Source organism: Cervus canadensis, chromosome 6 (assembly GCF_019320065.1).
Source record: "Cervus canadensis isolate Bull #8, Minnesota chromosome 6, ASM1932006v1, whole genome shotgun sequence".
Classification (NCBI taxonomy): Eukaryota; Metazoa; Chordata; class Mammalia; order Artiodactyla; family Cervidae; genus Cervus; species Cervus canadensis.
The window spans coordinates 24432274-24504362 of record NC_057391.1 but is presented as its reverse complement, the minus strand read 5'-3'; the positions used below and the strand labels follow the sequence as shown (position 1 = coordinate 24504362).

At 37.3% G+C, this 72089-nt stretch overlaps 5 protein-coding genes across 5 annotated transcripts; 1 reads left to right on the top strand and 4 right to left on the bottom strand.

Annotated features, from left to right (window-relative positions):
• Positions 1-11132: 11132 nt before the first annotated feature.
• On the bottom strand, positions 11133-12205 carry LOC122444059 (olfactory receptor 4N4C). Its single transcript, XM_043472856.1, has one exon. It carries the CDS (start codon positions 12162-12164, stop codon positions 11238-11240), a length of 927 nt encoding a protein of 308 aa, XP_043328791.1. The 5' UTR covers positions 12165-12205; the 3' UTR covers positions 11133-11237.
• Positions 12206-23521: 11316 nt separating this feature from the next.
• Positions 23522-24646, bottom strand: LOC122444058 (olfactory receptor 4M1). Its single transcript, XM_043472855.1, has one exon. It carries the CDS (start codon positions 24548-24550, stop codon positions 23609-23611), a length of 942 nt encoding a protein of 313 aa, XP_043328790.1. The 5' UTR covers positions 24551-24646; the 3' UTR covers positions 23522-23608.
• Positions 24647-39777: 15131 nt separating this feature from the next.
• On the bottom strand, positions 39778-40716 carry LOC122442922 (olfactory receptor 4S2-like). Its single transcript, XM_043470580.1, has one exon. The coding sequence runs from the start codon at positions 40714-40716 to the stop codon at positions 39778-39780; it is 939 nt and encodes a 312-aa protein (XP_043326515.1).
• Positions 40717-55810: 15094 nt separating this feature from the next.
• Positions 55811-56758, bottom strand: LOC122444262 (olfactory receptor 4Q3). Its single transcript, XM_043472998.1, has one exon. It carries the CDS (start codon positions 56756-56758, stop codon positions 55811-55813), a length of 948 nt encoding a protein of 315 aa, XP_043328933.1.
• Positions 56759-67221: 10463 nt separating this feature from the next.
• Positions 67222-68208, top strand: LOC122444261 (olfactory receptor 11G2-like). The gene has a single exon (XM_043472997.1). The coding sequence runs from the start codon at positions 67222-67224 to the stop codon at positions 68206-68208; it is 987 nt and encodes a 328-aa protein (XP_043328932.1).
• The last annotated feature ends 3881 nt before the right edge of the window (positions 68209-72089 follow it).

The window sequence follows — 72089 nt, the reverse complement described above, 5'->3', positions numbered from 1 at the left end:
GAAAGAAGGCCAAAAAGAGAAAAGTATGAGTGAAAAATAAGAGGAAAGTAATACAAAGGATAAAACAAAAGAAACAGAACAATATGTACAGTGGTTTATTGTGGTACATATTTTAAGAAATATTAAAAATATCTGCTTTACATCTCTCAAGAACTGAAAGGAATGACTAATATACAGGTACTACCATCCACCGATGGAACTTTTGAAAATCTTCCTTTAAAGTTTAGTGTATATATGTATAGAAACACTGCATGCATGCACACACACACACACACACACACACACACACACACAGAGACAAAGCAAGACTTACACAAAACTGTAATTAAAAATATTTTGTAAGGCCTCCAATTAGCCTCTCTGCTTACTTCTTAACTTGTCTCTACTTCCACAGACACTTATCTCAATATTCATTCCATCACCTGTCCATAAAAATACACCCAAGAAACCCAGGAATGTAGGTGAAGAGTTCCATTTCCTCTTAGGTTCACTGCGTCCCACAAGCTCATGCAGAGTTGATGTGAGTGGTGTGTCATTTCATGATGTGTCAGCGTTTGATGATATCCCTAAGATATCAGAAGATTTCTGAAGGATTTATAATTGAGAGTTATAGGCTCTTCCACTCTGCCTGTTTCTTGTCATCTCTGCTTTTTCACTGTTTTCCAACAAAAGGATTCCATGCTACCTGACATACTTGATCCATTCTCTTCCCATATCCTGTTCTTGTCTATATATTTTCCTGATGGTGATTCCAAAACGGTGCTTCACATCAATCCAGAGACTATGTATCAGGTGAACATTTCTCTAAGTAAAATAAAATACATCTCCAAAAAAGAAAACACATACAAATTATGACTGTCATCAGAATAAAAAATTATATGTTAGCCACGTTAGTGGGAAAACTGTTTTCAGGCTGAGGATGCCCCTGGTGGCTCAGTGGTAAAGAATCTGTCTACCAATGCAGGAGACATGAGTTTGATCTCTGGTCCAACCCCATGTACCACAACTACTGAACCTGTGATCTAGAGCCCAAGTACCACAACTATTGGGCCTACACACCACAACTACTGAAGCCCAAATACCCTACAGCCCATACTCCACAACAAGAGAAGTCACCACAGTGAGAAGCCCATGCACCTCCCTCAACTCAGAGTAGACCCTGCTTGCAGCAGCTAGAGAAAAGCCCACACAGCAATGAAGACTTAACACAGTCAAAAATAAATAAATAAATAAAATTATTTTGAAAAAAGAGTGCACAAATCTTGAAAAATGTATTTAAAAAAATAAAAAAGGAAGAGTCTGAAAGAGAAATCTAAATTCTCACCACTATATCCGTAATCTTCCTTGGCACATTAGCTAATTAAGAGATGCATCTGACTCTGGCAGTGATGATACAGTAGAGGAATAGGAAGGCCAGGGAGACAGCCTGCTTCACTCTTTGGGCAGAGACACAAACATCATCAGGCAATGCTGTACCTGCCTTGAGGGCAAACTGTGGTCAGACAGCTCCTGGAGTTAGGCGTTCCCCATCTCTGAACATTTCTTCATGCTTCCTTTCTCATTTTCTCTCTTTTCTCTTTCTCTCCTCTTTTATTCATCAAGAAGCCATTAATTTCCTAATTTATTTTATGAGCTCAATTGTGGTTTGTTTTTCCCGTTAATTTATTGTCTCTCATTTTCTCCTAATTTTCTTTTCCTTTTTATTTTGCTTTCTTTAAATCTCACTCTTTATCATTTTCCCTTCTTTCTCCCATTCTTTTATTCAGATCCTTTCACCCTGAAATATTTTCACTTTCTCCACTTCTTATGTTTATTGTTACTCCATTATGGGTCATGCTTGTTTTGCTATTTTATTTTAAAGAGCATCACTGTTGTTTCCTTTCAAGCAATAGTGAGCAATGTGTATGCTTCCATCATCTTCCGTTCTAAACATTTGGTCTACAAAAGAATAATTCAGTATGGAGTACTAACCATTTTCCCTGATTCCCGGGAAAAATACCAATAACCTCAGATATGCAGATGACACCACTCTTATGGCAGAAAGCGAAGAGGAACTAAAGAGCCTCTTGATGAAAGTGAAAAGTTGGCTTAAAGCTCAACAATCAGAAAACTAAGATCATGGCATCCAGTCCCATCACTTCACGGCAAATAGATGGGGAAACTGTGGAAACAGTGGCAGACTTTATTTCTTTGAGCTTCAAAATCACTGCAGATGGTGAGTCCAGCCATGAAATTAAAAGACACTTACTCCTTGGAAGAAAAGTTATGGCCGACCTAGACAGCATATTAAAAAACAGAGACATTACATTGCCAACAAAGGTCCGTCTAGTCAAGGCTATGGTTTTTTGAGTAGTCATGTATGGATGTGAGAGTTGGACTATAAAGAAAGCTGAGCGCTGAAGAATTGATACTTTTAAACTGTGGTGTTGGAGAAGACTCTTGATAGTCCCTTGGACTACAAGGAGATCCAACCAGCCTATCCTAAGGGAAATCAGTCTTGAATATTCATTGGAAGGACTGATGGTGAAGCTGAAACTCCAGTACTTTGGCCACCTGATGCGAAGAACTGATTCATTTGAAAAGATCCTGATGCTGGGAAAGATTGAAGGCGGGAGGAGAAGGGGACAACAGAGGATGAGATGGTTGGATGGCATCACCGACTCAATGGACATGAGCTTGAGTAAACTCTGGGAGTTGGTGATGGACAGGGAGGCCTGGCGTGCTGCAGTCCATGGGGTCGCAAAGAGTCAGACATGGCCGAGTGACTGAACTGAACTGAACTAACCATTTTCTCTTGAATGAAGAAATTTCTTTTCAATTTAGCAAACCTGAACCACTCATTAATTACTCTCCATTTCCTCATATATTTTTTCTGCATATAAATTAAGCTGATAAAATGAGTTGTTTACCTTTCTTAAGAAAAATAAATCTCATTATTATCATTCTAGTGAAATGAATATATTTAACAATATTTTCAAAACTTTGAGTGCAACATCTGTTATCATATTTATTGAAGCATGTGAATTATGTAAACGTATATTAAGTTTACGTATTCTGAAAAATGTCTCTTAAGCGACATGATCAAATGTGTAATTGATACTTATGCTAATAATGAATATATAAATCATCAAAGAAATGAATGCACCTTCAACAAGGAATTCCCTCATCATTAGAACAGATTGATTATTTAAATTACTGGTAAATATCCTTCAAATGCTAACTTTCTAGACAATGTCCTGAATTTGATTTGGAATCATTTTATCTGATTATGATGACTCAGCTCAGCAATGCACTAACTCTTGACCCTGAACAAGTCACTTAGATTTCAGAAGTCTGAATTATCATTCAAGAAATTGAATAATGTGTTGACTCTTTCTGACAGGGATTATATCAGTATCAAAGAGAGTTGATGATGGTAGTAATAGCTCATTTAAGTAAGTTTAAAGAAGAGCTAAAACTTGGAAAATATTTAGACATTGAATGATACCTCTAATGAATGGACACATTGACACTAGAGCCTCTGTAAATGTCTTTACAGAGTATCTTTACAGGGTGATGGTAGCTGCACAAATCTGGGTGATAAACAGAGATAAGAAACTGTGGAGGTGAAAAAACTTCATATAAAATTCCTGCTTTTACAGGAAACTATTCTCTGTTTCACAACTTTCTATCTAGCCATCAAAACCCTATGTTCAAAAATAACAGGAACCACAGACAACACAAGAAGCTCTCAAATATGTCAAGTATGGAAAATAAGATCTGGGCTAATGTTCTGCAAAACAAAATCCGTGAAGCTTTTCTCTGGAACCCTTGGCCTACCCTCTTTGCATCTTCTTCATCTGTATTTTAAAAAGAAAAGAAAATATATCAGTCATTTGCATGCTTCTTGGTTTTAAATGAGATATCAACTCTGAAAGCTATTGAGCATTTCATTTAATTACGGAAATAGAATGAAAGTGTTTGTCCACCATTAAAGTAATTCTAAGTATCAAAAATAAAAGGAAATCTATTGGGGAGAGGGTAGAAAATACCACACTCATGAATTAAGACCTAAGCCTCTGACTATTCTTGCTGAAACTCTGACCTTTAGTCCATTGCATTCCAAGGCAGCCAATGAACCAGTAGAATAGTTACAGTATTTTTCTATTGTCCTCTCCTTCTTGTTTCTCAAAAATATGCATAGCTCCCAAACTTCAGAAATCTGAATCTCCAGATTTTACACAACTCTCATAATGTTGCCTTCCTCCCCATTCCCATGAAACATTAACTGACCATCCTTGTCATTGTTCATAAATATTTGTCATCAAATAGAGAATATTAGATTTTGAAATCTCCTCTCTTTATGATGCAATGGAGAAAGCACTTTGGAGATTTGAGACTGCCACAACCCTGCTGACTATTTCCAAAGGGAGTGATTAGATTGTCAACTGAATTTGGCAAGGAAAATACCAGAGCTTTGTAAAGGGCAAATATTTTAGAATATGTCATCTACTGCCTCAGGAGGTTAATCCTGAATTCTGTCACCAAAATCCTATCAGTGACTGAGATAGCACAACCTTCTTTGGAAGTCTATTAGATCAAAAGTAAATAGAAAGTTAAGAAAAGCTTATTTACATCTTATAATAAAATCAAAAAGAGAAAAAATGTAAATAAATGATGAGAGATTGCTGATATATATACCAAGGAAGCAAGCAGAATCAGGTTGAGGATGAGACATGTGAATTATTGCCTCTAGTGCAAAATTTACCCTGATACCAAAAGCCCTAGTAATCAAGGTAAATAAAATTTTAATGCAATGTTTAAGTCAGAGTTAATGTAAAAAATATGAACAAGCATATCAATTTCTCAAAATAAAGACACCAACATTACAAATGTTTCCTTTTATCTCAGGTTCCAATATGGCTCAAAATGGCACTATTACTAATCCAGCATTTATTTAAAATTTACTGTTTATTTTGTTTATCATAGTTTTATAAAATTAATTTTGTTTTTTTACAATATCAGTTAGACCTAGAGAATGTTATGTTTAGTGAAATGTCGGACAAATACTGTATCATATCACTTATATGCAGAATCTTAAATACTAATGAATGTGTATGCAAAACAGAAACGGACTCACAAATATAGAACACAAACCAATGGATATCATAAGAACAGGACAAATTAGGGGTATGGGATTAGGAAATACAAACTCATATGTATAAAATAGATAGGCAACAGGATATATGGTATAGCACAGGGAATTACAGCCTTTATCTTGAAATAACTTTTAATAGTGTGTATCTGAATCAGTATGCTATATACTTGTAACTAATAAAATATTGTCAATCAACCTCACTTCAAAAATTTGATTAGAATATTGTTTATTTCTAAGTTTTTGTCACTCCCTTAGATTTTGCCCTCAAGGCATATGCATTACTCATTCCTCTATCTTCACCATCATTCTGACCCCAAAAGCAAATAATGCGGCCAAGTCAGTAATGAGTATGTAAGATTCAGCATGTTGCTGGTTGCTGGTGATGTAGACATAGCAGACAGAATGTGAACAATGCTCATGAAGATATTCAAAACCTAGTACTTCTTAGAAAAAAGAACTGTGTGGTGTAAAATGTATCACTTCCTCCAAGGTGAGTGACCTCCTAAACAGGATATGAAAAAATGTATCCTGATCTTGGTAGTTGTTTACTCACTCTTTCTTTGCTCAGCTAAAACAAGGAGTTGGAGAGGTATTGTTTTTTTCATTGACTATTACTAAAATAAAAAATTAATTAAACTTCAGAGTAATTAAATGCAACTTAATTTAGCCTTTTTATATCTGGTTGTATTTTTTGCTTTAAAAGGAAATCTGAGTTTGTGGGTCACTTCAAAACCAAACCACTAAACACACATTTTTGTAAACTAAATAAAATTCATAATCAAATATGTATTTGTTCTACTCTGTTTCCATCTCAAGGACATAGTGTGAGAAATAAAAAAAGAGAAGAGAGAAAAAATAAAGAAGTACAAGGTTAGAATGACCAAAACAGATCAAGAAAATGGGGAAAAAAAGACATGGAGACATAAATGGAAAGACAATTATAAAATTTTCAAAGGTCAAGAGACAATGAGACACTGGTCTGTAATACACGTTCCACAAATCCACAAACTACAAAAGGAAATCAGTGATAAAGAGGCCTGTATATATGAAAAAGAAAGAAAAGAAAAATACACAAGGTTAGATATGCACTTAGGTGGAGTAAGAGCCCCACCTAGAAGTAGGTTAGAGTTCTGCCCAAAAAAAGTTGATATTTTCCCATAATTATAAACATAATCTGAGGCTTTCCTCACTTCTTAATGTTCATCCCAATATATAAGACAAAATTAATATGAAGATCTAAGCTAGTTCTTACAACAGAGGCTTTTTTAAATGGGGCATTTTTTATTTTTAAAAATATTAAGATATTATTTATCTCTATTACTGAGTTTTTTGACACATCCTTAGATTTTGCACTGAACTCAATTGACTTATTGGGTGTCTCCCCTGAGCTTGGCGGTATTGTGTCAATAGTACAGTACAGATAAAACAAAAGTCTTTTCCTTTAGAATTTTACATTCTAATTCAGGGAGACAGACAATAAGCAAACAAGCAGGAAAGGAAACATCAGATAATAATGAGTGTTAGAAAGAAAATATAGCAGAGTGTGAGTTGGAGAGAGCTTGGGAAAGAGATTGCTGTTTTAGAAAGGATGGTCAGAGAGGATCTTTCTGAGGAGGTTTCATTAAAGTAAAATATGAGTGCCTAAAAGAAGCTATTCCAGCAAGCGGTCGTTATAAAAGAAAGATCTGTATATCAAACAGTAACATCCACCTTTTTCTGGAAAGGCTAGTAAAGTAGTCTTCTATTTTCCAATTTAAAAAGAAAGGAAGAGCTGGTGTGTTGAGGAATGAAAAGGGGTCAGAGTGTCAAGAGAGTGAAAAATTTTATACAGCGAGAAAATTCCTTCCCATTTTTTATCCCTCATCTATATTCCCCCCACACAAACTTCACATTAGGAAATAGCTACTACTCTTTGTGCATCTTCCCCAAAGCATTATGCATATAAAAACTAATGTTATTATATGTCTTTTCTCTCTATTAACAAAAAATGTGATAAATATGCAAAAGTAGGGTTTGTTTAAATAAATTTTAATAGCTGTATACATTTCAATACTTCACAGGCATTTAAAATATAATATGTATGTATAGCATATGCATTCATGTATAATATAGGTTTCAGAATATTTTTTAAAAGCAATTTAAAAAGCAACATATATAATATGTCCTTATATTTACACAAAAAAGTTTAAGTATGTACCAAAAATGTGGAAAAAATATTTTCTGTACATTCTCTGACCTTTATTTTTATTGTATATATTGCTGTTGTTCGGTCCCTAAGTCATGTCTGACCCTGCAACCCCATGGACTGCCGCACAGGCTTCCTGTCCTCCACTATCTCCCAGAGTTTGCTCAGACTCATGTCCTTTGAGTCAATGATGCTATCTAACCATCTCATCCTCTGACACCCTCTTCTTTTGCCTTCAGTCTTTCCAGCAACAGGGTCTTCCAATGAGTTGGCTCTTCTTATCAAGTGTTATATATATTTCATCAATTCCTTTCTACCACAAAGTCAGTTTTTAAAATTACTATTATTATTAACATAATCACATTAAGTAAAACTCTATATTGGTTCCTATTTAAAATTTTTCAAGTCAGCTTTGTACAATAAGAAATCATAATGCATGCATTTACTCATTCATTTCTTACTAGCCATTATTGAGACTCTATCAGAACAAGTCATTATGATGAAACACAAATTTAATAGTACAAACTCGAATTTCAAAGAAGGTAGAAAATTAAACACAGACACATATGATTAAAATAATGGTAAAATCTTTGTAAAAGAACTGTGCTTAGAGTATCATGAGAGCGAAGAGGAGTAAACGCTGGTATGGGCACTGGAAATATATCAAGAAGCAGGAAGCACTATGGTTCAGTCTTCATTGAAACATTCATCAGCAAGAGGTAAAGGAGAACAGTGTGCAAAGTCACTGAAGAATCAAACTCCCGGCCTGGGCTGAAACAGTAAGAGGCAAGATTGGAAAAGTGGGTAATTTCTAACAGGTTATATTTGATTAAGCTTACAATTCATTGGAAGAAATTCAGGAGATATCCATGAGACTGCCGTTTTACACTACACGTAAAGGATATATCTAACTGATGATAAAATTGACAACTTCTCAGCTATGTTGAGCTATTATTGCCGTGTCCTATAGATATATCATGAGAATTTTTCAATATTTTTCAAAAGTATACTCTTATGTATTAAATTCAAAACTTATGATGACATTCAACATGATAGGTATTAATCTAATAGATTTATTCTGGGACATAGGACAAATTTCAAACTTTTAAAAACTGAGATCATATTAAATATGTTCTTAGACTACAGTAGAATTAAACTAGAACTATATTAGGCATATTCTCAAAACTTTAGGAAAAAACACACTCTGAATAACCCATGAATAAGAAAAAGAAAGTAGAAACTAGAATATATTATTAATGAAATGAAAATGAGAACACAACATAAAAAATAGGCAATATGTAGATAAAGGAGTGCTTAGAGGGAAATTTGTAGCATCAACTGATTTTATTTAAAGGGTTTATAAGAAAGAATTTAAATCAATAATTTAATCTCCAAATTTAGGAAAAAACGTGAAATTAAATCCAAAGAAAGAAGAAACTAAATAATATAGGTAAAGGAAGAAATATATAAATTTCTTAGAGAAAAATAAATGAGCTCAAAACTAGTTCCTTGTAAAGAACAATGAAATTCATAAAAATTTAGCCACATTTTTCAACGAGAAAAAGATTACACAAATTAATAATATCAGGAGTTAAAAAACAATTATTATGAATATTACAGAAATTAAAAGAATGCTAATGGAACATTCTGAGCAATTTCATGCCAATAAATTTGATAACTTAGCTCGAATGCACAAAATCCTAAGACCATTAGTTACAAAAATTAACTCAAGAAGAAACAGATAGCTTGAACAGCTGTATATTTACTAAATAAATTTAATTTGTACTTTAAAATCTTCCCACAAAGGAATCTTCAGACCCAATTGCTCATCTAATGTATCTGCCAAACAGTTATTCAAGAAATAGTCAAACTCTCAGAAGATAGACTATTAAAGGAAAAGTATTTTTAATATCCCCTATAATTCCTTCTGGTGTGCATTAAGTTATTAAAAGCATGTGAATTAATTTGCACATATTTGTGGACTGTTTCTCTTCTCAGTAGTTTCCAGTTCAGACTCACTGTGGTCAGAGCATGTATTCTATATGAAATACAGTGAGACTATTATGGGCCTATGATCTATCTTTGAGAATGACTGGTGCCCTTGAGAAGAACGTTTGCTCCTCATTGTTGAGTGCAGTAGTCTATAAAAAGCAACTAAGTCAAATTTGTTGATAGTGCTGTTCAAATATCCTGTAAGCCTTAGTCGTTCATTTGTGTCCAACCCTTTGCGACCGCATAGACTGTATAGCCCACCAGGCTCCTCTGTCCATGAGGTTTTCCAGGCAAAAATACTGGAATGGGTTGCCATACCCTCCTCCAGGGGATCTTTCCAACCCAGGGATTAAACCCGGGTCTTCTGCACTGCAGGCAGATTCTTTACTGTCTGAGCCACCACGGAAGCCCATCTCTACTCACAGCAGCTCACATATGCTGCTGCTGCTAAATCGCTTCAGTTGTGTCCGACTCTGTGCGACCCCATAGACGGCAGCCCACCAGGCTCCTCCGTCCATGGGATTTTCCAGGCAAGAGTACTGGAATAAGTTGCCATTGTCTTCTCTGTCACATACACTATCAATTTTTAAAAAATTGGCCTCAGTGTAAGCTGTTGGATTCTCTATTCCTTTATTAATATATGCTTAAATGTCTATCAGTCAGTTCAGTCGCTCAGTCATGTCCGACTCTTTGTGACCCCATGAATCGCAGCAAGCCAGGCCTCCCTGTCCATCACCAACTCCCGGAGTTTACTCAAACTCATGTCCATTCAGTCGGTGATGCTCAGCACAAATAATGGTCTCCTACTCCATAAAAGATTTTCAGTCAGTTCAGTTCAGTTCAGTCGCTCAGTCATGTCCGACTCTTTGAGTCCAACCCCATGAATCGCAGCACACCAGGCCTCCCTGTCCATCACCAATTTTATAAGTACCTAATTTCCCACATTAAACCCCACTATACTGAAAATAACTAGAGTGATTTATGTAATCTCTAACAGAATCTACAATACCAATAAGTATCATTATCGTAATCAGATTGAAATCAGTTGAAAGCAGATTTTAACATCCAGGGAGGATTTGTAATAGCTCATTAGTAATAATCATGAAGCTCTGAAAAACAATCAAGTGAAATAATTGCATGATATTTTTTCCATAAAACCAATTCTTTTCCTTTCATATCAGTCTACCAACTTTAAGGGAGGAAGAATATATATGTTTTCAAGAATTTTCAAGCTTTTTAAGTTGCTCAAAACAAGTCTGCAGCATAACGTTTGGTTTTTAATGATGCTTTGCTGGTTATTGATCTCTACCGAGAATCCTGATGATATTCCTCTAAATTATAGAATAAACAATCTCAGATAAGTCAACTCTCTTGCTTAAAGTAATAAAAATGAATTCTTACTGCAATTAGAATAAAATAAAACTTCTTATCTCAGCCCAAGAGACCTTAGTTATTTGACCCTTACATATAAATTAACACCTAAAATCTCTCACACTTATTCATTATACTGCGATTCTGGTGTTTCTCTTATGTTCTTTAAGCACACAAAGTGTATTCTCTTGTTATGCATAACTTACCCCCACTAGTTACAATAAAGTGAAGTGAAGTCTCTCAGTTGTGTCTGAATCTTTGCAACCCCATGGACTGTAGCCTACCAGGCTCCTCTGTCCATGGGATTTTCCAGGCAAGAGTACTGGAGTGGGTTGCCATTTCCTTCTCCAGAGGATCTTCCTGACCTAGGGATCAAACCCGATCTCCTGCAAGTAAGCAGATGCTTTTACCGTCTAAGCCACCAGGGAAGTCCCAATAGTTATAGTAGTACATGAAAAATGGAAGGCACTCAATGAGAAGCGGTATCTGTTAAACGAATGAAAGATTTGCAGCCAGAATTTCCCTTTCATAACTTCGTATTATAAAACCTATTCAGAAAAACACATGCCGGCTCAATATCCTCCTCATGGAAGCTTTCACTTCCTGGTTGCGAAGGGTATAAATCACAGGATTCATCAAAGGAAAGATCACTGTGTGGAAAAGGGAGACCACCTTGTCTGCTGATAAGGCTGTGAAGGGACGAGTGTAGATAAAGATGGCAGGCCCAAACATGAGAAGTATAATAATGACATGAGTGGTGCATGTGGACAGCGCCTTGCTCTTCCCTTCAGAAGCAGACCCACTTACATGGCAGAGGATGACTGCATAGGAGGCCAGAAGCCCCAGAAAGCACAGGAGGGTCATCAGGCCACTGTTGAAGACCATCAGGAGCTCCACCACAAAGGTGTCAGTGCAGGCCAGCTTGATGACCTGGGGCACATCACAGAAGAAGTTGTCCAGTCGGTTTGGACCACAGAAGGGCAAGCGGAGGATCAGGGCCACTTGGATAATGGAATGAACAAAGCCTCCAAGCCACAGAGCCAACAGCAAGGCGTAGCAGGTTCTAGGGTTCATGACAGTTGAATAGTGTAAAGGACGACAGATGGCGATGTAGCGGTCAAAGGCCATCACGACAAGGAGTAAGCCCTCCCCTCCTCCAAGGAAGTGCAAGAAAAAGAGCTGAGTGATGCAGCCTCTATAGGAGATCACCTTCTTCTCAGAGAGGAAGTCCACCAGCATCCTGGGAGCCACAATGAAGGAGTAGGATGCATCCAGGAAGGCCAGGTTGCCCAGGAAGAAGTAGAGGGGGGCCGTGAGGCCAGGGTCTGACCTGATGGTGAGGATGATGAGGAAATTTCCAGGGAGGATGATGAGGTAGAAAATTAAGATCAGGACAAAGACCAGGAGCTGAATATTTTGAGACTGGATGAGACCAAGGAGAATGAATTCTGTCACCACTGTGCTATTTTCTATCTTCATCTCCTGTGCCTATAGTACATGGGAGAGTAGAGAGTTTATTTCCAGTTCTTCTCTCACTAAAAACTGTGAATTCTACATCTGTTATACCATTACTCTCCCACAAATGAAGAAATCTCTCTACTCTTTACCTGCTTGCATGCTACTGCTTCAGCCATGTCTAACTCTTTGTGACCTGTGGACTGTAGCCCGCCAGGCTCCTCTGTCCATGGGATTCTCCAGGAGAGAATACTGGAGTGGGTTGCCATGCCCTACTCCAGGGAATCTTCCCAACCCAGGGATCGAACCTGCATCTCCTGCATTGCAGGTGGATTCTTTACCCATGAGCCACTGGGGAAGCCACTTCCACCCTTTATTCTTCTATAAATCATTAAGTGCCCACACCCAAATCTTGAAGCCACACTGTTCTGCTTCTGTCTTGTGCCCCTGTTAACTGCTCTCTCATGCAGCACTCTGTCCTGCCCTGCATTTGTTTATGATTCGCAAGAGGCATATGAACTTCTTAAAATTCTTCAAATTTTTATTTGAATGCGGGGGGAAGGTGGTAAGATGGAAATTGACAGCAAAAAGGAATGGCAGAGTTTTTTAAGGCAAGAAGCATTCCACATCTCGTCTGTAATGTTTATAAGTGTCTTTTTTTTCCAAAATTTATTGAACTATTAAACTATACAAAAATTAATACATTTACTGTATGTAAATTATACCTTAGGGAATGTTTGTCTAAAAAGTTTTTATAAACCTGCTTACTTAAAATATTTCCTTTTTCTCTTTAGAATATTAGCCCATCATCCTGGTCTAAATAAAAAGAATCCCAGCTGTTCTGAAGAAATTGAGATCTGTGGCTTATCTGGACAGTTACCTCTAAATTGGAAGTGTGCTTATCCAGTGTACAGGATAATTTATTGGTATGAAAATTTGAAGGCCCAGTGTAGGTCACCTCAATTTTGCCTCAATGGCATGCTGATTATTTTGAATTAAAGTCACTTAAGAAATGGTCAGTGCAAGGGAGACACTCTGATCCTTCTTTCTGTCTCTCTGAAAGCAGGAAAAAAATCTCTTCATGTGAAAAGTACACCACCTGCATCTAGGGGTAAAAGGATACCCTTGTCCCTAGAGATCGGGAATTCAAGCAAGAAACTCATATAAACAAATCTTGTTGTTCTTTATTTTTCTACCCCAAGCCCAGACTCCATTTAGATTCTTCACTAATTAACCATCTAAAGCCTAAATTTCTTTGTCTTATCTGTTACAAAGTTACTGTTTTTTCATCTAAAAAGTATTAAAGCACCTACTTTGGCCAGTTGCTTAAATCTCATTTCTATAAGACCTCTATGCTTGTGATTAAATTGCCTTGTGTAAATCTTATTATTAGTCCAGCCACAAGAACAAGATGGATAGAGAAGAAATTTCCCCAGCCTACACAAAAACAATAATTTCTATGTATATAAGATTATATCCCATTCTTTACAATTCTAGTTTTGAAAGTGTCATAATGAAAATGAATATAAAAATGTACAAATAAAATATACATTTTGCTTTTACATGCTAAAAAGTTGTTTATTTTTAGGATGAAACATTTTCAAAACTTGGAGACTTGAACTAGATGATAATACTGCACTATAATATAGAAGTATATCTATTCAAAATGTAAAAATATCTGATTTTGTGTGTCTAAACTCAAATAGTTTAATTAATAGCAGATGTTTTTGTATATAGCAAAAATCTAGAATTACTAAAGAGGCAGTTTACATCACATAGACACATGGATATGTATACAAGTGCACGTATGCACACACATACATATACATACACGCACACATGCACACAGGCACATAAATTGTTTCTTAAGCAAAACTGAAGCACAAAATTTACAAATGGCACAATTCAAATTAACTTTTCCATTCTGTTCTTTCCTTCCTTTCTTTTTCCCTTTCTCCCTTCCTCTTTCCTCCATTTCCTTCCATCCTTCCTTCCTTTTTTCTTAGCATTTTTTGGCTTAAATATTTATCATTTTTTTCTGTGTATAATAAAATCTGCTGCTAGAAAAATAAGTCAGGAATCTCTCTGTACTTATTCCTAAGTTATGTGCATCTTACACTCTGTTATACAATTGGTTATTTCATACTGTTTCAAATATCAAGACTGTCTTTAAGACATAAGAGAAAACTTTAAGTATTAAAGGTTAAGGGTTGCAGATTTTTACACTGTGCTTGGCTTTCCTATCATGCATTAATGTTCTTCTATTGACTCCTTAACAGATCGTATTGATTACCAAATAACATCTCTCACTTCTTTCTCTAGTAATATGATATATAAATTTAAGACCAAGAAAACTGGTATCTTAATAAAAGTTTTATGTATTCTCAATAAAATAATTCTAAATATTCAGAGGAACAAGAGTTATATCATTAAGAACAGATAAAAGATGTTACTGTATTATTGAATTCAGATTTCAAAAAATAAAACAGTTTGTTTCTGCTATAACAGCTCACCATTGCATTATGATACAGCAGATGTCCCACCAGAAAAGCTGTAAAATGTTTCCATTTATTCCTTCTTCCTGTTCCTTACATTATGAAGATTGACAAAAATATTGACCTCTCTAGAAATCCAACATTGCTCTCACACAGCAAGTTCCACCTCTTAACAGAAGGGACAATAACTTTTTATTTCCACCTTTGTTATTAAATATCTCTTCTCTCAAAAACAGACCTCTTTAACATTTGAAAACAGCAACCAATTTGTGATGCAATAGAGGATGCACTCTGGGAATTCAAAGGCTAACCAAACTATAGAACTCTTTTTTTTTTTTAATAGGTGTATCTTATTGTATGTAAATTATATTTTTTTTCCCATTTATTTTTATTAGTTGGAGGCTAATTACTTTACAATATTGTAGTGGTTTTTGTCATATATTGACATGAATTAGCCATGGATTTACATATATTCCCCATCCCGATCCCCCCTGCCACCTCCCTCCCCACCCCATCCCTCTGGGTCTTCCCAGTGCACCAGCCCCTAGCACTTGTCTCATGCATCCAACCTGGGCTGGTGATCTGTTCCACCCTTGATAATATACATGTTTCAATGCTGTTCTCTCAAAACATCCCACCCTCACCTTCTCCCACAGAGTCCAAAAGTCTGTTCTGTACATCTGTGTCTCTGTTTTGCATATAGGGTTATTGTTACCATCTTTCTAAATTCCATATATATGCATTAGTATACTGTATTGGTCTTTATCTTTCTGGCTTACTTCACTCTGTATAATGGGCTCCAGTTTCATCCATCTCATTAGAACTGGTTCAAATGAATTCTTTTTAATGGCTGAGTAATATTCCATGGTGTATATGAAAGGGAATTTTTAGAATGCCAATGAGATTGAAATATTAGAAGAGATATCATAGATGCAAGTACTCAGATATCAGTTAAAGAGACATGGTCTCTCTATTGGAATCTAAAATTAACATTCCATCAGTGACAGAAATAAAGGAAAGATGAGAATATTTATTAGATCTGAATGAATAGAAAGTCAAAGGAGGTTTATATTTTATACTGTAATTAAAAAAGAGAAAAGTAGTGTAACTGACAGAAAATCCAAGGTATATCAAGAAAGAAAATAATGTGGTCAAGTAGATAGTAACTATGTTAGAGTCAACATAACTTCTGGTGACAAAAGGATAGGCAAGGAGAAAATAAATGATGGTCACAAAGCCTCCTTTGAATAATCCTTCTAAAGAAAAAGAACTGCATGTTGTAGGACTAATTAAAACCTCAGAGGAGATGGCCTCCATACAGAACCTATTTGGTCTTCATATTTTATGTTTTTCATTTTAAGTTTTGCTAAAGCAATGATGGGGTTCCCGGGTGACACAGTGGTAAAGAATCCCTGCCTATGCAGAAGACATGGGTTCAATTCCTGGGTTGGGAAGATGCCCTGGAGGAGTAAAGAGCAACCCACTCCAGAATTCTTGCCTGGAAAATTCCATGGACAGAGGAGTCTGGTGGGCTACAGCCCATGGGACCACACAGTCAGACACAACTAAGTGACTGAGGATGCGAATCAATGATGCAGAGCTATTTATTTTTCAATTTAATATTATTAAGCAGAAGAAAAATAATTAGTAATCATGCAGTAGAAGGCAACATAATTTAAACTTTAGTAGATTTGATTTTGTTTTAAAGAGACAGATTTTCTACTTAAAAATCAAAATACTAACCACATATTTTAAAAATAAAAACAATGCATAATCAAATATATTTCATTCTAATTTATATCCAGTTCAGAAAAAAAGAGGTAGGAGGAATGACAAATGGGAAAGTAAAGTAATAAAGAGATATGCAAAACTATGAAGATAAAAATAATAGATAAAGAGGAAGGGGAAATTAAGGAATACCAATACATGCAAAGACTGTATTAGGAAAATAAGAAACGAATATGAAAAGATAAAGAGGCATAAAAATGTATATTCTGAAAATCTCATATTCAAGTAGACAACAGATAAAAGAAAGTTATCTGTTTAAAAAAAATAAAATTTAAAACATGCAGAATAACATGTGAGAAGGAAAATTCACATCTTGGGGTGCATTACAATCTTTATTGCCACCAAAGACTTTTTTAAATATTATTTTTTCATAACTATAGACATAATCAGGGATCCTGCTTCCCAACGTTTGCCACAATACTTAAAATAAAATTAACTTGATGATCTAACTAGTCCTCAGAACAGAGACTTCGTAATGCTGCTGGTAAAAATTGATAATTTTAAACAATCTTAGAAATTAAAGTCATGAACCATGTTGTATTTTAGGGTTAGCAAGATCCAACTCTCACATCCATACATGACTACTGGAAAAACCATAGTTTTACTAGACGGACCTTTGTTGACAACACAATGTCTCTGCTTTTTAATATGTTGTCTAGGTTGATCATAGCTTTTCTTCCAAGGAGCAAGCATCTTCTAATTTCATGGCTACAGTCACCATCTATGGTGATTTTGGAGCCCAAGAAAATAAAGTCTCTCACTGTTCCCCCATTGTTTTCCCATCTATTTGCCATGAAATGTTGAGACCAGATACCATGATCTTCATTTTTTTATATTGAGTTTTAAGCCAACTTTTTCACTCTCCTCTTTCAATTTCATCAAGAAGCTCTTTAGTTTCTTTTCACTTTCTGCCATAAGGGTAGTGTCATCTGTGTATCTGAGGTTACTGATATTTCTCCCGGCAATCTTGATTCCATTTTGTGCTTCATCCAGCCTGGCATTTCACATGATGTACTCTGCATATAAGTTAAATAAGCAGGGTGACAATATACAGCCTTGACCTACTCCTTTCCCAATTTGGAACCAGGCTGTTGTTCCATGTCCAGTTCTTGTTGCTTCTTGACCTTCATACAGATCTATCAGGAGGCAGGTCAGGTGGTCTGGTATTCCCATCTCTTTCAGAATTTTCCACAGTTTGTTGTGATCCAGACAGTCAAAGGCTTTGACATAGTCAATAAAGCAGAAGTAGATATTTTCTGAAACTCTCTTGCTTTTTCAATGATCCAATGAATGTTGGAATGGTCTCTGGTTCCTCTGCCTTTTCTAAATCCAGCTTGAACTGGAAATTCATGGTTCACGTACTGTTGAAGCCTGACTTGAGGAATTTTGAGCATTACTTTGCTGGCATGTGAGATGAGTACAATTGTGCGAGAGTTTGAACATTGTTTGCCATTGCCTTTCTTTGGGATTAGAATGAAAACTGACCTTTTCCAGTCCTGTGGCCACTGCTGAGTTTTCCAAATTTGCTGGCATATTGAGTACATCACTTTCATGGCACCATCTTTTAGGATTTGAAATAGCTCAACTGGAATTCCATCACCTCCACTAGCTTTGTTTGTAGTGATGCTTCCTAAGGCCCACTTGACTTTGCATTCCAGGATGTCTGGCTCTAGGTGAGTGATCACATCCTCGTGGTTATCTGGGTCATGAAGATGTTTTTTGTATAGTTCTTCTGTGTATTCTTGCTACCTCTTCTTAATATCTTCTGCTTCTGTTAGGTCCTTACCATTTCTGTCCTTTATTGTGCCCATCTTTGCATGAAATGTTAATAAATAATACATTCATACATTTTTAATTATTTAAAAATAATGTATTTATTATTTTAATATTATAAATTATTGTTTTAATATTATAAATTATTTAAAAATGTATTTTTAAATTATTTAAAAATAATCTGTACTGTGAGAAAATCTCCTTCCCATCTTAATTATCCTCTTCTCACATCTCACAGCAGAAAATTAATATTAATTTCTGTTGTGTCCTTCAAAAATTGCATGCATTTACAAGAAAGCATGAAAATAAGTTCATGATTATATTTCTTTAGACATAATTTATAAACATGAAAATGCACAGGTGTTGGACTTGAATATTTGTGTCAAATGTTAGCACTCAAGGAACCACTATTCCAAAAAGATGTAGAATGTTTCCTTCATTCATTCAAGAAAATCTCTTTGTGATCTTTGTCATTCTCCCCTGCAAATACCATCATAGTTAGCAACCACTTTCTAATTTCTAACATCATAGACTAGTTTTGCTTTACTTTAGGTTTTATAAAAATGGAATCACATGACATGTATTCTTTTTTTATCTGGCTTTTAACTCAGCATTAAGATTTTCATGTTGATGCATGTTGCATTATCTGCAGCTGTTCCTTTTAATTACCAAATAATGTTCCATTGTGTGTATAGAATCCAAAGGTTTTGTTACTTTTCTTCATTTATGGGTGTTTCCATGAACATTCTAAAGTAAATCATTTTTTCCACAAGTTTCCATTTCTCTTGGCTAACCACTCATGAGTAGGATCTCTGGATCCTAAGGTAGATGTAAACGAGTAACACATGAGAGAGTTAAAGTTCCTCCATCAGTTGACCAGCGTTTGCTGTAGTGTGTTAATCGTGCCTTTTTATTTTTTGTATTTCCGATGTTTAGACACCTTGGGCCCTGCCAACCCCAGAGAGTCTGCACCTCCGAGTTCTCCTATTCCTAGAGATAATGAATGATTCAACTGCAAAGCCACCTTTCATATGCAAATCAACCAATTTAGAACTCAGTATTTCAGTTGCCTCCTTTGTCAGGCTCTCACAGTTCTGATCCACTGGGCAACCTAGTCACTTACATAAAAGTGTCTGGTATCTAGGATGCTATATACACCTGGGAGCACTTGATAAACTACATTTTTGTTGCCTTCTGAGTTTTACTGAGGCAAATTTATGCATGTGCTGCAGAGTGGTGAGAGTGTGCTCTGTCTGAACACATGGTCACATGTCTTAGGCTATTTCCCAGATGACTAATGATGGGCGTCTTCCCATGAACATAACGATCATATTTCTTTTCTGAAGTGTCTGTTCCAATCTTTTTGAGGTGAGGGGCTGTGCTTAGAGGCTTGCAGGATCTTAGTGCCCCAACAAGGGATCCAACCAGGGCCCCTTTTAGTAGGAGTCCTAACCACTGGACTACCAGGGAAATCCCCATTTAAACCTTTTTACTTGTTTTTCACGAGCAAAGAGAGAGAGTGATTAGGAAATGCCTAATTTTCCTCCCAGTGTATAATTTGCTTATTAATTTCATAATGGTATATTTTGATGAACAGTAATTTTTTTATTAAGTTTTAATTTATCAATTTTATGATTACAGTTTGTTTTGTGCTATTTATCATTGCTTATCCCCAATATGAAAAAAAACCCACTCTTCTATGTTTTATCCTAGGAGCTTTATAGTTCTAACTGCTACATTTAGATCTATGATCCAACTACAAATTAATTTTGTGTGTGCAGTGAGCTTGATGTCCAAGTTCATTGTTTTTCCATACACGTATTTAGTTGCTCTAGCGTTATTTGTTTAAAACTCTCCTTTCTTGGTGAATTGTATATGTATCTTTGACAAAAATCAATTTACAATTTGTGTGAGTCTGCTTCTGCCTACTCTGTTTTGGGCCATCACTCTGTCTTCACATCAATACCGTACTCTCTTGGTTAGTATAGCTTTTCAGTAAGCCAATCATGCTTACGTAATGAAGCCTCCATAAAAACCCCGAAGGATAGATCTTTGGTCCTTTTTGGAGAATTTCCATATCCCAGAAACAGACTACTTCCACATGCTCCTGTGCCAGGCTCCAAGCTCCTTTGTTCAGAACTTTAGCCCATGTATCTCTTCATCTGGCTGTTGATGCATATCCTTTGTTATCCTTTGTAACAAGTTGCTAATGATGAGTAAATAGGTTTCCCCAAGTTCTGTGAGCTGTTCTAACAAATTGAACCTGAGAAAGGGATTGTGGGAACCTCTGATTTATAACCAATCAGGCAGAAGCACAGATGACAACCGGGGCTTGCACCTGGCATCTCAAGTGGAGGTTGTTCCTGTGGAACTGAGTGGTTGACCTGAGGAATCAGATTCTGTTTCCAAGGAGATAGTGTCAGATTTGAGCTGAATTCTTGGACACCCTCCTGCAGTCCAGGAATTGCTTATTAGTGTGCAAAAGCTTCCACACAAATGTGGGGGCTGGGAACCCCACTGTGACATCATAGGGAAAGTGTCCCAAAGCAAAGAACAGACATTAAGTACCATTATTCCTTCCTAAGTGCCTGAGGTTTACCTCAGATTACCTCCTCAATTAATAAATAGAATCCAGATAAAGAATAACCCTGGGATTATTTTAATCATTTATTTACACATATTCATTCCTGATACTGACAAGAACCTATTTCCCTCAAAATCTAATCATAGTACATTATCAAAAACATATGACTAAAGCTCAAAGCTCCCAAAGTACTCTTGCCCTTGGATGAAATGATCCTCTAGTTTTGAAACTGAAAAGTTCATTTAAATTTTAAAAACTTGCATAAAATCAAATATTATAATCTTTTGCATTCTGAAGCATGGTCAGTAATTGGGTTCTGAGTATTAGGGAATTAATTGATCACTAACAAACAATTCACTAGAGAATTCTCACTAGAGAGTTAAAGAAAATTATGGAAATCATAGGTCTCTTCCATTTATATCTTAAAAAGAAACATAAAATTTGATTTAACAGGAAAGAACTCTTAATTATAGTGCTAACAAAAGCAACATAGTACTAATTTAACTTTAATATAAATGGCAGAATAAGCAAATACAGAAGACAAAAAAACTGACAAAAGAGGTGATCTTTAAAAAAATCACACAGCTGGCTATCAATTCCAGTCAACCTAGAATCCCTTTCCTCCAAGTCTGTTTTCACAAGGAGGGTATAAGGAGAGACTGACTTTAAAAACTACTAGCTGACTAGCAACTTCCTCTGAGAGAGGAGTCTCATACAGTAATCAAACTACACACAGCTATGAATTTATAGAATTTGATTCCAACGTGTAACAAAATCTTGACTCCTGTCAGCAGTACTATTGAGTGGTTACCATCTGGCATGAGTTGAAATGGCTTATATGAACAAACCCTCACTTTCCATTCTCGGAAGAGGAAGAAGATAAAGGAGCAAATAATCTATTTTTCCAGTCCCAGGAAGATGGTTTACCAAACATCATTCCACTGGACTAAGACTGAAACATAACAATAATACTTAATTAGGTCACTTGGAGAAGAAAATGGCAATCCACTCCAGTATTCTTGCTTGAGATATCCCATGGACAGAGGAGCCTAGCGGGATACAGTCCCTGGGGTCACAAAAGAGTGGGACACGACTTAGCATCTAAACAAAAACATAGTTTCTCTAAACTACTCATGTTCATATACTAACGACTTCAGTTCAGTTCAGTTCAGTTCAGTTGCTAAGTCATGTCCAACTCTTTGTGACCCCATGAACTGCAGCACGCCAGGCCTCCCTGTCCTTCACCAACTCCAGGAGTTTACCCAAACTCATGTCCATTGACTCAGTGATGCCATCTAACTCTGTTGTCCCCTTCTCTTCCTGCCTTCAATCTTTCCCAACATCAGGGTTTTTTTCAAATGAGTCAGCTCTTCTCATCAGGTGGCCAAATTATTGGAGTTTCAGCTTCAACATCAGTCCTTCCAATGAACACCCAGGACTGATCTCCTTTAGGATGGACTGGTTGAATCTCCTTGCAGTCCAAGGGACTCTCCACAGTCTTCTCCAACACCACAGTTCAAAAGCATCAATTCTTCTGTGCTCAGTTTTCTTTATAGTCCAACTCTCACATCCATACATGACCACTGGAAAAACCATAGCCTTGACTAGATAGACTTTTGCTGGCAAAATAATGTCTCTGCTTTTTAATATGCTATCTAGGTTGGTCATAACTTTCCTCCCAAGGAGTAAGCATCTTTTAATTTCATGGCTGCAGTCACCATCTGCACTGATTTTGGAGCCCAGAAAAGTAAAGTCTGCCACTGTTTCCCCATCTATTTGCCATGAAGTGATGGGACCAGATGCTATGATCTTAGTTTTCTGAATGCTGAGCTTTAAGCCAACTTTTTCACTCTCCTCTTTCACTTTCATCAAGAGGCTCTTTAGTTCTTCTTCACTTTCTGCCATAAGCGTGGTGTCATCTGCATATCTGAGGTTATTGATATTTCTCCCAGCAATCTTGATTCCAGCTGTGTTTCATCCAGCCCAGTGTTTCTCATGATGTACTCTGCATATAAGTTAAATAAGCAGGGTGACAATATACAGCCTTGACGTACTCCTTTTCCTATTTGGAACCAGTCTGTTGTTCCATGTCCAGTTCTAACTGTTGCTTCCTGACCTGCACACAGGTTTCTCAAGAGGCAGGTCAGATGGTCTGGTATTTCCATCTCTTTCAGAATTTTCCAGTTTGTTGTGATCCACACAGTCAAAGGCTTTGGCATAGTCAATAAAGCAGAAATAGATGTTTTTCTGGAACTCTCTTGCTTTTTCAATGATCCAGCTATTGTTGGCAATTTGATATCTGGTTCCTCTCCCTTTTCTAAAACCAGCTTGAAGTTCTGGAAGTTCACAATTCATGTATTGTTGAAGCCTGGCTTGGAGAATTTTGAGCATTACTTTACTAGCATGTGAGATGAGTGCAATTGTGTGGTAGTTTGAGCATTCTTTGGCATTGCCACTTACTTCTTTATATTCATAGTGGACACATCTCCCAGGTCTTATTAGTTTTATTATTTCTCAGCATACATTCTCTTCATAGCCAAACCCTCTCCAGAAAAGCCACTCAATAAACAATCAGTGAAAATGTGTGTTTTAGCAGATCATTATTATATCTTAAATTCTGATAGTGATCTGCCAGAAATTTCAGAGGGAGTGTGAGTAAATTTATTTCCAATCTAATTTCTTTGTTTTTTTCACCAATTAGAGGGAAAACCTAGTGGGATTTAAGACCTCAGACAAAAGAAGGTAGCGAAAGGAGCAATACTACTGCAAATACTTCCTTCTTTAGGACAAAAACCCTCAGAAGGACTATAGAAAATGCCATTAATCTTTCACTTCTCTTTACATAGAATGTATCGGTTGACCAGCTTCCTCATGGCCATTTTTACTTCCTTGTTTCGCAGTGTGTAGATGATGGGATTAAGCAAAGGGAATATCACAGTATGGAACACAGACACCACTTTATCTGGGGAAAAAGAGTCAAATGGGCGAGCGTAAATGTAGATGGATGGCCCAAACATCAGTACCACAATGGTGATGTGGGAGTAGCACGTGGACATGGCCCGACTGGTACTCTCACCTGAACCTGAGTGTTTCTTGAGCATCACCAGGAGGAAGGCATAGGACATGAGAAGAGCAATGAAACACACCACCGAGATCAGACCACTGCTGAAGATCATCACTAACTCCTCTGGGAAGGTGTTGGCACAGGCAATCCGGACAACCTGTGTGATGTCACAGAAGTAACTGTCTAACTCATTAGGCCCACAGAAGGGAAGTCGAACAATGAGAGCCACCTGTATTGTGGAGTGAATGAAGCCCCCCATCCAGGAGAAAGCCACCAGAATACAGCAGAGACGTCGATTCATGATGGTAGCATAGTGGAGGGGGCGGCAGATAGCAGCATAGCGGTCAAAGGCCATCACCGTGAGCAGGAACATCTCTGAGGCCCCAACAAAGTGCAAGAAGAAGAGCTGAGCAATGCACCCACCAAAGGAAATGACCTTCCTTTCCACAAAGAAGTCTACAAGCATTTTAGGGGCTGTGATAGAAGAGTACCAGATGTCAAGGAAGGCTAGATTAGCCAACAGAAAATACATGGGTGAAGTCAGATGTGGGTCAAGCCTGATGGTGCAAATAATAAGAACATTTACTGGAAGAATGAACAAGTAGAAGGACAGAAATATAACAAATAGGACTAGTTGCACCTCCCGAGCCTGGGATAGGCCAGTGAGAACAAATTCTGTCACCCTGGTGTAATTTGCAGTTTCCATTTCTTCACTTTTTTTTCATAAAATGGCTATGAAAAATAAAGAAATTGTTATTACTCCAGATAGCATTTAACTGGAGTTACATCAACACTTTAAAAATCATCAGATCTGGTCTGCCATTAAGAGATTGTACTAGCATAAGTCTGGTTGCCTGGTTCTATATTGTGTAAAGATAAAGAAAGAATAAGTGATGATCCGAAAATTAGAAACATTGAAACCATACGAAATACGTCATATATCTGACACCAAAATCTCAACTTCTTAGTGTTATTTCTTTTTTTTATGAAACTCAGAAATGTACTAATCCTTCCCCTAAACATCTACTATAGTAAGTAATATGTACAGCTGCTTCCAAGTTTAGCCAAATTTTAGACTCGTAATAAAAGATACAGCCTATTCTTTCTAGATTTTTGTGGTTGTTGTTGCTGTTAACGGTGATGTGAAATCTGATTGATTTGGAAACTTGGGCTTGTAGTGTAATATTGGGTGTGCTGATCTGATGGTATTTTATTTATAAACCATCAAAGAGATGCCAGGGCTTCAAGTTTAGTGAATGGATATCTTTTTCCTTTAACCAAAACTTAGAGAACTTAACCCTTGGTTATATGTAAACAACCACAAAATACAACAACAAAGGGCCCTATATGAAAATTCTTTATGTGAATTACTCCATTGGCCATGCATTTTACCCCCTGTTTCAGGTGGGTAGGAAGAAGATGTAGTAATTAAGAAATGGGTATGTTTGCCACCCAAGGTGGCATTTCAAAGTGGCAGTGGGAATAAGATTATTGATAAAATGTTTCTTAAGGCCTAATGTTGAACCTGTTTCTATTGGATCTAACAAAACCACTGAATAAAACTAAGATAATCATTTACTTTACCAAATATGCTTCCTCTTTTAAGTAATGTAAAAACTGCCACACCCAAGTAACAATTTCTTGTGAACAAAAACCAATGTTAAAGAGTTGCTTCTGTTCTACCAATGTGCTGTTTTATAGTATTGCCTTTCCTCAGGAAGTACATGTACACAAAAGTTAGGGTTCTAGAAAACCAAATAGATACCACAGTGTCCGTGCACTAAAGCTCGTGTATAATATTGACCAAAGAAATCCAATGTTTCCACTGTGGAACCTACAGCCTCAACTTGTGCATAATTATAACAAACACATACTTCCAAATCTGTTATAAAAGCATTTTATTATAATGAAGGGATGATTCATTACAAGTTAACACCTCCCTTCCTCCATCCCCTCAAAAAACAGTGTTTGCAAGGAATTTGACACAAAAGGCAGAAAAACAAAAGCACCAAGGAAGGTCAGTGGAATTATTTAGTATTTAGTAAAGGGGAAATATTCGGACATTCATGAATAGCCCAGTATGGGTCCTCAATGAGTTAATTAACATGTTAAGTGAGATAGGAACATTTACAATTCAGTTTAGAAATATCTTAATCAAAAGAAAGATAGATGATGCTGTCAGTTTTCAATCCTCAACTTTCTTAAAAGCATGGTTATTCAGAATGACGTATTTCCTAGGATTTTTGAAAACCACAGTTTTACTGTTCTCACGTGGAGAAGGTGCCACATAGCCTCCATACTAAAAGCAGAAAAAGTAAATAATTGTAAATTCACAGCATACTATTCATTTACACTCATGGATAAGTCAGCTGTGAGTTTCCAACAATCAAAAGTGTCCCTATCAAAAGCATCTAGAACCTTATGATTACTTAGTGTACTTGGCTATTTTGCTAGTATGGTACGCCATTTTCAAACATGTGGAATGATTATTTGCTCTTAATAAAATAACTGCCTTCTTGTTACTAAAAGTAAATGAATATCTCAATGCAGTAAATACTATTACAAGACACTAAGTATTTTTAATTTTCAAGGGGACACTGATATGATAATTCTGATTATTATAGTCACATAGGTCACACTTTCCTTCTCTGTCATACTCTGTACCTATCCCATCAAAAAGAAGAGAAAATGGCACTAATCTAGAAAGAAAGAATCTGGGTGAATGTGTGTTGATGTACTGGAAAGGCAAGCATACTTCAGGTGTTATGAAATAGGAAGGATTATTTTACCAAAAAATAATGTTAAAGAGATTTATTTTTGTACCTCAGTGTCTGATATATGACATAAAATTAGAAACTAATAATATACACCTCATGAAGATAACTTACCTGACTTATTCCTCAGGAAAAAAAAGAGTACAAAGCATTTCATCCTTCCTCCCTCCTTGGTGAATGCCTATCTCCTCTACTACTTAGAACCAGCAAGTTACCAAACGCCCTACTCCCCAAGCCAGCACTCAGCTACTACTCATAAAACACATACACAAATGCAACACTCTATCAAGGACAAACCAACATATATATACCCTACGTGAACATGGCCATGGCCTAAATATTATAAAACCCACAACAATTCTGACCCTGGCCTGTATTTGTGATTTGTGCTGTATGCTCAGTCAGTACTGTTGTGCCCAACTTTGTGACCCTATGTAACCTGCCAGACTCCTCTGTCCATGGGATTCTCCAGGCAAGAATACTGGAGTGGGTTGTCATGCCCTCCTCCAGGGGATCATCCCAACTCAGGGATCAAACCCATGTCTGCTGCGTCTCCTGCATTACAAGTGGATTCTTTACCTCCTGAGCCATCAGGGAAGCCCACATTTGTGATTTAATGTGTATCAAAGCAAAACTTCACACATGACATTGAAAGCTCTGTCTCAAAATGTGTAACTTCCCTGTCATTTCTATAAAATGTTCACTTGTTTACCCAACAAATATTTAGGGAATATTGACTACTTGTTAACAAATGAGAAGACAACAGTGAACAAAGGAGACTTTCTGCCTCATTGAGCTTCCATTTTAGAAATATATACAGATAATAAATTAGTAAACAAACTGAGTAAATGAAAGAAATATAAATAATTAAAATAAATATCACCATTGATAAAAGAAGTAAATAAAAGGGGAATTATGGTTAAATAAATGATGGTGGCATGTGGTAATGTGTAGTGGTGGCTTTCTTTAGGAAAGATTATCTGAATTGGTGGCATTTCAATTAAATTTGAAATTCAGGAGAAAAGCATTTTAAGAATAGAGAACAACACATATAAAAAATGTGGCAAGGAAGAGTTTCTATGGACTCTAGATCTGTGACTGATTGAAGTACAAACAGAATAAAGAGACTAGACAAAGATCAAGCATTTGAGCCCTTGTTAAGGAACTGGATTTGAGCAGCTTCCAATACACTTTAGAGTAAAATCTAGAGAATGGCTGATTGCTATGTGAGTATATTGAAGTGGAATTACATGCAGGAAAAACGTTGCGGTTTAATCTTTAAGTTTAATCTTCAACAGCTATTTAGAGAAATGAATTGCCTGTTTAGAAAATATTTAGGGTAGGCAATTGGCAGGATTTAATGTTGAATTGTATGTTATTGCCACACCACCAAAGTCAGCTGGAATGTGAGCACCATAATGACAAACTTTTTTTTTAATGTATCTTATATCTTTTATGTCTGAAATGAGGTTCATCTAGCGCATTCCAGGTTCTTAATAAAAGTTGACTGTCTGCCAAAAATGCTTAGAAGTGTGTGTCACACTCTAAAAAATCTTGGGATTGTGCCAATAAAATCCAGAACAAGGAATTATGTTTGTGGGGAATTCTTGGGGGGAAATTCTTGGGGTGATCCATGGAGATTGAGTCAGGACATTTCTTTCTAAAGCCACCATTTAAGAGGGGTTAATGATTTCAAGCCAAGAAGTTCTTACTCAGAGCAGTTGGTCAAGAAGGTTTTACTTCATTCTGCATTCACCCACCTATACCTCCTAAGCTTCTGGATGCAAGCCTGCTTTTTTTGGGGGGTGGGGGGGGCTTTTTTAAAAGATAAATGTTTGCTACATTAAGGTGTCCTACATGATGACTTGCTATACATATATGCAGTGAAATGATAACTACTGTCAGCTATTGAATACATAATCACTTCCACATAGTTACCATTTTTTCCTATGATGGGAGCACCTGAAATCTATTATGTTAGCAAATTTCCAGTATCCCAATGTAGCATTATTAACTATAATCATCTTGTACTTTGGATCTCTAGACTTATGTATTCATTCTACATAACTGCAACTTTGTACATTTTGACCAGTATCTCCCTATTTCCCCCACCTCCCTACCTCTGATAACTACCATACTATTTTTAAATGGATAAAGAGATTATCATTCTGTATATACATCTATACACATATTATTCAGTGTTAAAAAAAGGAGATCTGTCATTTGCAAAAAAAAAAAAAAAAAAAAGGATGAAACTGGAGGATGTTATGCTAAGGAACACAAGCCAGACAAAGACAGAAAAAAATATTGCATAATCTTATCCGTAGAATCTTCAACAAGTCTGCTCCTCCTTTAGCAGTATCTTGTGAATTTCCATCCTGTGTTTACTCCGCAGGGACGAAGTATCTAGAGGATGACTTTGGAGATACCTGGGGGTACAGACGCCCTCCCTATAAGTGGGTGAACTGTGAACTCTCCTCAAGGGAACAAATGGTTTGGGGAAAAACAGTAATCTGTCAAGAATCTCCTTGTTACTGACAATACAATTTTCATTCAAGTACCTAGCCAAGCTCTCTATAGCCACATGGAGAATAGCTGTCTTGTCAATTTAAGTAACTTAGGGAGGCTTTCACATAGATCTTGAAATAGCAAAAGATTAAATGACTCAAGTTACACTCATACTAGAGGCTTAAAAGAAATTAGCTATCATCTACAACCATTGTCCATTCTCTTTGCTTAGATGAGGATATGAAGAAAGTAATATCTCTGAGATCCAAAGTCACCTATCCTAGCCCGTCTTGATAACCAAAAACCAAGAACTCACAACTGAAAGAAATGCTTTCAGAATGTACTTCAATAGCATTGAGTAGAAGGATTAGACTATCACTGAGATTTGGGTGAAAATGGAAGAGAAGGAAAGGTTATATTGATGAGAAGGAAGGAATCTGTAAAATAAAGAGGAAGTTATTATCCTGTATTTCTTCTGCAGATGAAAATAGCCCATCTTTATGGCTTACATTGCCACCAGTGGAATGTTCATTTAAAGGAAACAAAACAATTTTAGAAAAGAAAACTATTTATAAAATTTCAAGTTATGATTAATTGAAAACCATTTTATAGACAAAAAAGGTACTTTAAAGCCTCTCAAACTTGCTGATTAGGGGAATATGGTACAGGTTGTGGAGCAGAGCTTTCACTTCACTGAGCCATGGGCAAGAAGAGCAAAGAAAACACAAAAATGGAAACTAAGGGTTGGGGAGGGCATGAAGGTAAGTACAGCAGGAAGGTACTAGATATTTAGAAACTTTAAAGATATAGGATGTTTATTTTTAGAGAGTATTCCACCTGAGTAAGATCTGTGTTAGAGCACAACATTCAAAAAATACATTTTTTATAACAATGGAATGAGGAATCAAGTCATTATTTAAAGGCTTTTATCTTTATGACTCTTCTAATGCTGCATTCAAGCTCAATATTTTTTAAAAAAAATTCTCCAAACTCTTCACTAAGAATCACATTTTATAAAGTGCAGGATCTTTTTTTTAATTGGAGGAAAATTGCTTTACAATGTTGTGTTGGTTTTTGCCATAACCTAGAGCCTCTTATACGGAAGTGTAGGGTCTTAACTGGCACACACTCCAGTTTGAAAAGCAGCTCTAAAGAGCGCTGAGCAAGAACTGAGAGATTTGGATTCTCATTAGAGCTCAGCCACCAAAATCTGTGTGACGGTGGAAAGGTCATCGACCTCCTGCTACGTCAGTTTCTTCCTAACAACATAATGGATTTTAACACTAGGATTTTAAGAAATCTTCTAGCTCTATAATCCTAAGATTCTATGAAAATAAAAGTAGATTGAAATCCAGAAAGATAAAGACCATTACAGTATACTAACACATATATATGGGATTTAGAAAGATGGTAATGATAACCCTATATGCAAAACAGAAAAAGAGACACAGATGTACAGAACAGACTTTTGCACTCTGCGGGAGAAGGCGAGGGTGGGATGTTTTGAGAGAACAGCATCGAAACATGTATATTATCTAGGGTGAAACAGATCACCAGCCCAGGCTGGATGCATGAGACAAGTGCTCGGGCCTGGTGGGCTGGGAAGACCCAGAGGGATCGGGTAGAGAGGGAGGTGGGAGGGGGGATCGGGATGGGGAATACATGTAAATCCATGGCTGATTCATGTCAATGTATGACAAAAACCACTACAATATTGTAAAGTAATTAGCCTCCAACTAATAAAAATAAATGAAAAAAAATACAAATTTCCCCTGCAAAAATAAAAATTAAATAAAAACATACTTACATTAAAAAAAAAAAAAAAAAGTAGATTGAAAGTAAAGGTCCCAGAAAAGTTAATTAACGACTTTTTGTGGTTGGCACTTTGGAGGGAGAGTAATGTAATCTTTCTGATTATATCCACATATAAAAGAAATTTCAGTTGATTTCTCCTATTCCCCAGATATCAAGCTCAATGATCTTCTTCTATAAGATAGTGAAGAGGTAGTATATGAAAAATTTTCCCGGTATAGATGGGTATGTGGAGACCAAGTTCCCTGAGTCTCATAATTAAACCAGTAGCAGAAAATACCAAGATGTACTTGTCTGGATTTCCTATATACTCTGTTGCTCACAGTAAACTAAGGGAGAAGAAAGCCTTAGAATCAGAGAAGGGCTGATCTCAATATGAGTGTTTTGAAGATTATTTGCTGCTTGAGCATTTCTCGTATAATAGGCTTAGATACAGAGCAACAGTGCCCTGGTTTGAAACACAGCTGACCACTTACTAGCTCCTGTGATCCTGAAGGACTCACTTCACTCAGCCTGAAATGCCCAATGGCGCAATGGAGATAATAATCATATCTTGCTCATAGGTATTATTGTAGGGATTAATGAGCTAATGCATACAAAACTCAGAAAAATGTCAGGAAAATAGCTCACACTTTCTTAAATTATTATCATTATTGCTGTCGCTGTCATTGTTATATTTCCCTAGCAAAATAGCAAGTTCAGTAGAGAAACTATCATCCTAATATATGATTCCCAGAGTATTATCCTTAACATTTGTTTATACTTCTCTATTCTGCTACTATCCTTGGGCCTGGAAGACTAAGATCAAGTCTAGGAAATAGCTTGGAAAGGAGGACAAGAACAGCTGATTTCTAGATGCTGCCATCTCCTCCTGTTTTCCCCAGACTACAGTCCTATGTGACTGTTGATACATCACTACTATTAAATCTACCAGCTATTCTCAGAAGGCCTTCTTTCCAAAACACCTGGAAGTTTGCATGAATAATTTTTAACAAGCGCCATAGAAATTTGGGCTCCTATAGCAGTACTCTGTTCACATCTCCAATAACAATTTATCCATTGCATTGTAATTTTCAACTTGCATTTTGGCCAGAGTAGAACAGAAACTCTGATCCTCTTGAGGTCATGAAGCACGTCTCATTTATACATCTCTCTAGTGCTTTAGATTACTCCTAGCACACTAAGGTCTTTAATAAATGTTGATTAAATAAATAAATGAATGATTAAATCAATTTTAAGTGAATACATCAATGACTTATTAAGAAAAATTGTCAAATACTTCCAAATCTAATTGTTTATTAACTCATTTGGTATTTTTTTATTCTGCTTCATGATTCCTGGCTTTGTTTCCTGGAGTCTTCTTTTGAGATTAAGAATCTCAAAAGAATTCACCTCTGAGAATCTTCTCTGAGAGTAAGAATGGTTGATCCTGTAGGTAGGAGATGACCAAAGTGTCTTCTCAGTCCCCTGCTGAGCCTTTAGTTATGGAGATCAAGCAAAAGGCATTGTTTGTCCAAGTCCATGCTTAAGATCTGGTCTATATGACCACCATGTTTTCCCTAAGATATTTCCTTACTTGAGACTTTCTGCTTCTTACCACTGTTCTCTGAGTATTTTACTCAATCATCCGCATTATTATATTCACCCCAGTGTCTCAAAAATATAGTGGTTTATGTAATTATTCTAGCACCATTTTTCTACCTACCAATCAGAGGTGCCAGTCTTGGTGTAGTCAGGAACTACAGATGGGGGAGAAGGTGCCTCTTTCCCCATCCACATCAGAAAGTTTTGTCTTCTATATTTTGGTGTGTGTCAGTTCCTTCCCTGATCTAACAATGAGCTAACTATCACTGCAGGTTGTGACTAAGAAAACTGATTCTCAGGAGGCCAGGGCCAGCCAGCTAGGAATCAAAGCCCTGAGGGAATAATTTAAAAGTTGATGTGTATTTCACCCAAAGAGCATGGAAACACAACTTCTTCTGAATTGCCCACATCAAGTAAGGATAGCTAAGGATTAGCGGTGGAAAATGTTGTGATGTGTGATATGCCTTCTAGAGTATGACATTCATTTCTAATTTTACTATCCTATAGAACTATATCACTTAGAGATACTGGATCATTAGGAAAACAGGGACCTGTCCATTGTTAATACTGCATAATTTGCTTGAACAGTTTATCCATGTTTGCACTGAGGGCCTTAAGTGATAAGTCTATAACATTTCTAACTTTATTCAATGTCTTCGATATGTGTTTAGTATTAATCTATCCAATACTCCTTGTCAGCCACTGTACTAGGCGCCAGGTATACAAGGATAACAAGAGAGAAACTGCCCTCATTTCTCTAAATAAGTTGATTACGAATCCTTAAATACTTGTATCACTCACCCAGAAATGTTCTATGATAAATAACATTAGGTTCTATCTCAATTTTATTCCATCAGCCTGATCGCTATCTCATCTTTCTCAGAAAATTTTTTCCCCAAATTATCTTCATATTATAATCTCAATAACCATACTTGATGTTTCTATAGTGAGGATGACAGAATTATGTTTTAATTTTAAAAAAATACATCCTCACTGATCTGGGGATTCTTCCACAAACTGTTGAAGATTTAAATTGGAGATGAAAAGACACAGAGAGGGCTTAAAATATAATTTGTTCTGAATGCCCTCAAAGGACAAACAGAACAAACATGTATTTTTAGAGAGGTTAAACACAGAAATTTTCAAAAACTTTGTTTTAAATAGTTGAAAAACACTTCACTTTCTTCCAAATTGTTAGTAAAGGTACATGAAGATACACAAATAATAAAAGTGTCAGATTACCTATAAATTCTGACAAAAATAAATGATCACAAAAATAGTAGGAAAAAAAATACTTCTTTCCATCTTTTTGGTTTTTTTTTTTTAGAAGACTTCCTAACTCCATTTCATTAGGCAAGTTAATATCTCTTAGAACTTAATTTTTCATATCTGGGAGCTAGAGATGTTAAGAACATATACAATTGTTATGAAGTAAATTTGAAAAGCCATATGTCACAAGTCCAGCACAGAGTCTGGTGCATATAAGAGGCATAAATTGTAACCATGAAAATGAAAAAACAAAAGAAATATTGAAAGTGTCAATAAGACTAATAGATAATGTATTCCAAATTAAAGTGAGAATAAACACTGATTAACAAGAAAGCACTGCCAAATTGACTGTCTTAAAAATCTACCTAAATTTTAGCATGTGTCATGCCCTAGGACTGCTTCATGAAATAGAGACCAATTGAAGAATTCATGGCAGTTGTCCCAGACCAGAAAACCTGAGGCATCATCCTCTTTCCCTTCCAAATGTTCTTTGAAGGAAAAACAATCATAGTAACATAATTCCAGTGACAAACTAGGAAAAGTTAGAGGTAGATCATATCTAGTCTGTACAGGTATAGTGCCATAAGTGGAAGTTGAGGGAGGAAGGATTGCGACAGTAAGGCATGCTGGAAGACTTATCTTTCTTGTGTCAGATTTGCTTAGTAATGAGTTCAGCAGTTAAGGTAAGAGAAAGACAGATCAATAACAAAGTAGGAGTGCACAAATTTAAATCATGTCAGTCCCTGGAAACTGGACTAGTTGCTCAAATTTGTTCTTCAGGTATATTTTTGAGAAGACTATAGAGACATCCAAGCAAGACATAGAGTCTAAATACTTAAGTCCTTGTTTGAGATTGAATTAGAATAAAAATAAGTAGTATGAGATTAATAGAAAAGCAATTAGCAACAATGGAAAAGAAAAGTGTGAAAGTTTAAACAAAAGCCAATACATGTAGAAAAATGCTCTAAACATTTTTTTTTATTAAAAAGAAAGCTTTAGGCTTACATCATTATACAAATAATTTAATTCCCACTTTTACAAACAGTATCTTTTATGTTATTGCTTTGGCTAAATATTCATACAAAGTTTGACTGACAAACATGAGAGTAGATATCCATTTTCATTTCTAATTATATTTGCAGACTAAAATTTGCAATATTTTAGCCAACTTTAGCATGAAAATTAATAAACAAAATGTATGCCTAATTTAAAAAGCACAAAGAACTTATATGACTAAATGACAATTTCTGCTGGAATACATAAATAATATGAATAAATAGAGATAACATAGTCTTGAATAGACAAAAGTAATACTGAAAAGTAATAATTTTTCTTAATATATAAACTTAGTACAGAGCATATTGAACATATTTTGGGGATACTAAAAGAATTATTCCAAATTTCAAATCTGAAAAGAAACATACTAAAAAATCAAGATATTTTGTAATGCCAAAAATAAACTATAATGTGGCATTGTCATCAAAGTAGAAAAAACTATTAAAGGAATAAATACAGTAACCTATCTGAGAAATAATAAAATTCAGTAGTCAGCACAATAGATTTTGGCCTTGAATTAACTTGGAGATGACAAATTAATAAGTTGTGTTGAAACAACTTGCTGACCCCTTGTGAAAAAGTATAATTAGATTTTGTGCCTTATGTGTCCACTCTCAGTCGCTTTAGTCTTGTCCAACTCTGGGACCCTATAGATTGTAGCCCACCAGGTTTCTCTGTCCATGGAATTCTCCAGGCAAGAATAATGGAGTAGGCTGCCATGCCCTTCTCCAGGTAATCTTCCCCACCCAGGGATAGAACCTGAGGCTCCTGCATTGCAGGCAGATTCTTTACTGCTGAGTCACAGGGGAAGCCCTTCATGCCTTATACCTACATAAATTTAAAAAGAGTTATATTTTATTAAGTTAAAGAAGCACTTTAAAACATTAAACAAAAGACAAACTCAAAATTTTTAAAACTGTGTTGAGAAAATCCAAACATTTCAGGTGGGCTAAAGCTTAAGCAGACATACCATACCTACATACACTGAGGTTTAGCTTATGCTCCTAATTTTATTAGGCTTCCCTGGTGGCTCAGCTGTAAAAGAATCTGCCTGCAAAGTTGGAGACGCAGGAGACTGAGGGTTCAATTCCTGGGTCAGGAAAATCCCCTGGAGTAGGAAATGGCAACCCACTTCAGTATTCTTGCCTGGAAAATTCCAAGGAGAGAGGAGAGTGGCCACCTACAGTCTGTGGGGTTGCAAAGAGCTGGACACAACTGTGCATGAACACACACGTAATTTAATTATTCAAGAACATAAAATCTAATTGGAAGGAAGGTGACAACTTACAGCATTACTCTTTTGCTGTCCTGATCACCAAATTCTGATATTTGTGTGTGGAGGAGTTTTACCCCTACACATTCAACACACAAGGCTCTGAAAACCAGCTGAGTGTCCCTAGAATTTAATTCAGTTCAGACACTATTTACCCTGAGAAGGCATATCCCACAGGTTAAGGATTTTGTCTTAACAGGGCTGATCTTCCCACACACACACAGCTCAGATGTCAATTGAGTGTAACTTGTGCTTCTGACCAACCAGCAATAAATTAAAGGTTCCCATGGCCCCTTCCCTGGTTTCAGTTAATTTGCTGGAGTGACTCACAGTACTCAAAAAAACTGACTTTACTGACACTGGTTTATGGTTTTTTTGTAAAAGTTATAACTTAGGAGCAACCAGATGGAAGAGATAGATAGGGGGAAAGGGAGCAAGTTTTCATGCCCTCACCGGAGAGCCCCTCTTCCAGCACCGCTGCATGTTCACCAACCTATAAGCTCTCTGAACCTAATCCTTTTGGGCTTTTATGGAGGCTTCATTACATAGTCATGATTTACTAAATAATTGACCATTGTTGATTGAGTCAGCCTCCAGACCTCTCCCCTATCCGAGCCCAAGGAGTGGGACATGAAAGTTCCATCCCTTCCATCATAAGGTTCTTCGTCCTGGCAATCAGCCCCATCCTGTCCATGGGTGCTTTCCAAAAGTCAAGTCATTAAATGTTATGTCATCATATTTCATTAGCATAACAAAAACATTTTATAGCTTTTCTTACCAGGAAATTCCAAGGGTTTTAGGAGCTCTGTGTCAGAAGTGAAGACAAAGACCAAATGTATATTTTTCATTATAAATCACAATTTCTCAACTAAAAGTGTAATTCCCCTTGGCTCCAGAACCCCTGATACTGACAATATAGTGCACCACTCGTAGTTTCACCCAAGATCTTAAATACTAAACTCTAAGTTTTATAAAATAGGGGCCCAGTTTCATTCCTTCGAATGTGGATTATCCAGGTTTTCCAGCACCATTTACTGAAGACACTATTCTTTTTTCATTGTATATTCTTGGTGCTTTTTCAAAAATCAGTTAATCATATATACACAGATTTGTTTCTGGGATTTCTGTTCTATTCCATTAATCTGTTTCTGTTTTTGTATCAATATCATATTGTTTTGATTACCATAGTTTTGTATGTAGTTTGCAATCAGGAAGTATGAGGCTGCCAGTTTCTTCTTTCTGGATTTTTTGACTATTTACTGTCTCTTAAGTTTCCAAAAGAATTTTAGACTTGTGTTTCTGATTTCTGTAAAAAAAAAAAAAAAAAAATACCACTGGAATTTTGATAAGGATTGTGTTGAATCTGTAGATTACTTTGGGTAATATGGACATCTTAACAATATGTTAAAGACATATTAGTTTTCTGATCTATGAATATGGGATTATTTTTCCACTTAATTGTATCTTCTTCAATATCTTTCACAAAGGTCTTACACTTTGCAGTGTACAGATCTTTCATGGTTAAATTTAATCCTAAATATTGTCAGGGACAGCCCATGGGGTTGCAAAGAGTCAGACATGACTTAGCGACTTAAACAATGACAAATTGTCAGAAGGGGGAATATTTCCCCCTTTACCCTTCTACCTGTCTTAAGTTTTTGTGGCTGGACTAATAATAAAATTGACACAAGACAGATTAACAGAAGAAAAAGAAACATTTTAATTCATGCACATGGAGGTCTCATAGACATGGGACCTAAAGAAGTGGCCAAGGCCAGCAGTCTTTATACTTTTTGAACAAAGAAACACATTCATCAGGAATTTGAGAGGGTAACAGGCAGGAAGGCCAGGGGTCTTCAAATGGAGAAAATGGACTGCAAGTGCCAGACACTTTTATCTCTCTTAAGCGGCAGGAGGAAACAAACTGGCTATATTTTTTTCCCTTCTCTATACAAATTTAAAAGGAGGTTTCTCTTCAAATGCTGTGTTGCCATGACACCTGGTTTCACCTGAAGCTAACTATTCTCAAACCTTGAGTTAACCAATACCTTTTTTCTTACGGAAACGTTTGTCTTAAGCTATGTTAATGTACCCCAGACTCTGTCTTCAATTTCTGCCAAATGGCTCGGAACCTACTTGACAAACCTGTATGTTATACTCAGATATTGTTCCCCTAATCTATGTAAACAAAACTATTTGTATGGTAATCTGCCCTTCTACAAGATTCAAATCAATCGTTTTATGGCCTGGGATGAATTATCCGGTGCCATTCTGAGTTTTAAGACATTCCTTTCTTTTCATTAACAGATTGCTAGTGACTATATACGGAGAAGGCAATGGCACCCCATCCAGTACTCTTGCCTGGAAAATCCCATGGACGGAGGAGCCTGGTAGGCTGCAGTCCATGGGGTCGGAGTCAGACATGACTGAGCGACTTCACTTTCACTTTTCACTTTCATGCACTAGAGAAGGAAATGGCAACCCACTCCAGTGTTCTTGCCTGGAGAATCCCAGGGACGGGGGAGCCTGGTGGGCTGCTGTCTATGGGGTCACACAGAGTTGAACATGACTGACGTGAGTTAGCAGCAGCAGCAGTGACTATATAACATACAGCTGAAGACTGGCAGGGGGTACTCTTTTGCCCCCTTCTGATGCCTATGTCAGAAGCTTTCTCTGTCTCCTTTATACTTTAATAAAATTTTATTACACAAAACTCTGAGCAATCCAGCCTCGTCTCTGGCCCCGGATTGAATTCGTCTCCTCCGGAGGCCAAGAATCCCGGCATCTTATTACTCAGCATCAATCTTTCAAATTAACAGGACAAAAAAAAAAAAAAAGTAGGCTCTGGGTGTTTAGTTAGTGAAGAACCTAAATTTAGTCTGGACTTGGGATAGTCAACTAAAGTAATAAGGTTTGTTTACACAGGTTTCTCACCCAGAGTCCCCATCTCTGGCAGTAAGGTTGTCCTACCTCCACATGGGAGGTTTACTGCCTGATTTTGGGAAACAAAGAAGGGTCAGAGAAAGGAAGGCAGGAAGGAAGGAAAAAAGGAAAAACAGCAGGGAAGAAAGAGGGAGAAAGAGAGGGATAAGGAAGGAAGTTCCTAGGAAGATGGACATTTTTTAGGAGAAATTGTCCAATTCCTCAGAGATAACTTTTACTTGTAACTCCATTCTAAACTATTGAATTATGTCTTAAGAGTATTGGATTTGAATTGAAGGGATCTAAAGTAGTAGCAGGAGGAGAAGGGGACGACAGAGGATGAGATGGCTGGATGGCATCACCTACTCGATGGGCATTAGTTTGAGTAAACTCCGGAGTTGGTGATGGACAGGGAGGCCTTGGCATGCTGCGATTCATGGGGTCACAAAGAGTTGGACACAACTGAGCGACTGAACTGAACTGAAAGTAGTTCAATGAGACAAGAGCGGAAGTGTTTACTCTTCCACTCTAGAAATAATCGAGGATAAGCCTAGCCAGTATGGAAAGGTTTAAGTTTAGCTCACCTAGAGGCAAAAAGATGAAATAGCCTCAAATTATTCCCCGTTAAAAGAGAAATATGACATAGTTGAATGTCAGAGACTATTCCTTAAAATTATTAAGGAGTTAAGGGCCTTGGAAGGTATCAACTAATCCTGATTTTGTAATTCTAACAAACTATGCCTTCTGCTTTTCCTTCAAGGAGACTTTGTGATTCCACACCCGATCCATGGCATTCTTTACATCCTTATTCCTCAGAGTGTAGATGAGTGGGTTTAGCATTGGGGTGATGGTTGTATAGAACACAGACACAGCCTTATCCAGTGGGAAAGTGGTGGAGGGACGGAGGTAAATGAAGATACAAGGGACAAAGAAGAAAGTTACTACAGTGAAGTGAGACGCACAGGTAGAGAGAGCCTTGCGCCGGCCCTCAGCAGACTGCTTCCGAAGACTAAATAGAATTACTGTGTAGGAGGCCAGAAGAATGAGGAAACACCCCAGGGAGATGAGACCACTGTTGGCAATCACCAACATGTTTACTAGGGTTGTGTCAGCGCAGGCAAGTTTTAGAACTGGGTGGACATCGCAAAAGTAGTGGTCAATGATCTGAGAGCTGCAGAAGGGTAACTGAAAGGTCAGGAGGGTCTGAACAAAGGAGTGAGCCAGGGCTCCCAGCCAGGACAGTGACGCCAGCACAGTGCAAGTGGTGGTACTCATGACGGTGGTATAACGGAGCGGCTGGCAGATGGCAGCATAACGGTCAACAGCCATGACAGTCAAAACAAAAATCTCAGCGCAACCGAAAAAGTGGAAGGTAAACATCTGAGTTACACAGCCCCAGTAGGAAATAATCTTTTCCTCAGAAACAAAGTCTGCAATCATCTTGGGTGCTGTGGCTGAGGAATAGGCGATGTCCACAAAGGACAAGTTACTGAGGAAGAAATACATGGGTGTGTGAAGCCGGGGATCAGAAAAAACCATAAGCAAAATGAGCAGGTTTCCCCCCAGGATCACCATGTAGAAGAGGAGGAATAGAGCAAAGAGTATCAGTTGCGTTCCAGGATCTTGGGAAAGTCCTAAAAATATAAACTCGGTAACATTGTTGACTACTTCCATGGAGATCCAGGCAGAATTGGTCCAGTGGCTCTGTTTCTCTGCAAAAATAAATGTTATAAACCATTGTAAGCAGGTAAAGCCTAACAGGAACAGCCTTATGAAAACATTTAAGTGATGTTAAATATAGCAGAGGAAAATATTTATATTTCTTGAGTATACTCTATGGATATTTTTTCATCATTAATTGTCTTACCACATTATTGACTCTCATTTGATTTGCTATTATGCTTAGACCTACAGTTCCTTTCTCCCAAATGTTTTCCTTCATAATCATCTTGTCCCTCTCTCTCCATCTCTCTCTCTCTCTGATCTCACACTGCCCACCCCCACATCAGAAATTCTAATCAGAAAACACTTTATGTATTAAATGGATAAATTAATTTTTGAGGCTAAAGATATAAGCAAGGAGTTAGCATTTTAGATTTGATGTCTAAAATTCCTAAATGAACCTTTTAATATAATATATACAGATCAACTTTAAAAGAATAACATTCTACTTAATCAAGGGAGAATGACTCAGTTTCTAGTTTCTAAATTAGGTTGGAAGTTTCAATGCAATTTAAAATTAAGTTATTTTTAGTGACTGAGAACAACATATACATTGACTCCCTAGCTCATCAACAACCTATGCTTATAAATTAATGTTGGAAGAGTTTGAGTCCTACTCTTTTTTTTTTTTTTTTCATTTATTTTCATTAGTTGGAGGCTAATTACTTTACAATATTGTAGTGGTTTTTGCCATCCATTGACATGAATCAGCGGAAAACTGGTCAACCACTTGTAAAAGAATGAAACTAGAACACTTTCTAACACCATACACAAAAATAAACTCAAAATGGATTAAAGATCTAAATGTAAGACCAGAGACTATAAAACTCCTAGAGGAGAACATAGGCAAAACACTCTCCGACATAAATCACAGCAGGATCCTCTATGACCCACCTCCCAGAATATTGGAAATAAAAGCAAAAATAAACAAATGGGACCTAATGAAACTTAAAAGCTTTTACACAACAAAGGAAACTATTAACAAGGTGAAAAGACAGCCTTCAGAATGGGAGAAAATAATAGCAAACGAAGCAACAAAGGATTAATCTCAAAAATATACAAGCAACTCCTGCAGCTCAATTCCAGAAAAATAAATGACCCAATCAAAAAACGGGCCAAAGAGTCCTAATCTTTGACCTGCATAAAGAAGTTCAGCTTCGCTTGCCAGTAAGGAATACATCAAACTATACAGAGAAATACTTTGTCTTATGTACTGGATAGAATACAATACAATCCAAAGTATTTTACGTAGGAAAATACTTTGTCCTATATGGTGGCTCAGATGGTAAAGAATCCGCCTACAGTGAAGGATACCTGGATTCAATTCCTGGGTCAGGAAGATCCCCTGGAGAAGGGAATGGCTACCCACTCCAGTATTCTCGCTTGAGGAATTCCATAGACAGAGGAGACCGGTGGGCTACAGTCTATGGGGTGAAAAGAGTCAGACACGACTGAATGACTAGCATACACATTTTGTGCTAAAGAGTTGAAAAATTTAAAAATTACTGAAACTTTTATCATCCTTAATACTTTTGCCTTGAAAAACCCCAGATAACTCTTTGTCCTTGCAATTATAGTTAAGAATGAGGAATAAAATTTCCCATACAGATAATGGTAGTATTTTATAATTGTATGAATTGTTTTACAAGTTACATACAGAAGTGCTTAAGGCATACAGAAAAAGTACTGGATGAAATAATCAGAGATGAATTCTTGAAAGAGATGAATCAAGAGACAAAATTTAAAGATCCTCAGATTGCTTTTATTTCTTTTACTGCTCTGATTGCTGTGGCCAAAACTCCCAAAACTATGTTGAATAGTAGTGGTGAGAGTGGGCACCCTTGTCTTGTTCCTGATTTTAGGGGAAATGCTTTCAATTTTTCACCATTGAAAATAATGTTTTCTGTGGGTTTGTCATATATAGCTTTTATTAAGTTGAGGTATGTTCCTTCTATTCCTGCTTTCATGTCAATGTATGGTAAAAACCACTACAATATTGTAAAGTAACTAGCCTCCAACTAATAAAAATAAATGAAAATAAAATAAAGAAAAAAATAATAAAGATCCTCAGAATGAAAATAGCTTCTCTGAATTATGCAAATGTTTTCTCTGAATCAAACCCCTTTTCTGCACGGATAGTGGAAAGAGCACTGCCCATAGCTGAGTGATTTGAGTACCTTCACCTACCGTTAACTTTGGGTAAATCTACTTACTTTCTCTGAATATTGGTTTTCTCATCTATAAAAGATGGATGATAAAGTTTTGGCCTCACAAAGCTGTTATAGAAATAAAATGAGATCATCTATATAACACTTTTGTATTTACGAAATGCTTTACTTTATAATTTGATTCTATGAAGTGAAATCTCTCTAGTAAGTAGAATTTGTAATTTGATCTAGTCAGTGATTATATAAAAGCTATATAGACAACTAAGAGACAATATTAAAATCCATATTTAATTTTATTCCTGAGACAAACCATAATCAGCTCATTTTCATTGTAGAAATACTATTAGTAATGGTAATTAAGTACTATTAAGCACTTTTCTATGTGCAGGATTGTAAGCTAAACAATTATCTTATTTTACTTCATTCTATCCTCACAATGTGTGTGTGCTCAGTTGTGTCCAACTCTATGTGACCCCATGAATTGTAACCCGCCAGGCTCCTCTGTCCATGGAATTTTCCAGGCAAGAATACTGGAGTGGATTGCCATGCTCTCCTCCAAGGGATCTTCCTGACCCAGGGATCGAGCCCAAGTCTCCCGCATTGCTGGTGTATTCTTAACCACTGAGCAGAAGGGGCTGATATTTGAATTGTTTTATTCTGATCCTAGAACCCACAAAATACACAAACTCTTAAATGAATGATGAAAGACAGAATGATAAATAGAAAGGTGATAGATAATTGATAATGATAGATTGATGAGTATAGATATAGATGGACAGATAGATGATAGATGATAAATAGATCAGAGAAAGATAAACATCTCATGAAAAAACAATTGCATTTAAAAAATAATTGCTCTCTTATGGTGTGAAGTCCTTTGATAGGAAGATGTGCTCTGTGTCCTTAAATCTTCAAATCCTCTATGACACTATAACAGGAAAGTCAACCTGTACTCAGTTACCACCAGCTGGTAAGATCATAAGGATTGAAAAATATGTAGATAATAAGAGAAAACACTTATGTTGTACTTGCTACGTGCCAGTTAAAACTCATATTTAATTTTCATAAAAATCTTATGAGATAGGCTATCATCATTATTCCCACTTTAGAGATGAGGAAACTGAAGAACAAAGAGAGGAAATAATTTGCCCAAGGTCATGGAGCTTGTGACTGGCATTACTACTTGGACCTAGGAAATTGGAACTCAATTTTTTAAACCAATATTCATGCTTCTGGGGCTGATGGCATCAAAATCACCATATCTTCTTTCTCATTGGAAATTCTTAAACCTTCTGCATAATCAAAATACTGTATCCCTTTTCTGCTAATCAGGAAGGGTTTATTTACTTTTTAATTATATGTAGTATTTGGAGAGAAAGACTACTAGTGAAACTGGCAAGATCATTGCAACATACACAGTTTCTGTTCTACTTTGCTCAAATTTAATTTACAATAAGAATGCAATAGCAAGTGATGTGGTGTTGATCATTAATCTGGATATCATTTTATTTGTCATGAACTGACAATCAAATAGAGGAGGTCCACTCAAAAATTTATAATCACAGTTCTCTGAGATAAGGGTAAAGATGTCCAGGAGAGTCAGGAACACATTTCTACACAAGGTTATCATTGAGTGGAATTTTGGAATGTGAATTAGAGCTAACCTGAAGATGACCCTGCAGGGTGTGAGCACAGAAAAGTGGACAAGGCAGGAAGTGAATAGTGAATAGAATATATGATATAAATATTGGATGTAAATCATCATAGCATCTTCTATGGGAAACATTAACAGGTTTGATGTGATTCAGCACAGAATCCATGGATGGAAATGTCAGGAAATGAGGATGAAAAGGAAGAGTTTGTCAAGTCATAAAAGAACCCTGTGAGTTAAGTTGAAGTGTTGGAATTTATTTTGGATGACTTGGGGGATTATAAATAAAGATTCTCAGGGTAAGAGGACAGCAGGAACAGACAGTGGTAAAGACCACTTGTTCAAAGAGGTCTGAAACCCAGTTTTTCTAGATTCAAATTCTACCTCTACTACAATTCTTGCTAGCACTATGACTTTAGGAAAATTACTTAGCTCCCTTTGCCTATTTTTTTCAAATGCAAAAGGTGGATAAGATTAATATATACCTCATAAGTATTGTAAAGATTACATATGTGTTCCATATAAAGCACTTATGTACATAGAACAGTGTTAAGTGAATATATGATTAGCATTACCTAGCATTACCTGTGACTGGAGGAAGGGAGGCCTATATAGCAGCCAACTTAGGACACTAACCTTCTTATCATGTCCATCTCCTAATTTCCATTTATATGTATTTCCAAACTTGTCAAAATCTTAGAAAATACATCTACTTCTGGCAACAAACCTTTCAAATACATTTTTAACTGAAATAAGAACAATGTGTTTCCAGTAGTCATGTATGGATGTGAGACTTGAACCATAAAGAAGGCTGAGTGCTGAAGAAAATTGATGTTTTTGAACTGTGGTGTTGGAGAAGACTCTTGACAGCAAGAAGATCAAACTGGTCAATCCTAAAGGAAACCAATCCTGAATATTCATTGGAAGGACTGATGCTGAAGCTGAAACGCCAATACTTTGGCTACCTGATACGAATAGCCAAATCATTAGAAAAGGCCCTGATGCTTGGAAAGATTGAAGTCAGGAGGAGAAAATGACAGAGAATAAAATGATTTGATGGCATCACCGACTCAATGGATGTGAGTTTGAACAAGCTCCGGGAGATGGTGAAGGACAGGGAAGCCTGGCGTGCTACAGTCCATGGGGTCGCAAAGAGTTGGACATTACTGAGCAACTGAACAAAAAAGAACAATGTAGTTTATGTCCCTGCAAGGCTTTCTTTAGGAGTCAAGCAAGGATACCCAAAGATGCTTATACAGCTGTTTTACTTTTCCTAAATAGTGACTATCTCAACGTTATTTTGAATCTAACTCAGTAGCCCATGAAATTAATCCAAGTCTAAAGCTCAAGAGCCTTTCTACTATCTTCGTTAGGGGAAAGAGCACAGAGATCGAAAAACTGGGCTTGACTCATAGCTCTGCTTCGTATAGGCTGTGTGATTTAAGATTTTCCTCACTTCTATTAACTTCAGTCCTCCTTTATGAGAGAATAATGCCACAAATGCTGAGGATCGTCAATTAACAGATACAGAAACAATGTGATCTGCAAATCTAAGTCAAGATCATTTTCGTGATGGAATTTCAGGAGCATCAGTATGAGACTGGTGCAAAGCCAACCCTTTCAGGAGCATTAGTATCAGACTAGGTCAAATTTGGCCTCTCCACAAAGATGCCAAAGAATATATACTAGGTATAGGTATAATGGAATCTATGCTGCTAAAGAAACAGCATTGCTACTATTCCACAGACCTACCTAAATTATTTCAATTACAACAAATAGCAAGATTGCAGCTCACTAAAATTTTCTGAGGGAAAAGGCTCAGCCTTAGTTTCTCCTGTGAGCAATCTGCAAATGACAGAGACCAGATATTCTGGATCTTTTTCCTAATATCAAGCTCCATCCCACAGCAAACTCTTTATACAATAGTGTCTAAACAAATAGAGTTGAAAAATCTGCAAATGAGTTAATGTAACACAATGTAGACTATACACATGTTTCTATATTTCACATAGCACAGATATTTATTTGTCCTTTCACTTAGTCTGGAGAAGGAAATGGCAACCCACTCCAGCACTATTGCCTGGAAAATCCCATGGACAGAGGAGCCTGATACACTACAGTCCATGGGGTCGCAAAGAGTCGGACACAACTGAGCGACTTCACTTCACTTTCACTTTTCACTCAGTAATTGCTCAATCTCAGATGGTAAAGAATCTGTCTGTAATTCAGGAGACCTGGGTTCAATTCCTGGGTCGGGAAGATCCCCTGGAGAAGGAAATGGCAATCCCTCCAGTATTCTTGCCTGGAGAATCCCATGGACAGAGGAGCCTGGCAGGCTACAGTCCATGGGGTCGCAAGAGTTGGCAACTAAACCATCACTTAGTAATTATTTACTGAGCATTTTTTCTGTGTCTGGTACTGTGTTGTGAACATAAAAAGATGAATAAAAACCTATTCTTGACATAAAACCATTCATTTTAGAGTAGTAACTTTAAAAGACTCTCTCAAAGCCTTATAGATTTATGTAATATCTGAAATCTAAATATAAAGATGGTGAAGGACAGGGAAGCCTGGAGTGCTGCAGTCCATGGGGTTGCAAAGAGTCAGACACGACTGTGTGACTGAACAACAACAGTAAGTAAAAAGAATATGAGAGATCGCTTGACTTGTTTTATTCCCATTCTTTAACCACTGGTGAAACAAATGAAATGCAGAGAGGAAACTGAATTATCGAGGTTCCACTGTTAATGGTAAAACTAGGACTAAAGTCCAATTGAATAATAGGATAGACACTTTAAACTGTAGCAAACTACTTCTTTAATTAACAGTATTACCAGAACAAAAATTGCAAAGCAGATGAAGAATTTAAGATTTCCCTTTATGCATGAATATTATTTATATCAATAACATTACCTCTGTCTCTTTCACCAGTTGTTAACCTGGCATTCCAGGTAAAAACTTACTCTGGCTGTCTTCCTGAGTGTGGTCCCACAACATGGATTTGGACAACCTGAGATCTTCTTGGATCAATAAAATTTTCTGAGATAGAAATGTGACGTATATCCAGAAATTCACACTAAAAAACAGATCTGTATAGTGATGCTTCTCTCATGTATGTGCCACGTTTCACAGAAAGGACTATGCTACAGCCGAAGATAAAGTCCTGAGTTTGATCATCTGTTTGTTTTTTTCCTTCTCTTTCTCTTTCTCTAACCTTCTCCCTAGGAAGTGGCAACCCACTCCAGTATTCTTGCCTGGAGAATCCCATGGACAGAGGAACCTGGTGGGCTACAGTCCATGGGGTCGCAAGAGTTGGACACTATTTAGTGACTAAACCACCACAGATAAGGCAGAAGAAAGACAAGGCTGTTAGGCAGAACCCAGCATATGTACAATGTCTAACCTTCTCCCTTTCTTTCTCAAAGATAGAACTTCATGAGTTTAAAACCATGCCATAGCTTCTGATCTTGGCCTGCAAGAACTTCTTTCTATATTCCCGGCTGCCAAAAGAAAGAAACCATCAGCAATCTTTATGTCTCATCACAACCCTGAGGGACTTGTGGGGCCGGTGATTGGGTAGCAGCTGGACAGAAAAAATACAAATGTAAAGACATCTAAACCACTCCTTTTAAAACTATATTGAAGGCTACTTGATAAACAACTAGGTAATAAGTACACAGGCCATTTCCACAGTTTCACCTAATTTACTCAAAATCGGGGCAAGAGAAGGGAGGTGATTCTCAGTATCACTGTATTGGGCCCTTTCTCAACAATAAATATTTGCTTAGACGACTAATAGCATATTTTACTTCATTTTAAAATTTGTTGAAGTTCTAGAAGATAAGCAAAATGTTTAATTTAATAGCACTGTGAAGACAGTGCCTCAGTCCTATTACTACATGAACCAGTTTCTTAGGGATTTAGGTCAGGGAGGCTTGACTCGAGTTGAGGATTACACCTGTAAAATCGAGTATAAAATTTACTCAGTGAATTACAGTGTGAACTTTCAGGTCTCAGCTAAAGTTCTGTGTGCTTGAATGGTACCACCATACACCATGAAAGATATAATAACCCAAATAACATGAAAATGCACCTTGGCTAGTGATTTTTCTGAGGCAAAAAGGACTTAAATTGCAGCATTTAAAAAGTGTCTTTTGTTGCTGCTGGCAACAGTTGATTATTCTGTGATGGGGCTAGAGTATCAATAAAGGGGTGTTTAGTTAATGTGGCAGTATTGGTTGATTAGTTGTGACAGGTATACCATAGTAATGTAAGAAATTAACAATAGAGGAAGTGAAGTATACAGAAACTGTCTGCACTGTCTTTGCAACTATTCTGTAGATTTGAAACTGTTGTGAAATTTTAACAAAATACTTAGATTTTAAAAAGATGGTATAAAAGCCTTGAAAGTACAGAATATTTTTTAATATTCCAAATGTGATTATTTTTACCTTATTCTGAGTACACATATATTACCTAACATGAAATTTCCTATGTCAAAGCTAGTCGCAGTATGAATGAGCGAGTTATCAGGAGTTTTATTGCCATGTGGCAGGGGTCTAGGATTGAAATCTCTAGGTCCTTTTTGCTTCCTTTGATTCTCTAGGATCAAAAAATTGTACAATCTTCTTTCAGCTTTTGTTTCCCATTGAACAGAACAGTTAGCAATAATGTTAATATAACCAGTCAGTATTTAGTAAGTTCTGACCACCTGTAGACACACTTTTTAGAGCTTTACAAGTCCTATTTTTTGTTATTATTTTGTTTAAGTTGTTTATTTTGTTTAAGTTTCCTGAGAACCCTGTGGGGCAGATATTATTATTTTCCTCATTGAACAAAGAGATATTGAGAGGTTAAGTCACTTATCCTCTGGTAAGTGGTGGAGCTAGACCACAAAGAGAATGTCCAACTCCAGCGTCCACACTTCTCACATCTCTGCTCTACTCACACAGGCATCTGGGCTCACATATTGTCTTCAAATACTATTCACCTCCTCCTGGTGGATATTGAGAGCCTTTATAATTAGATGTCTGGGTTACCTGTTGATGCCTGGGGGAACCCCCAAATGGCAAAATGTCTACCACATTTCCAAGCACATAATAGGCTTTTAGCAAATAGCTGCTCAATCAATGAATGGATAATAAATTAATAATGAACTCAGAAAGGAATAATGAATGAATGAATATAGAAGGATCCAAAAATAGGATTTATTTATTAAAGGAACATCTGCCTGGAAATGTTTCTTCTAGATGAGGAGTAAACATTGACTTCTTTTTCATAACGCTGAATAATTTCTAGGGCTCTAAGAGGGAATAATTTGACTGTAAGAAAGCTTCTGTTTCTAAAAATCCCAAATAAATGACTCTGTAAAACTATATTGAAGATGACTTGGTAAATAGCTAGTTAAAATTCAAATCATTCCTATATAGTTGTGCACAATTTGCTCAAAGTTGGCACAAGGTAAAGCGAAGGATGGTACTCAGTATTACCTTTTGGACCACTAACCCTACAACAAATAAAACCCTGCTTTTATTATTATTGGCTTCCTTACTTTGTTCTTACTATTCTTGACTCATTCACAAGGTGTTTAGAGCTAGGCCATAAATGTGCAGTCTTTGCTCCCACGTGTTCTGGAAATGTGAAGTCAATAACTCTCCCGTGACTTCATGAATCAGACTTGTCTTTGTCGCCTTCCACTTACTTCAGTACCCCAAAGGACTCCAAGAGCTTGAAAGAAGGGGCAGACCCACCTCAAGCATCTGTGGGACCCAAAGCAAGAGTACAAATAGAACCCATGTACCATGTCTAAAAGCTATACTGAGTGAAGTAAATTAGACAGAGAAAGACAAATATCATATGATATTGGTTATTGTGGAATCTAAGACAAAGGGTACAAATGAACTTATCTACAAAATAGAAAAAGAATTACAGAAAATAAATATCATTTCCAGGGAATAAAGGAGGGGATAGATGGGAGAGAGGGGGGATTTAATTGGAAGGTTAGGATTCACATATAAACACTACTATATACAAATAAATAACTAATAAGGACCTAATGTATAACACAGGGAACTCTACTCAGCACTCTGTAATGACCTATGTGGGAAAAGAATCTAAAAGAGTGTGTATGTGTATATGTATATGTATAACTGATTCACTTTGTTGAACAGCAGAAACTAATCAAATATAAATAAAAATAAATAAAATATAATCGAACAAAAATTTTTTTAAAAGCTATGAATCAAGGTAACAAAATTTACATGAATTTTAATTTTATCATAGAAAATAATGTTCTCATACTCTTATAACTAACCACTGGAAGGCCAGGTTCAAATTTAAAACCCATCAGACATGGCAGGATGAATAAAGCAAGTTTTGGTTCTCAGTTCCCAGTCCACATTTTCTGGTTCCAAATCCCAATACAAGAGATCTCTCATGTATGAATGTGGATTCTGCAGCACAGATGTCCAGGCTGTAGCCACACACTTCGCACTCAGAGCCCTTCAGTCCAAAGGCACACACAAACACAGTGCTACGAACCAGCCTCAGGGAGGCAGACCTGAAGAAGCTCAGGCAAGCCATGCAAGTGGGCTCAGGGCATTTGAATTGTGAACTCTGTGTATGCATGCTTGCTAAGTCACTTCAGTTTTGTCTGACTCTTTCTGACCCTATGCACTGTAGCCCACCAGGTTCCTCTGTCCATGGGAATTCTCCAGGCAAGAATAGTGGAGTGGGTTGCCGTTTCCTTGTCCAGGGGATCTTCCTACCCAGGGATCAAACCTGTATCTTCTATGTCTCCTGCTTTGGGAGGTGGGTTTTTACCACTAGCGTCACCTGAGAAGCCCTGTGAATTCTGTAGATAATATCGACCACATACAGTCTGAAAAACAGAAATTTTATAAGGTTATTAATAAAACTTTTTGGTGATGCTAATGGTAAAGAACCTGTCTGCCAACGCAGGAGACATAAAAGACATGGGTGGGTTCAATCCCTGGGTCAGGAAGATCCCCTGGAAGAGGTCATGGCAACCCACTCCAGTATTCTTGCCTGGAGAATCTCATGGACGAAGACCAGCAGGCTACAGTTCATAGGGTCACAAAGAGTTGGACACAACTGAAGCGACTTAGCACTCAGCAGACAACTGATAACGCAAAAGACAGTATCTTGCTTTTCTGAATATCATGCTACCAGTTCCAGATATCAACAGGACTTCTAAAATATGGTGGTCAGAACACAGGAGATTACATGCTAGGTCATATATGTATGTGTATATATACACACATACACAATAAGATAACAGAAACTTTCTTATTGCAAAATTATTACCTCTACGAGCCCTAAAATTATGAAGTGTCATGGAAAAGAAGTCAGCATGCCATCACAGTGCTTACTCCTCATCTAAAAAAAACATTTCCGGGAAGATGTTCCTTTAATAAATAAATCTTATTTTTGGATCCTTTAATACTCACTCATTCATTGTTCCTTTATGAATTCATTATTAATTTAATATCCATTCATTAATTTAACAGCTGTTTGTTGAATGCCTATTATGTGCTTGGAAATGTGGTAGACATTTTGCCATTTGGGGGTTCCCCTAGTCATCAACAGGTCACCCAAATATCTAATTATAAAGGCTCTCAATATCCACCTGGGGAAGGTGAATAGTATTTGAAGACAATATGTGAGCCCAGATGCCTGAGGGAGTAGAGCAGAGAGGTGAGATGTGGACGTTGAGTTTGACATCCTCATCATGGTCCAGCTCCACTATTTGTGGACAAGAGACTTGACCTCTCAATTATCTCAATTATCTCTTTGTTCGATGAGGACAATAATAGTTTCTGCCCCACAGGGCTCTCAGGAAAGTTAAACAAAATAACACTTGTAACACTCTAATAAGTGTGATTTCCTAAGGCCTTCAATTTTCTTATGAAAGAGACATTAACAAAAGGGGATGTTGCAGTCAGCTGATACTATAAGATAGCCTGGAGCTTCATGTCCCTGCAATGTGCCTGGCTGACTCAGCACCACTTAATCCCTCCTGTCAACTCACACACTACTCTGACTGGCAGTTTCCTCCTGTCAGCCCTTCTGGATACTTATGGTAGACAATAGCTCTCTGTGGGAATATCATTGGAGTGAAAGAGAAACAGGAGGGCGTAATCTTTACCAGGGATGCCATGCACCCTCATTCATCCTGTTAAGAAATCACCCAGGTGGTAGTTTTGTTCCCGGTCTTTGAGAAGTCCTTCTGTAGCCACATATACATACACACACCCACACATACATACATATATATATATATATATATATATAAACAGTTTATTAAACATAAAGTCACTAACTCCCAGCATAAAAATGAAAATCCAAATCCACTCTTTATTCCAATGTAAAGAAAGCTCTTACATAGAGATGAATATTGCAAATTATCTTGTAAATCATGGTATCAGGTAGAATTTCAGACATTTTTTTCACTGAAGTATACTTTTTAAACTAAGTAATCAGAAAATCCTACCTATAGCAATTGATTAGCAAATAAAGAGAACAAATATAAAAATATTCTTCAAATATTTTTATTGAAATATTTAGTAAACAGAACCATTATTTAGTAAACAGAACCATGAACTTCCAGATGTTCAAGCTGGTTTTAGAAAAGGCAGAGGAACCAGAGATCAAATTGCCAACATCCGCTGGATCATCAAAAAAGCAAGAGAGCTCCAGAAAAACATCTATTTCTGCTTTATTGACTATGCCAAAGCCTTTGACTGTGTGGATCACAATAAACTGTGGAAAATTCTGAAACAGATGGAAATACCAGACCACCTGACCTACCTCTTGAGAAATCTGTATGTGGGTCAGGAAGCAAAAGTTAAAACTGGACATGGAACAACAGACTGGTTCCAGATAGGAAAAGGAGTATGTCAAGGCTGTATATTACCTTGCTTTTCTAACTTATATGCAGAGTACATCATGAGAAACACTGGACTGAATGAAGCACAAGTTGGACTCAAGATTGCCAGGAGAAATATCAATAACCTCAGATATGCAGATGACACCACCCTTATGGCAGAAAGTGAAGAACTGAAGAGCCTCTTGATGAAAGTGAAAGAGGACAGTGAAAAAGTTGGCTTAAAGCTCAACATTCAGAAAACTAAGATCATGGCATCTAGTCCCATCACTTCATGGCAAATAGATGGGGAAACAGTGGAAACAGTGACTGACTTTATTTTTCTGGGCTCCAAAATCACTGTGGATGGTGACTGCAGCCATGAAATTAAAAGACACTTACTCCTTGGAAATTTATGACTAACCTAGACATTATATCAAAAAGCAGAGACATCACTTTGTCAACAAAGGTCTGTCTAGTCAAGGCTATGATTTTTCCAGTAGTCATGTATGGATGTGAGAGTTGGACTATAAAGAAAGCTGAGCACCAAAGAATTTATGCTTTTGAACTGTGGTTTTGGAGAAGACTCTTGAGAGTCCCTTGGACTGCAAGGAGATCCAACCAGTCCATCCTAAAGGAGATCAGTCCTGAGTGTTCATTGGAGGGACTGATTGAAGCTGAAACTCCAATACCTCGGCCACCGGATGCAAAGAACTGACTCATTGGAAAAGACCCTGATGCTGGGAAAGATTGAAGGCAAGAGAAGGGGACAACAGAAGATGAGATGGTTGGATGGCATCACTGACTCAATGGACATGAGTTTGGGTAAACTCCAGGAGTTGGTGATGGACAGGGAGGCCTGGCATGCTGCAGTCCATGGGGTTGCAAAGAGTCAGACACGACTAAGCGACTGAACTGATCTGAACTGAACTGAAGCAGAATAAATTCCTTTTCACAGGCATAAAAAGTTGCAAAGAGCCTTATGTCATAGGTCTGTTGTAGTTGTTGTTTAGTCGCTGTCATGTCCGACCCTTTGTGACCCTGAAGCCCACCAGCATCCTCTGTCTATGGGATTTCCCAGGCAAGAATACTGGAGTGGGTTGCCATTTCCTTCTCCCGGGGATCTTCCTGACCCAGGGATCAAATCTACATCTCCTTCTTGGCAGGCAGATTTTTACCACTGAGCCACCTAGATGATCTTAAATATAAATGTTCTGGTGAATCTTTTATAGGGATCTCCTAGGTCTCGAGATCCTATGCAGGTATAAGTGAAATAAAGCAGATAGTTCATCTGACTGTGTTAATACTCTTCCTGGGGAGAAAAAATATGAACTTAAACTTGATTAAAGTTTCTAGCTTTCTTGGTTAATTACACTTTTTCTAAATGATCTTGGACAGGATATTATTTAACAAATTTGAGTTCATTGGTAAAAACAAAGTTGAATAATATTACTTACTTTTCAAAGCACATCTGGGCAGAGCAATAATAACCATGAGTACCTCAAGGGCAGGAACCAGGTAGGTGGGGGCTTTAAACCATAGCTCATTTCTTTCTCTTTTCCTTTAGAGTTCAGAACTCTTAAACATTGTGAATAATCAAAGAACAATCTTATCAATTCCCTCCCAATAATTCAGCTAAAAGAAAAGCTCTAGGTGAAATGGAATGCTTCTTCTAAAGAAGTCTCTACAGCAAAATACTGAGTTTCCCTCACTCCAGCACCCTTAGACTTCCTTTCCTTTACACATAAACTTCACTAAGGCTTATTCAAATGAGTTGTTCAGCTGCATTTCTAAAATTTGGCATGATGCACAACATGGTTCCTGGGTGAACACTAATATGCAGGCTAGTTTGTGATGTTTTCAAACTTTGTTAGGGACAAGACAAAAGGGATTCGCATTGCCTCGGAAGACTCTCTGGTGAGACCTCAGAAGGAACTTCTGGCCACCAGGAAATGTTATACCCTAGAGGAGTAGGACACAAATGGAGCTGTACTATCTTTTTTCATTTGATAAGAGCTTAAAAGGGAAATGAATAAAGGAAGACCACTTACAGGCAAAAGGCTAGAAGGGTTCATCTTTCAAGGTGTCCCTTTGACCCTAGTACTCGATTCCTGTTATCATTTGTAGGCCAGTAAACTCTACTGAGGTCCTTGCTTAATATTTAACAGCTGATAAAGTCACCTATGCCTCCAAGCTATAATCAAGAACAATGCATTATAATTTTTATACTGCCTTCTCTTTTATACCAAAGTCACCAAATTTGTTCTCATGCCTGTACTCAGGTACAGGATGAGTTAAGAGTATGTTATGAAAGAATATATTTTCTAAATCTCCTCTCCCTGTTCATTCTTTGACATGGCAGCAGGATGTCATATGTTTTTTTCTCAGCTTCTTCATGGCTGTCTTCATATCAGTGTTTCTGAGAGTATAAATGAGGGGGTTCAACATAGGTGTGATCACTGTGTAGAAGACAGAGAAAACCTTGTCCACAGAGAAGCTGCAGAAAGGTCTCAGGTAGATGAATACACACGGCCCAAAGATCAGACTGACCACTGTTAGGTGGGAGGCACAGGTGGAGAGTGCCCTGCTCTGGCCCTGGCGGAAGCGAGTTCTCAGGGTGACCAGGATGACAGCATAGGAGAAGAGCAAGGCCAAGAAGCAAACAAGAGACAACAGACCGCTGTTGGAGACCATCAGCACCTCTACTACATACGTGTCTGTGCAGGCCAGCTTGACGACCTGTGGGACGTCACAGTAGAAGTTGTCCAGTCTATTGGGCCCACAGAAGGGCAGCTGAATGACCAGTGTGACCTGTGTGACAGAGTGGACAAAACCCCCACACCAACAGGCAAAAACCATCCGAAAGCAGAGCTGGCGGCTCATGACTGTCAGGTAGTGCAAAGGATTACATATGGCAACATACCTATCGTAGGCCATGGCTGTCAGCAGAAACATCTCACTGGCTCCCAAAAAGTGCAGGAAGTAGATCTGGGCCAGGCAACCTGAAAAAGAAATGATCTTGCCCTCCCGTAGGAAATCTCCTAACATCTTGGGCACGGTAACACAGCTCAGGCATAGGTCAATGAAGGACAAGTGGCCCAAAAAATAGTACATAGGTGATTGGAGCAGGTGAGTATCAGCTCGCACTGTTACCACTATCAAGACGTTTCCCAGGACAATGGCCATGTAAAACAACAGAAATATTAAGAAGAGAAATAGCTGCAGCTCCAAGGATGATGATAGACCCAGAAGAACAAATTCTGTCACCTTAGAATCATTTTCTTTTTCCATCAGGTCAAGAATACCAAGTGACCTAAGAAAGAGGAATTAAATTAGAACAAGAGAGATTTAAGCTATACAAAAGGCAAAAAAAAAAAAAAAGAGAGAGAGAGAGAGAGACAACTGAAATAATTCGAGAAATGGGAATTAGGATCTAGATGGGTTATATTAGAGTTAGGTAGGCTTAGGACAGAATTGCCGTGAATCTAGCTGATGTATTGTCGCTAAGCAATGTCCGACTCCTTCGTGACCCCCATGGACTGTAGCCTGCCAGGTTCCTCTGTCCATGGGATTTCCCAGTTGGCGAACCCACTGTAGTGAGTTAGCATTTCCTTCTTCAGGGGATCTTCCCACCCCAGGGGTTGAGCCTGCATCTCCTACATTGTCAGAGGAATTCTTTACAGTTGAGCTTCCAGGGAAGCCCCCATGAATACAGTGCCTTCTGTTATGTAAATTTGATCCTATCTTATCTAAATCTTGTAGTCACCTTCCAAAATACTACTATCTCTAGAATTCCCTGATGCTGTGGGAATTTCATTGTTCTGTGAATGCTTCTAAGTGTATAAACCGAGAACAAGACTCAAATGATTTCTTAAATTTAAGATTGATAAATGTCAGTATATAAAGAAAAAAGAGGATGAACAACAGGAGGTATAAAAAGGATTTCAGAGTCAGAAAGAGGTGTCAGGGAGGAGACTGGAGATCCGAGAAACTTACATCATTACATATCAGGAACTATGCAGTTTCAAAGAAAGAACACTTTACCCTGCTCTTCATTCCACCAGCCCCTTTTTCATAGTCTTTGGCCAGCAAAATGAGAAATCCTCAGATGACCATCAAAGCTGCCCTGTCTGTGCCCTAATGGTGTTCTTATGAGTCAAGCCCTAATTGAGGGCTGGCTGTAAGGACTGGAGAGATCTCCTCTCCCTAGGGCTTTGTCTGTGTCTGAAGCTTTTATGGTCCTTACGCCACCATTCAGCCTAATGAGCCCTGGGATTCCCTAGGCTGCCGTTGTTTGAGTTTTCTTATGTTAGTTCTTGCTGGAAAGCTGACCTTGGCCTCTGAAGGTTCTGAAACAGTCAAACTTTATTGTACAACACAGCCCTCCCATTTACTTACTTTGTGTTGATTAATTTGTTACTACGTGTGCTACAAATTTTCCATATGTCGGTCTGTTATCTGGGTAAAACAATTCTCAATGGTTTCCCAACCATGCTTGCTGGAGTGAGTTAGGCTGAATGATAAATGCCAAGTTACCATAGGAAACTGTACAAGCAGGAACACTTCCTTTAAGGTGTTACAGAGCCTTAATACAACACAAGTCTCTTGATGATACTTCAAGCACCTTCTCTAACTGATGCCTATGTATGGATCTTATCCAGAAAACAAAGATGCTATCTTTAATAACTGACTGTGTTGCTGTCAAAGTAAAATTTTTTATGTTATAAAACATAATTCTGATATGGCTGATTCATGTTGAGGTTTGACAGAAAACAACAAAATTCTGTAAAGCAATTATCCTTCAATTAAAAAAATAAATTAAAAAAAAAACATAATTCTGAAATAGATGGACACATGTCAAAACTGTATTTAATTCTTTAATGAGGGATGGTAGGATGACAAAGCCAATTCCAAAGAGAATATAAATAATGACTTTATATAATTACAGTATAAAAAAGAACACTGAAATAAAATTTCTAAGGTATATATAAACCAGTTAATACCCTAAAGGGAAACACAACCTTAACATTTAGGATTTTTTTCCCCCACACTAACAAGAAAATTAACACAGTTTAGTAGTTTTCTATTATATCTTACTATATAATTGTATACATCTGAAATCCCAAGTAGTAAATACTAAGTTAAAATTACATCCTTCTAAAGTTAGATGAGCCTTAAGTAGGCTTATTAAATAATATTTTAACATAACATTAAAAGATCACACTTATACTCGGATTTCACTTTAGGATAAGAAAAAGAAATAAAGCATACCAACAGGATAATATCAGACATTTCTCTTTTGCAAAAGGAGTTCTCATGGCAAACAGGTTTTTAGATTTTTTTCCCTCCCATTGCAAAGTGACAGTTCAAGGGAAAAGATGAGATACACACAGGTGAGAGTAGGACCCCCCTCGAGTTAGATTACTCAGGCATTGTAGGGGTCAATATCTCCCATCCAACTGCATCAGCGTAGCTTCCAGGGTCCTTGAAAGAAACATACCCAGTCATTAGAATCATTGCTCTCTAGAATGACCAAATCTATGGCTTCATTGGCCTCATCTATAGCTTCTTAATAGGCCATTCATTATCTTCTTACTATAGATAAAAATTTCCAAATCAGTTTAATCCTAAGAATTACTTCCCATTAGCATAGATGACATTCCACCATTTTTAGGTTTTCAATGAACAGAGATAGAAGATTAATCCCAAATAATATTTATTTAGAAAAAATTATTGCAGTTACTTTGAACTAAAGTGAATAATTTACTTTCCTTCAAACCTCTAAATCTTTCTGTTTCATCTCTAGTTTTATCTTTTACCATTTTTATTTTATGTATGTCTGGCATAACTACCCATTTATGTTTTCAAACAAATTACTCTCCTTTGCTCTTAATAAGTAAAAACACATCTATTATCTTGCATATACATTTGTATTTCCTTGCCACCAATATATCTAGTAGAATTTCAACTACCTGTATTACTTACACTTGTTAACAAAATGAACGATTGATACTTGAGAATTTTTGTCGTATACAAACATCTCAGCAGATTAGGAATAAGCACACATTTTATGAATTCCTACAGTCACAAAAATTCCTTTTTGTTTCTTAAAGAGGTGAAAATAAAAATGTACTGTAGCATGGTCTAAAGGTAGCTAAACACCCTATCAAACTGTTATCAAATAGCCATTCTATAATACATACAATATATAAAACTAGAAAAATCAGAACTAAGCATGCTTCTCACTCCAATTCTAGGGAACTGTATGTAGGGAAGGTTGCCTTGGTAATAAGTAGATGGGAAGAAAAAAAAAAAAGCCCTTGAGAAGCTGGGGTTACAGAGAGGCCCTCACAAATGTGGCAGCCTTAGTTTACATATCAGGAATCTCAGACTTTGCTTTCCTTTAAGGATATCCTCACAAGTAGGGTCCTCTGGTGCCTGACAGCCACAAGTCCAAACTCTGAGTGAGGATTTTCCTCCTAGGTCTCACAGAATCCACAAAAACATCTTTTTCAAGGGCAATGAGCAGACAAAGCCAAAGACTTAAAAAATTTTTTTTAATTGTAATACTTTTGTACTGCTATAGTAATGCAACAAATTACCACCAACTCAGTGACTTAAACAAATAAATTTATTATCTTTACAACTCTATAGGTCAAAAGTCTAACAAAGTCTTGCTGTGCTAAAAATCAGTGTTGGCAAGGCTATAATATCCTTTCTGGAGGCTTTCGCAAGAATCTTCAAAGCCTGCAACGCTAAATCAAGCCTTGTCTCACACCTACCATCTTTATGGTCCCTGAAACCAGGAAAGGTTCGATGCTCTTAAGGACATAAGGATATACCTTGAATGGGGCCACCTAGAAACTGAAAGTTTTCCCAGCTGAAACTGCTTATCTTAGTACATCAAAGTCCATTTCTCCAGGTGAAGTAGCAGATTCACAGGTTTGGAATATGTTAGTCTGAAGATTAGGCTTCTGACATCTTTAATGCTGTTATTTTTCTTATCACAATATACAGTAAAACAAAGAGTCACAAATTAGAGCCAACAAAATGCTCAGACAGAAGAGACAGACACCCAGACCTCAGACACTGGGCTTATCACACATGGTTTATAAAAGAACTCTCAGATATAAATTGTTTAAAAATTATGTCTAAAGAAGTAAAACACAAAGTTTGGATATTTATTAGAGTTAGGAAGAGTACACCTCGCATGTTTCTCCACACTGCTTTTATTTAGCGTGTCTTTGTTTAACACCCATCCTCCATGGATGCTGTTCCTGCTGATGCAATTCTGATTTGGCAGTTTCCCTCCCAGAATATTCAAGATGTAATTCCACATCCAGTTTTCACTGTAGATGTTGAAAAATCAACTCTCCACATAAGTCCTACCTCTGGGGATGTAATCAATCAATTTTTTTCTCTTGTTCCTTTTCAAGTAATATTTTTGTCTTTAGTTTTCTGTTGCTTACATATAACTCATATAAGTATGAATCTATTCTTTTTTAAACTGTTTGTAATTGATTGGGCTTGCTCTTTGAAACTGTAGATTTTTGTGCTTGACCAAATCTATAAAAATTTTCAAACATTTTCTTTAAATATTCGCTTCTGTCTGCCTCTCTCATCTTTTTCAGTTGTCAAACTAATATTGGACTTCCACTTTAACTTCTCTTTCATTTTTCTCTTTTTTGTCTATTCAGAATGCATTACTTATTTTTCTGATGTAGTCTCTAGTTATATATTTTTCATCTGCTCTCCGATCTGCTGTTAAACTAGTCCATTAAATTTCCTTCTTTTAATTCTTGGATGGCCTTTAACTTTTCTCCAAAGAATATTTCCACATCCATTAAGCAACATGTTGACACATCTACCTGAAGTTAGTGGGTAAAGATGTTAAATGAGAGAGAAGTTTAAATCGATTGCCATGATAGAATGCAAGAAGGTCTCTGTCCCCTTACAAGGAAAAGTTACTAGGAAAGCAGATGTCTAGCCTTTTTAAAAATATGTTGACATTCTTATTTGGTTTGTTTGTTTGGCAGCTTGACTTGAGGGATCTTAGTTCCCTGACCAGGAACTGAACACATGCCCTCAGCAGTGAAAGTGGATAGCGCTAACCCCTGGGCTTCCAGAGAATTCCCCTGCGTTAACTTTCTTATCTCTCTTTTTCTGCCTTGTTAGGACTGAAAGAGGTGGATGCTAAAAAAAAAAAAAATGCTGAGCCTTAGCTTTTATGGAGGAGAGAAAAAGATGTCTGTGTGTGCTCAGTCGTTTCTGACTCTTTGCCACCCATGAACTGTAACCCTCCAGACTCCTCCATCCATGGGATTTCTCAGGCAAGAATATTGGAGTGGGTTGCCATTTCCTGCTCCAAGGGATCTCGCTGACCCAGGGATCAAACCCACATCTCCTGCATTGGCAGGTGAATTCTTTACCATTGAGCCTTAGCTTTTATGGAAAAGAGAAAATGATGCCTACCGGTTGCTAAATCCAATGCTATGGAACAGTGGCTTCCCCCAGCAGCAAAAAGAGGGACTGTGTCAGCTAAAATGACTCTAAATATCATAGAAAACAAATCTACATGTCAAATGTTTCTGTCCACTAAGCAGAAGATACGTCCAATGAATTCCCAATTTGTGAAATAGAATGGACATCTTTGCACACTTGATACTAATAAAAACATTTCTATCACAATGGAAAACCTCCCACCACAATACACATGAAGTTTGAAACACTGGTCTTATTTCATCACAACGCAGAAAGAGTTTTATTTGGGACAGGGTAAAAACCAGCAGTTGGCAACCTATGCCATGCCTAGCGCAGAGGACATTAAGATGGAAAGAACTGATCCTAGACAAAATGGTTAAGTAGGGAAAGTGTGTCTTGGTCCATGTTCTCTCTACTTTGTGTCCTCCATTCCTAATCAACATACACGTGTTGTAGTTCTGCCGCCTCAGACTGGCTCTTGATGCTCATGGCTCCCCACCTTGCACTATAATGACCTATAAATCCTTTAAACTTCTAAAATGTTTTGCTCAACCTTTCACTACCACATAGAAATGGACACTAATGGACTGTGTTACTATACCTAACTCTAGAGATTCTCTGAAAGGTCATTCAAGGAATTCCCTGGTGGTCCAGTGGATAGGACTTCACATTCTCACTGCAAAGGGCTTGGGTTCAATCTCTGGTTGGGGAACTAAAATCCCACATGGCACACAGCATGACCAGAGATTTTTTTTTTTTAATTAAGATATTTTAAAAAGGTCATTCACATCTGATTTTTCTATTTTTTCTGTCTTTTTCCATGACTGTATGTACTACCTCATCTTGATTTACAAACAAAACCTACAAAAATAAGTATTTTGTGGTTTATCCAGGAATGATACAGAAAATATTCCTGTTATATTTTTGGTGAAAAAAAATCAATTTTGTAAAGTTTATTTCAACCTAAATGAAATGTGAATTTTGTTTAAAAAAATAAGTGGTCATTCAGATAGTGACTCTGAAAAAAATATGTAGGTAACACTTCAGGGAAGATATTTTTGGAATAGGCCTATTATGTTGATCAAAAAAGATAATTATTTTTTTGTACAAAAAAAAGTTAGAATAACATTGGGAATAATTTCAAGAATCTTAAGAGAAAAATCGTCATACTATGATGTGTGCTAAGTTGCTTCAGTTGTGTTCAACTCTGTGAATCTACAGACTATAGCCTGCCAGGCTTCTCTGTCCACGGGATTCTCCAGGCAAGAATTCTGAAGTGGGTTGCCATGCCCTCCTCCAGGGGATCTTCCTGACCCAGGGGTCAAACCCATCTCTTACATCTCCTGAATTGGCAGGCGGGTTCTTTACCACTAGCGCCACCTGGTAAGGCCTCATACTATGATGGTACAGAGCTAATACCATTAGATCACTGATTCTGAAGGAAACAAAAAATAAACCATGATGGCACCACTAGAAACAAAGATCTCATATTCCTTAAGTTTTCTCTCCCGCCTTTTTTTTCCTCCTAAGAAAAACATTTTCCATTTTCTACATTTCTCTGGTGATCGATTATATGACTGTCACCTTTCCCTAGAGGAACTGTGGTCTTACAGAATAAAAAGATATTTCACAATTAACTTTGAGTTCAGAAGACACAACCGTACGCTCAGTTCACACAATTACTTATTTTTCCTAGTTGCTTTCTAAAAGGTATTTAATCACAGATGGTAAAGGCAGATACTGGCCTGAGAGACTAGCCTTCCCAAAGGACAACTTTTTAGAATATACAAAGACCTAAATTGTTGGAAATACTGACCAAAAATAGAGAATAGGATGCTCTCCAGAATTCCATTTTTTAAATTTATTTTTAATTAGAGAACAGTTGCTTTACAATGTTGTGCTGGTTCAGATCTCCTTTTTTTTTTTTTGTAGATTAAAAACTTTAAGTAGATGGTACTTCAATCCTCTCTTCCAAATTAAAAACTAGAAACCACTCCCAAAGTCTAACCATCATCCTCCAGACATCTCCCCTGACGAGAATCTTGGCAGTCACTGCCAAGTTAATTGTACAAAAGGAGGTTTGTTTCTCAGTGAAAGTTCTGGGAATCACAATTTGGAGACCGGAGCTGAGAAGCAAGGACACAGCTAACTCAGTTCCTCCTGAGCATAGCTCGCAGGTATGCAGAAATCACGTAAGTCCCTATCTGTTCTTTTTTCCTCAAGAAATAATCCTACATTTGTTTCTTGGTGGTGGTGGTGGTATTCTTGATAAAAGATCTGAGGGCCAAAATCCAAATAGCTTCAATTCCCAGGCAAATCCATGATTTTTGTCATTAAAGGAAGTAAGTATAGATGAATCCTTTTTCTAGCTTTTTCACAACTCTAAGTAACAGTATGCTCTCTTTGAAAGCAAGTAAAGAGTTGAGTCATGACTAGCAATTCATAGGAGATGATGTCAAACAGAATTAAAAGTATTGCTTCCCTGGTTCCGCTTACAGGAGCTGTACCTACATATATTTACATTGTTTCAGAGAGAGAGAACCAAAGACAAACTACAATAATTACCATCCACTTGGAAGTCCAGGTAGGTTAAGGAATTAGGAAAAGCAAATCACTTTGGGAATGTTTCACAAATTCTTTTTAAAACTAAAAGTATTAGCTCTATTTTGGTTTTACTTATATGTATATGTAATTGTCTATCTACTGAGTAACCAAGTCTTGGGAAATCACTAACAACGGTTTTATTTGATAAAGTAGATTCCATGATATCACTGCATTTAGAAAGAAGAGACAGAGACACAGATCCTGGCCAAACCAGGGCTAACGACTGGCAGGGAAATATTCAAAGTTCTTCTGAAGGAAGTGTCAGACATCAATGTGATTCATACCAATACCAGAGTGTCCCTCAGGAATAATTAAGTATTTTTTTCCCTTAAGTAAGGAAACCAAATTAAACTATTTTAGGTCTTTCTTTTTCCAAGGTTGCTATATATTTTCTCCAGTATATTGATCATTGGAAACCAGATCATTAAAGGTTTTGAAAAATCATCAACTCAATCTAGATCAGAATACCAGCCCCAGTTTCTTCTTAAATACAATGCCTAGTCAATCTGTCTCACTGGCTGCTGCTTCCTCCCATTATATTTCTCCATTTCCAAGGTCTTCATGGAGACTTTTTCTTCTAATAATACTTTCAGAGAAATTTGATTGAAAGAATCAACTGCCTTCAGGTAACCATAAGGAAAGAAAAAAGCAGAGTTAGTCAAAGGAAATATGGGTTAAAAAATGCAGCATACTGAGCAATTTAGTTTTGAGTGGGAAGAGTACCAGGGCTGCATCTACCTACCCAAGGACCTTGGCCATGTATTTCCACACAGCCTGCATTTCTGCAGTGTGACATCAGCTGATGATGAGTGTACTCAGCTGCATGGGACATCCAGCCTTCTTGGAAGTCCATTTGGACAGTCCCTGCTGTTGTTCTCAAATGTCTTCTCAGTACTTCTGTATGTCCTCTTAATACTCTCATGGTCATCGTAAAGCCCTTTCTTTTTTCTCTGTGGACAAATAAGAGAAAGAAGGGACTTCAGTAAGATCCAAGGGGACCAGTGCACATGCATTTTTGAGGTAGCTGGGTCAACTTTGGGACCTCACTTGGGTGACACAGCTATCCCTGTTTCCCTGGGGCCGAGGGTTTCCTGAGTTACAAGACTTTCAGTGTTAAAACGAATTCAATCCCAGGCAAACAGGCACATTTGGTACTCTAGTCTCATACCGTATTGATCCATCATCTCCTCTTTTTGCCATATCCTTGCATTTCTCTGCCCCTTATTTCCTCCTTAAAGGTCCAACGGTATGGTTCTTTCCTTGCATATGTGAAATGATTAAGGCTTCCAAGTGCAAAGTTATCTGAATTAAAATTCAAATGGGGGCAGAAATAATAATTTATTCATTTAACTAGCAATTGCAATGTACATATAGCCTAAAAAATAATGTGAAATTTGCTCAGTCGTGTCCAACTCTTTGTGACCCCAGTCCATTGTATTCTTCAGGCCAGAATACTGGGGTGGATAGCATTTCCCTTCTCCAGGGGATCTTCCCAACCCAGAGATTGAACCCAGGTCTCCTGCATTGCAGACAGATTCTTTACCAGCTGATGTATTACATATCAAAAAAGATCAAAGATGATTAACACTTGGCCTCTGTCCTCAGAGGTTTACAGTCTAGTAGGTATATTAAGACATGCAAAAAAAAAAAAAAAAGATGCAAAGTATAAAGTACAAATTCTTTAGTGTAGAAAAATGCTGTAATTTTTAGAATGTTTTCTCATTCCTTCTGGAAAACATTTTAGAATGTTTTTTCAATCCTTAAAAAATAATGAGTCATTTCTTTAATGTTGATTCAGGAAATATGTTAGCATGTGTATGAAGTGAACTGAACTGTGCTAGGAATTCATAATATGGAGATGAAAAACACATCTCTGCCTTCATGAAGCTCAGACTGGTAAAGAGAAAAATAACCAGTTACAAGAAGGCATAGTATAAGTTTACATACACAAATGTCAGATGCTATGGCAAAAACAAAGAATTAGTATATGATGGTGAAGTCCAGCAATATTTCATGAAGGTGGCAATTAGTAAACGGTGTAAATTGCAAGTACAAGTTATTCGATCAAAGGAAAAAAGTAAATAAATAGTAAAAAGATGGAGAAAGAGAAAGGAAGGGATCCAGAAGGGATGAGCAAGAAAGAAGGAAGGAAGGAAAGAGGGAGGGTTAGAGGGAGGGGTGGAGGGAAGAAAGGGAGGGGAGAGAGAGAGGGAGGTAGAAGGGAAGGTGTCCGTGGGTGCTAAGTCCCTTCAGTCGTGTCCGACTCTTTTCTACCCTGTGGACTGTAGTCTGCCAGGCTCCTCCGTCCATGGGATTCTCCAGGCAAAAATACCAGAGTGGGTTGCCATGCCTCCCTTCAGGGGATCTCCCCTACCCAGGGATCAGCCCCCCTCACGTCTTCTCACGTCCTCTGCGTTGGCCGGCAGGTTCTTTAGCACTTGCGCCCCCTGCGGGAAGCCCAAAAGGAGGAGCGACAGCTACCTCAAGTAGGAAGCATGTCATTGACAGAAATGTGATTATTCTTGTCTTATCTGGGACGTAGGACTCAAGAGGTGAGGTTAAATAAGTAAATAAAGATCAAATTGTGAAGGGCCTTGTATGTTATGCTCAGGTGTTTGGATTTGGCTTCACAATAATAATATTTCATTGCAGCACAGTGTACAGACTAAATGAACATCTCCGAATCAGCATCCCATTCTGAATCAGTGCGTGAATTCATCCTTCTGGGTTTCCCCTGCAGCAGGGAGATTCAGGTCATTCTGTTTATGTTCTTCTCCATCATTTACCTCCTGACTCTCATGGGAAACGGAGCCATCATCTGTGCTGTGTGTTGGGACCAGCATCTCCACACCCCCATGTACATCCTGCTGGGGAATTTTGCATTCCTGGAGATCTGGTATGTCAACTCCACTGTTCCAAACACACTGATCAACTTCCTCTCAGAGAGCAAGGCCATCTCTTTCACTGGTTGCTTCCTTCAGTTATATTTTTTCTTTTCCATGGGCTCCACTGAGTGTTTCTTTCTCTCAGCAATGTCGTTTGATCGGTACTTTGCCATCTGCCATCCTCTGCATTATGCCACAGTTATGACTGGTAGACGTTGTTTCAGCCTAGTGATTGCTTGTTGGGTATGTGGCTTTCTCTGGTATCTGGTGCCTGTTATTCTCATTTCCCAACTGCCTTTCTGTGGTCCTAATGCAATTGACCACTTTGTATGTGACTCAGGCCCATTGCTGACCCTTTCATGTGCTCCTGCTCCCATGTCCAAGCTCACGAGCTACACTCTAAGCTCCCTCATCATCCTCCTTAGCTTCCTTTTCATTCTCATCTCTTATGCCCTGGTTCTACTTGCTGTTCTTCGGTTGCCCTCGGCATCCAGTCGACAGAAGGCCTTTTCCACCTGTGGGTCCCATTTGGCTGTGGTGCTGCTATTCTACGGGACCATTATGGTGATGCATGTGAGCCCTGGATCCAGCCACTTCACCTCGTTGCCGAAAATCATGACCTTGTTCTATGCCATGGTGACTCCACTCATCAACCCTTTGATTTACAGTCTCAGGAATAAGGATATGAAAAAAGCTCTCAGGAAAGTTCTGGAAAAGTTTAAAATTTCTTTAAAAGTCTTTGGCAGCAGGCGCAGGAGGAATGTGGGATAATCTGGTTTAGTGTGATGTGGGTAAAATGGCCATCCTTGAACTTTCACACATTTGTACCATCACCCATTCAGTAAATAGTAACTGAATGCCTCTTCCATGTTAGACCCTGCACTTGGCACTGTATTGTGAATGTAATTATGAAGATAGACACAATCTCTTCCTCAAATTGCACTCTAATGGTGCAGACAGGTAAGAAAATAATTAATATAAAATGCAATAAATATTCGAACCAATATGTGTACAATATATGAAACACAAGGAAAAAACAACTATTTTGCCTGGGGTAGTGGTCAGTCAGGATTAGTATTAGGGAAAACTTCAGTCAACATCATATCAGACATGTTTATTTTGTGATGAGGCTGGGGAAAGCCTTGTGTTCTGTTTAACTTCTAGCTAGATTTCTTTTTTTTCATTTTTTATTATTATATTTTAAATTTTCATAAAAAATAGTTGACTCACAATGTTGTGTCAGTTTGAGGTGTACAGTGAGACAGTTACACATATACGTATATCCACTTTTTTTTTTATTCTTTTCTCATATAGGCTATTACAGTGTGGGGTTCCCTGTGCTATACACCAAGTTCTTATTAGTTATGTTTTATATATAGTAGTGTGGATATGTCAGTCCCAATCTCCCAATTTATCCCTCCCCCTCCTTATCCCCTGTCAACCATAAGTTTGCTTTCTACATTTGTGACTCTACTTCTGTTTCATAAATAAGTTCATTTAGACCCTTGTTTTTTTAGATTCCACATATAAGCAATATCATATGATATTTGTTTTTCTGTATCCAACTTACTTTACTCAGTATGACATTCTCTATGTCTGTACATGTTACTGCAAATGGCATCATTTGATCTTTTTTATGGCTGAGTAATATTCCATTGTATATATGTACTGCATCTTCTTTATCTCGTCCCCTGTTGATGGACCTTTATGATTGCTTCCATGTCTTGGCTATTATAAATAGTGCTGCAATGAACATTGGCATGCATGTATCTTTTCAGTTTATGATTTTCTCCAGGTATATGCCAGGAGTGGGATTTTTGCATCATACGGTAGTTCTTAGTTTTTGTGAATGAAACAACTGACAAGGGATTAATCTCCAAAATATACAAACATCTTATGCAGTTCAACATGAAAAAAAAAACAACCCAATCAAAAAATGGGCAGAGCATGTATAGAGACATTTAACCAAGGAAGGCATGCAGATTGCTAACAAACACACGAAAAGATGCTCAGTATCACTAAATATTACAGAAACACAAATCAAAACTACAAAGAGGTATCATCTCACACAACTCAGAATGGTTATCATCAGAAAATCTACAAGCAAGAAATTCTGGAGAGGGTGTGGAGAAAAGGGAACCCTCCTACACAGTTGGTAGGAATGCAAACTGATACAGCCACCATGGAGAACAGTAAGGATATTCCTTTAAAAACTAAAAATAGGTTTCTTTTTCAATCCTACTATGATGTCTTTGAAAGGATATGAGACTTAAAATCAAAAGATCTAGGTAGGAACTCAATTCTTCCATTAATCAACTGTGAATTTGGCAGGTAACTTCATTTCAACAAAAATTGAAATGGTAATTGCCACTCCCAGAGAACAATTAGTGTGGTGTTTTAATAAATCATGAGTACAAAAGTTCCTAAAACAGTACATAGAAAGTACATAGTAAATATTAATTAAATAAGAATGCTAATGAATTCTTTGTTCTCATGTTATTTATCGGAATCAAAATCTCAGATCCTCCATGAAAGTCACCTCCTTTAACTTTTGGCAAAGCCCTTTTACAACAGCTCTCCTTCTCAACTTTCCTTGAGACATAAACTAGATTATGTTTTCTCCATTTATAGCCAAAATACCATGTGTTTAGTTTAATATTGGTTTGGGAGTATGTGTGCGTGTGTGTGTGTGTGTGTGTGTGTGTGTTTACAGTGTTCTAGAGAATTAAGTCTTCGAAATTGGGACTTTTTTACCCCCAGGATACATGAAGACTTTCCAAAAGGCACACAAGCATGCATAGTTTAATTTCTAGATCTTCAACCTACATATGCACATTTTCTTAAATCTGCTGTGCCTAAGAACACATCTCTTATTGAAGTTTCAAATGGACTTATCTCACACATCCTCTTTCACGATTGTTTTTCTCCCACTTCAGATATAAAGCCTACCATTCACCAATTCTGACCTTAATATTTTGCATTGTTTGGGTACATAAGCTTGTAGTTGGGACACTGAACAAATAATTTGAAATACAGATCACTCTACTGTGAAAGTGAGTGTATTTAACAGATAATACATCCTTTTGTAACAAATGGTTTACAATTTTCTCTTTCCAACACAACTAAAAAAGGGTGCCTTGTTTTGGGTTGTCATAAAAGAAGAAACTGAGACAAAGACTTGGGTGCAGGCAGTTTATTATTAATAGAAGGTGGTTTCAGGTAGTAGGAATGAAGAATGAGAAGAAGCTACTATTACCAATGAAAATTTGATTCCACTAGAATCTCTGATAATTGTCCATTTGAATGGCACACATCTAAGACATTTATTGACTAACCATGGTTGCACAGGGAGATATTGACTACTCGTGTTTCCAAAAACACATTGACTGGTGCACCAAATGAACCATTGTGTCTTCAGAAAAGGCCCTGGGAAGAAAGCAAGAAGACTCATGGATAGGGCTTGAGATGGGAGGGATGCCATCAGACTGATTCTGAGCTCCCAAGGGACTGCCCACCACCTCTGAAACTAAAATCAGAGGTAGGTCAGGAAGCTCGCAAATATTGACTACACAAGCTACTTAACTATCCTGATAGCAGGTTACAAATAATTTGCAGTTAACAGGCAATATGTGGTAATGGTCAGAACCAGACTGCCTGAATTCAAATTCTGTCTCCACTAACTGCATGATTTCATATATGCCTCCATTAACTCATATTTAAAGAAGCAATAATGATAGAGCTTTCTTCCTAGTGCCATTGTGAGGATGAAATGAATCAATCTGCTTATCAGAGAGTCTAGCAAAGAGTAAACCCTAAAATATCTCCATCATTATAATACTTCATGCTTATGTTCATACGGAATTTGCTCTCATTATAAGTTCTAATTTGGAAATTAATTTTCTACCCCAAATTCCCAATTACTAGAATGTAACTGAAAACGTGGGCAGTATAACAAAGAGTTAACAAGTCAAAACATTGTATATTCAGATTACAGAGAAATAAAGAGTATATCAATATAGAAATATAGAGTATATCAATAACATAGATGTTGCTGAATCACAAAGCAGAGATGTTACTGTATTGAAAAACAAGATGGTTTTCTTAGTAATATGACTGACAAAGACATGACGTGAGTTATGAGCAAATGAACATGCAAACACTGAATTACCAATTTAAAAAACCAATGTCCTTGTATAAAAGAACATAGGACATGCAGAATTATAGATTGCAGTTACCTGTAATCTGAGAGTGATCTCAGTCTCTCTTTCCCTCTCTCTCTCCTCACCCCTCTCCCTCTCTTCTTATGCCCCTCTTTCTCTTTCTCTCTCTCTCTCCACATACTCTGTTCTGCTTCTCAGGCATCATAGACCTCTCTAACTTTTGATAGGAAAAGAATTTGCCTTCAAATCAGGCAGTTCCTGAAAATACTCTTCACTGTACAGATATCATTCAATATCATGTAATATTTCTGTTGCTGCATGATGGAAATCTGGCAACCTGGTGTCCTATCTTATAGTATAAATGCTCTCTACATCTCTATATAAATGCTCTCACATTTCAAAACAAAACAATTCGTTAGTTGTGAATCAGAATTGCTTCCACTGCTAAATCTGAAAAAACTGTCAGCCCTCTGTGTCTGGTGCACTGGGGAT

Coding starts and splice junctions, on each gene's coding strand:
- LOC122444262 (XM_043472998.1), bottom strand. CDS start 56,758: ATGGAAAAAGAAAATGATTCTAAGGTGACAGAATTTGTTCTTCTGGGT.
- LOC122444059 (XM_043472856.1), bottom strand. CDS start 12,164: ATGAAGATAGAAAATAGCACAGTGGTGACAGAATTCATTCTCCTTGGT.
- LOC122444261 (XM_043472997.1), top strand. CDS start 67,222: ATGAACATCTCCGAATCAGCATCCCATTCTGAATCAGTGCGTGAATTC.
- LOC122444058 (XM_043472855.1), bottom strand. CDS start 24,550: ATGGAAACTGCAAATTACACCAGGGTGACAGAATTTGTTCTCACTGGC.
- LOC122442922 (XM_043470580.1), bottom strand. CDS start 40,716: ATGGAAGTAGTCAACAATGTTACCGAGTTTATATTTTTAGGACTTTCC.